This window comes from Mobula hypostoma, chromosome 8, assembly GCF_963921235.1.
Source record: "Mobula hypostoma chromosome 8, sMobHyp1.1, whole genome shotgun sequence".
NCBI lineage: Eukaryota > Metazoa > Chordata > Chondrichthyes > Myliobatiformes > Myliobatidae > Mobula > Mobula hypostoma.
The window spans coordinates 121,731,960-121,804,048 of record NC_086104.1 but is presented as its reverse complement, the minus strand read 5'-3'; the positions used below and the strand labels follow the sequence as shown (position 1 = coordinate 121,804,048).

Genomic DNA, 72,089 nt, shown 5'->3' with positions numbered 1-72,089 from the left:
CTCTCGACTCGGCCCGGGAACAGTAGGCAGCGGTTCTTGATTCCCTCCAGCAGGTTAACTGACGGACCCACCTTGGTGAGGAAACTTTGCAGGCTTGCTTTGGCAAGGTAACTGGACAGGGTTAATCCGGTGAGGAGAGGTGAATTACCAGCACTCGCTTCGGCAGAGACTAGGCTTGCTCCTGCCAGATCACATCGGCATGCCATACCTTCGATGACTTTGCAGACGCTCCCGCGCCGAACGGCTGAAAGCCAGAGACTATGAACTACCGGTTCAGCCGAGTGTTAATTGCCTCTAATCACCAAAGTCGAGGGACACGGGAAAACAAGGAATCAACAGTCCGGATTGTAACATAAACAAGGTAAATTTAAAGGGACCCTGATCCGGACCATGACAGGAATAGCATGGTAGGCATTCTTGATGGTGGTGTAGCAATGGTCCAGTGTGTTGCTTCCTCTGGTATTGCATGTGATCTGTTGGTGGTAGTTCCTTAGTGATTTTTTCAGACTGGCCTTGTTAAAATCTCCCAAAACGATGGTGAAGGCGTTAGGGTGTGCTGTTTCTTGCATGTTGAACCCATTGCTCAGGTCGTCTAAAGCTTGCTTGACATTGGCCTGAGGTGGAATGTAAACTGCTACCAGAATGACCTCAGAGGATTCCCGTGGTAAGTAAAAAGGACGGTATTTACTACTAGATACTCCAGGTCTGGTGAACAGAATTGGAACAGCACTGATATATTCATGCACCAAGAAGAGTTGATCATGAGGCATACTCCTCCACCTCTGCCTTTGACAGAGACTATCGATCTAATCTGAAGGTGTATAGTAAACCCGTCGATCCGAATCGCTGCATTCGGTACAGAAGGGGTTAACCAGGATTCCGTGAAACAAAGGACACACGCAGTCCTAATGTCCCTCTGATACAGCACCCTGGCTCTGAGATTTTGGATTTTGTTCACCAGAGACTGCAAGTTCGCCAGCAAGATCATTGGTATAGGGAGTTTAAAACCCCATTCCCTTAAACGCACTTGTAATCCTGATTTCTGCCCACACTTTCTCCAAGGTTTTCTCCGTGGACCCTTCCGACCACAGACTGTGTTGTTTCTGTCAGAGTTAAGCAGCGACAGTTTGTTTAAAAGCATTAATACATCTTTGTTGACTGTATTGACCTTGGAAGCAGTTGTGCTTTTTAGCTGTAACAGGTTGAAACGGGAATATTTAATTGTTTCCATTGAGAGTACTGCTGCTACTCAAGTCGCGCCTAGGTGCCCCAGAAATGTCAAGAGGTCTAGAATACAAGAGCAGGCTTTACAAGGCACTGGTGAGGCCTCACCATGAGTATTGTGAACAGTTTTGGGCCCCTCATCTTAGAAAAGATGTGCTGGCATTGGAGAGGGTCCAGAGGAGGTTCACAAGGATGATTCCAGGAATGAAAGGGTTATCATACGAGGAATATTTGATGGCTCTGGGTCTGTACTCACTGGAATTCAGAAGGATGAGAGGCAATCTCATTGAAACCTTTCGAATGTTAAAAGGCCTAGACAGAGTAGATGTGGAAAGGATGTTTCTCATGGTGGGTGAGTTTAGGACAAGAGGACACAGCCTCAGGATAGAGGGGCGTCCTTTCAAAACAGAGATGCAGAGGAATTTCTTTAGCCAAAGGGTGGTGAATTTGTGGAATTTGTTGCCACACGAAGCTGTGGGGCCAGGTCGTTGGATGTATTTAAGGCAGAGATTGATAGGTTCTTGGTTGGACATGGCGTCAAAGGTTACAGGGAGGAGGCCGGGATCTGGGGTTGAGGAGGAGATAGAAACTAGGATCAGCCATGATTTTGAATGGCAGAGCAGACTCAGTGGGCCAGATGGCCTAATTCTGCTCCTATGTCTTATGGTCTTAATAAAATGATGGTGAAGCAAAAAGTTTTGTGCCCCTTTCCTGACCTGTGAAGGAACTTTGTATTTAAACATCAGAATCCATCTTTAGACTGTGGGAAGAAACTGGAGCACAGCAGGAAACCCACATGGTTCATGAGAAGAACTCCTCGCAGATTGCGGCAGGATTGAACTCCAAACTCCAGAACTGTAATAGCGTCACGTTAACTGCTATGCTACTGTAGCGCTTGCCAATTTCGGATTGTTTAGGCATGACTGTTTCTTTTCATTATTTGTCTTTAACAGCCAAGTTTGGAAGCAGATATTAGTTAGAACAGTATTGTTAACTTGAACTCTGGTGTTGTGACCACTTTAATGATTTCATTTCCTTTCTCTAAGTGAGAAAAGTAAAATTTTTGAAATTCAAAATTCTCAAAATATTTTTTGAACAATGAATTTGCTTCTGCTTATCTAGATGGGAAATAATGTTGCCATGATGAGGCCTCTTTCAGGATGGAGGGCCTCATATCCTGTCTGGGTAACCTCTGAGCTGATGGCACAAACATGGATTTCTCCTTCTGGTAATTTTTTCCTTCCTTTTCCCTCTGGCCCCTTATCTCCTCTCCTTGCCTGCCTTTCACCTCTCCCTGGTGCCCCTACCTCTTCCCTTTCTCCCATTGTTCCCCCTCCTCTCCTAACAGATTTCTTTTTCTGTAGCCCTTTACCTTTCCCATCCACCTGGCTATACCTGTTACCTTCTAGCTATCCTCCTTCCCCTCACCCCAACATTTCATTCTGGCATCTTCTCCCTTCCTTAGTCCTGAAGAAGGATCTTGGCCTGACTGTTCATTCTTTTCCATAGATGCTGCCAGCCCTGGTGAGTTTCTCCAACACTTTGCTTACGATGTTGCAACATTGCTCTTTCAATCAGTGTATTTTTATATCAAGATGAATAAATATAATTGCGCTTAAATGCCAAGTAGCAACACACGACGACCTTCAACAGCAGATTTAATTTTTCACAGTCAATCGAGCGGTGGTCATAGGTTAGGGTCACATACATCACGGGACAGATCACCATTAATTGGAACTGGCCTCTTTGAGACACCATGCATACTGGGGTGAGTTGATAATTGGTGTTACAAACTTGAGCCAAACACTACACTGTTTCTGATTGTGAAAGTACCCCCATCAATGTCTTCTATAGCCAACGCATTCTGCGTAAACAACAGGAACTCTGCAGATGCTGGAAATTCAAGCAACACACATCAAAGTTGCTGGTGAACACAGCAGGCCAGGCAGCATCTGTAGGAAGAGGTACAGTCGACGTTTCAGGCCGAGACCCTCTCAGGACTAACTGAAGGAAGAGTGAGTAAGAGATTTGAAAGTGGGAGGGGCGTACTTCTTGTGTACCTTGTCTCCTAGCTCATTGATTTCTTCTCTAATAAACATCTAATAAAATGGCTGCAACCACAAGATTTGCACGTTATTCTTGTCCTGAACCTTCAGGACAATATTGCCTCCAGATCCTACAGACCCAAATGGTGAACTGTTCCACTCAGTGAGATCCAGTGAGAGGACCAGGCCATTGTCTAAGATTACACCAGGATTTGGGTCAATTGGGGATCTGAGCCGTGGAGTTTAACACAGATAAGTGTGAGGTGCTGTACTTTGGAAAGTTAAACCAGGGCAAGGCCTGGGTGCGGTTGTTGTAGAACAGTGACACCTAGCGGTAAAAGTATATAATTCTCTGAAAGTGATGACGGAGAGCCCTGCTGGGGTAACATCTTTTTGGGTAAAGTGATGGGGTAACATCTTTTTGAACTTGCTCCTACCTTCCCTATCTTTCTGTTTCCTACCAGTTTTTTGAAACCTTATTATAAATCTTAATATTGCTCTATTATGTCTATGAGAAAGACTAAAGTCTCTGCAAAAGAAAAAGAAGATGATTCTCCAACTACTTTGGAATCAATTGGAGATTTCCTTAAAAAGCAAAGAACAGAACTTTCTGAGGAATTTCAACATCTTAACGTTAAGTTGGACACTATTCAAAAAACGCTAATCGAACATGAAAAGCGAATTAACAGGAATAGAGAAGCTTTGTCGATACTGGAAGCGGACTTGGAAGACATGAGTAAGCTCTGCAAAAAAAATCATTATCTAATGAAAAATTAATGAAAGATTACCAGTCTGGAAAGCAGAAACAGAAGGAACAATCTATGTATTCTGGGTCTTGAAGGATTAATTGCAGGTGCCCACCCTATGGAGTTTTTTGCAAGCTTTCTGAAGCAGCTATTCCCTGATTTATTGCCGTCTGTGCCTAAGTTGGACCGCACCCACCGGTCACTGGCCCCCAAACCAAAGTCCGAGGTCAGTTATTTTATGTTTTCATGAATTTCATACTAAGGAGCTTTTAATCTATCATACCCGTCCAGTGGGAATGATTGATTACAATGGGAAGATGATCAGATTCGTGGAAGATTATACTCCAGAGGTTATGGCTGAACGTGCCAAGTATAAAGAGGTCATGTCGTTGCTCTATAACAAAGGGTATAAGCCCACCCTTTGCTTCTCTGCATGTCTTAGAGTTGCTCAGAAGATTGGTGTGCAGAAATGGCTGGGATCGGTTGAACACACAGAGAAGTTTTTGAAAGTAGAAGATTAATTGTGTTATATATCTTACAAGAGCAATTATCTTTCTAATGTTGGATAGAATAAGGTTTTAATAAACTTACATTTTGACCGTTTATATATTTCGTTTGTTGATATTTTCTTTGATTTTTTATTATTTTATTTTTTCTGAGGTTTTTCTATATTTTTTTTGAAATTGTTTAAATGAATCCTCTTATGTTTTGGATTTCTGATCTAAGTTTTTTTGTCTGTTATGTCTCGGTAGGAACATAATAACCTTGAATGATTGGAGTTTTTCCAGCAGGATTTCTTTGGGAGGGTTGTCTTTAGGGTTTAACATGCTGACTGTTCTTTGGCTGTTTTTTTGGCTTTGGGAGGGGGAGAGGTGGGGTCTCTTTTTTCTTCTTTCTCTGGAAGCTGGGTTGGGCTACCAACCAAGTTTTCTGTTTAAGTACCTTATTTTATGGTTCATTCTCTGGTTCCAATAATTTATGGTCAGATCTTTTAGCTCTTCTGTTAATTAGTATTTAAAACGGATCAAAATATTAATTTACTTAGTTTTAATGTGAAAGGGTTAAATCATCCTGTGAAACGGAATAAGATTTTTGCTTATATTAAAAAGTTAAGGGCTTCCATTATTTTTCTACAAGAAACGTATGTACGTAGTTGTGACAACGCACACCTTTTTAATCGGTGGAGGGGTTTACAATTTCATTCTTCATTTAGAGCAAAATCTTGAGGGGTCTTGATTTTTATAGACAATACAATTTCTTTTGTTCAACATAAAGTTGTCTCTGACCCCAATGGGCGATTTGTCATAGTGTCAGGAAAACTAGTTAATAAATTATTTGCTAATGTGTATGACCCAGGATTTTTTGTGCATTTCCTTTCATTGCTGCCAGATTTGAGTCTTTATTCTTTAGTAATGGGAGGAGATTTTAATTGTTGTTTAGACCCAGTATTAGATTGTTCTTCTCTTAAATCAACCACACCTAATAAATCAACTTTATTTATTCAATCCTTTCTAACGAAATGTGATATTGTTGATGTCTGGCATTTTTTCACCCAGCAGAAAGGGAGTATTCATTCTTCTCTCATGTCCATCATTCCTATACCAGGATTGATTTTTTTTTATTGATAGTCAATTGATTCCATTAGTTCAATCCATTGAATATAAAGAAATAGCTGTATCCGACCACTCCCCTGTATTTCTATCTTTAAATCTTCCTGGTTCTACTCATATGAACAGATCCTGGCGTTTTAATTTAATTTTGCTGTCTGATAAGGATCTTCTAAAATTTCTGGAGAATCAATTTACTCTTTTTTTTAAGAAAATGCATTGGAAGAGACTTCTAGTCTTATCATTTGGGATGCTTTTAAGGCATATATTACAGGACAAATTATCTCCTATACTGCATATATTAAGAAAAAAGCTAACAAAGAGAGAACTGACTTAGTTAATCAATTAAAACAATTAGACCAGAAATATGCTTTGGCACCAGACCCTGAACTATACAAAAGACGTATTGAAATTAAAACTAAATATGATCTTCTTATAATGTATCCAATTGAAAGCCAACTTTTAAAAGATAGAGCCAATTCTATATACATGGAGATAAAAACTGGTAAGCTATCGGCTAATCAATTGAAGACCTTTTTAGCTAAATGGCAAATTAAAGAAATTTGCAAAACCAATGGTGATTTGACAACTGACCATTTCGAAATAAATGACCCTTTCAGAGAATTTTATTCTGAACTGTATAGTTCTGATTTTGTTAAGGATAATACTGCAATGAACAATTTTTTAGACCAATTAAATATTTCTGGACTTTCGGTTGATAATCGGAAGCACTTGGATCAACCTGTTTCTCAGGAGGAAATCACTGAGGCTATACGTTTATTGCATTCTGGGAAATCTCCAGGACCTGACGGATTCTCTGGAGAATTTTATAAGGCTTTTTCTTTATTACTTATACCTTATTTATGTTCTACCCTTACTGATTCCTTTAAGGTGGGTAGGTTGCCACAGTCTTTTTATGAAGCTTCCATTTCACTTATTCTTAAAAAGAAAGAGAATCCCACTAAATGCTCTTCATATAGACCGGTCTCTTTACTCAATGTTGATGCTAAGATCCTATCTAAAGTTTTTGCCCGTAGACTTGAGAATATTATACCTTCTATAATATCTGATGATCAAACAGGATTTATTAAAAATTGATATTCCCATTTTAATATACGGCAACTGTTAAATGATATGCATTCTCCATCCAAGGAAGTATCGGACTGTGTGATTTCTCTGGATGTGGAGAAGGCTTTTGACTGAGTTGAATGGAATTACCTATTTAAAACCTTAGAAAAATTTTTAATTTTGGGCCGAATTTTATTCTTTGGGTTAAGTTACTTTACTTATCTCCCTCTGCTTGGGTCCTTACTAACTTTCAGAATTCTAAACCAATTAAACTTCAATGGGGACCCAGACAAGGATGTCCATTGAGCCCTTTGCTTTTTGATTTGGTATTATTAGCAATTTCTAACCTTAATGAATTATGTGAAATAGACAATTTCTAATTGGTCGCCTCTCTCTTTATCATTGATTGGTCGAATTAATTCTATTAAAATGAATACTTTACCTAAATTTATATACCTTTTTCAAGCCGTACCTGTTTTTATTCCAAGGTCTTTTTTTGATTCTTTAGATTCAATTCTTTCTTCCTATATATGGAAGAACAGAAAACTCCTATTAAATAAAGCCCACCTTCAAAAAAATGGAGGCCTTGCTGTACCCAATTTTAGGTTATATTATTGGGCAATTAACACACAAAATCTTACATTCTGGTTATATTATATTAATCGTGAGGATTGTCCAATATTGGTCTTCTTGGAAGCCAACCCTGTTACAAAATTTTATATTATTTCTCTTCTTGGGTCCTCTCTTCCTTTATCTTTAAATAAATTAACTGATAGTTTGGTGGTTAAACACACTTTGAGGATCTGGCTACCGTTTAGAAAACATTTCGGTTTATTGAGATTTTCCCTTTCTAGTCCTATTTTTTCTAATTTTTTAAAAAACTATTTACGACCAATCTGTTTTTTAGAGAATGGGATAGATTAAATTATTTCAGGATCTGTTTGTTGGAGGGACCTTTCTTCTTTTGAGCAGCTCTCAGTGAAATATAACCTATCAAATACCCACTTTTTTCGATATCTACAGATTAGAGATTTTTAAAGATCTAAACTATATATATTTCCTACCAGCCCAGATAAGAACATAATAGATGTAATTTTCAATTTGAAACCTTTTGATAATGGCTCAATATCTTATATTTATGTTCTGTTGTTGGGACTGAGAATGGCTCCTTTAGATAAAATTTTAAAAGATTGGGAAAAGGATTTACAGACTTCATTATCTGATGAGACTTGGAGGGCTATTTTCAAAATGGTTAATTCTTCATCATTATGTGCTCGTCATTCCCTCCCACAATTTAAAGTGGTACATAGGGCTTATATGTCTAAAGACAAGTTCTCTCGTTTTTGTGCAGAAATATCTCCTTATTGTGACAGATGTAATAATGGAGAGGCTTCATTAATTCATATGTTCTGGTCATGTTCGAGCCTTGAAAAATATTGGAAACATGTATTCCAAACATTTTCTGTACTTTTTAAAGTTAATTTTAAGTCCAATCCTTTGACTGCCTTATTTGGTATTGTTGAGGAAAGAGCTATAATTTTGGAGCCTTCTCATTTGTGGGTGCTGGCTTTTATTTATCTTATGGCTAGGAGGGCGATCTTGCTTAAATGGAAGGAGGTTGCCCCCCCCCCACACATGCTCAATGGTTATGCGATGTTATGTCATGTTTAAATTTAGAGAAGATTCATTGTTCAATTTCTGATTTTAATCATGATTTTCAAACGCTATGGGGACCCTTTCTGAACTATTTTGAAAATCTTTGAATTGTTATTGTTATTATGATAAAGTACTCTTTTTTTCTTTTGTTTTTTTACCAACCAGCTTTGTCTTGGTAGTGGGTGTAGATTTTTTAATAATATAATTAACCATATTATTGTATTTCACAATTCAATTTATTTTATTTGATTGATCATGAATATGGGATACCGTGATTGTATTAGTGCTCTTTTGAGGTCTATCCACAGATTCTCGATGATGCTTACGTCAGGGGACTTGTGAGGGCCATGGCAAAACCTTCAGCTTGTGCCTCTTGAGGTAGTCCATTGTGGATTTTGAGGTGTTTTTAGGGTCATTATCCTGTTGTAGAAGCCATCCTCTTTTCATCTTCGGCCTTTTTACAGGCGGTGTGATGTTTGCTTTCAGAATTTGCTGGTATTTAATTGAATTCATTCTTCCCTCTACCAGTAAATGTTCCCCGTGCCACTGGCTGCAACACGAGCCCAAAGCATGATCGATCCCCCCCCCCCATGCTTAACAGTTGCAGAGGTGCTCTTTTCATGAAATTCTGCACCTTTTTTCTCCAAACATACCTTTGCTCATTGCGGCCAAAAAATTCTATTTTAACGTCATCAGTCCGCAGGACTTGTTTCCAAAATGCATCAGGCTTGTTTAGATGTTCCTTTGAACCTTTTGAATAGAACTTTTTGGCTGCAACAAGGGGACCGTTTTCTGTGGTGGAGTTATCAACCCAGGCGAGGGTTGGACACACTAATAACTTCCCACTGGTCTCACCTTTTCCACACTGCGAGAGCCACTGATCGATTCTCTAAAAACCCACCTTTCTGTGGGCACAACAAAGCTCATTCAGTGTCCAAAATCATGTGTCTGTCTGTCTACCAGCTGACTTTCTATTTATCTCACCATGCTGAACACCAGCCGTCCATCAAGTAGCTCCTCCCTTCTCTCTCTGTAGGAACACAGAAGCCAGCAGTGTCCTTGTAAAAGTGTAAACGCACTGCAGAGAAACCATAACACCATCTTAAAGCAGTCTTCGCCTCTCTCTCTCTTAACAACAAGGTGTTTTGTTGGACAATTCTCTCTCTCTTTTTAAAAGCACAGTTCATAAGGGATAATTCAGCATCCCGTCACACTACAAAAAGCATTTACAAGCTGTGATACTTGCTAAAGGGGGTGTTACTAAGTACTGCCATGCAGGGTGCCCAAACTTTTGCTTCGGGCCCTTTTCCTATTTTGAAACTGTAAAAGCTGGAAATAAAAAAGTTTTCTTGCTCAAAATATTAAAGAAATGTGTCATCTTTAACTTTATGCCTTTTGGAAATCAGTTCATCTTTTACTCGCTTAGCTATTCTCAGTGACAGAAATTCTGACCGGGGTGCCCAAATTCTTGCATGCCACTGTATGAAATTTAAATTTAATAAAAATATTGAAAGAAAAAAAAGTGATGACAAACACATCCAGTGGCCACTTTATTAGGTACATTTTATACCTAGTAAATGTCCACTCAGTGTATGTTTTCTGATCTTCTGCTGCTGTGGCCCATCCACTTCAAGTTTGATATATTGTGCATTCATGGATGTTCTTATGTACTCCACTGTAGTAACGTATGTTTATTTGAGTTACAGTCACCTTTCTGTCAGCTTAAAGCAGTTTGGCCATTCCCCTCTGACATCTCTCATTAACAAGGCGTTTAAACCCACAGAACTCCCGCCCACTGGATGCTTTTGTTTTCTTTTCGCACTAATCTCTGTGAACTCCAGAGACTATTGTACGTGAAAATCCCATGAGATCAGCAGTTTCCGAGATACTCAAACCACCCCATCTGGCACCAACAGTCATTCCACACTCAAAGTCACTTGTAGCACATTTCTTCCCCCATTCTGATGTTTGGTCTGAACAACAACTGGATGTCTTGACCATGCCTGCATGCTTTTATGCATTGAGTGAGATATTTGCATTAATGAGCAGATGTTCAAGTGTATCTAATAAAGCGGCCACTCAGTGCATACAGTGTGATGAAGATGGCGCTTGGCATTCTGGCCTTCATCAGTCAGGGCAATCAGTACAGGAGTTGGGGCGTCATGTTACATCTGTACAAGACATTGGTGAGACCGCAGTTAGAGTACTGCGTGCCATTCTGATCACCCGGCTATAGGAAGGATGTCATTAAGCTGGAGAGGATGCAGGACACATTCGTGAGGATGTTACTGGGTCTGCAGGGCTTGAATTACAAGGAAACACTGGACAGGCTGGGACTGTTTCCCTGGAGTGAAGGAGGCTGAGCAGTGACCTTATAGAGGTCTATAAAACCATGAGGGGCGGTGATAATGTGGATGGTCACAGTCTTGACCCCAAGGCAGCAGACTCCAAAACTAGAGGGCACTGGCTTAAGGGGAGAGGGGAAAGATTTTCTCACTGACTGGTGGGTATTGAGTTATAGGGTTGAGTACAGTTCCAAGGTTAAGGAAACATTTGGGCATACATGGAAATTACAGCCCAGTGAGTCTGACATCAGTAGTGGGAAAGTTATTAGAATGTATTCCAAAGGACCAGATATATGTATTTGGATAGACAGGGACTGATTAGGGATAGTGTGGCATGTCTAACTTAATCTTACAGAGTTTTTTGAGGAAGTTTCCAGGAAAGTTGATGAAGGCAAGGCAGTGGATGTTGTCTACATAGACTTTAGCAAGGTCTTTGACAATGGAAGGTTGGTCAAGAAGGTTCAGTCAACTGGCATTCAGAATGAGGTAATAAATTGCATTCAACATTGGCTTCATGGGAGAAGCCAGAGAGTGGTAGTAGCCTCTCTGACCGGAGGTCTGTGCCGCAGGGATTGGTGCTAGGTCCTCATCAACAATCCGGGTGGTAATGTTGCTAACTGGATCAGCAAATTTGCAAATGGCACCAGGATTGGTACATAGTAGACAGTGAGTAAGGCTAGCAAAGACTGCAGTGGGATGTGGACCAGCTGGGAAAATGGGCTGAAGAATGGTGGATGGAATTTGATGCAGGCAAGTGAAAGATGTTGCACTCTGGGAGGACAAACCAGTGTGGGACCTACGCAGTGAACAAGGAGTACAGGAGAACAGAGGGATCTGGGACTACACGTCCATAGTTCATTGAAAGTACTATCATGAGTAGTACTTTCATAAATTGACCTTCATAAATCAAAGTACTGAGTACAGGACTTGGATGTTATGTTGAAGACATTATAGACATTGGTGATGTTGGAGTATGTGTGCAGTTTTGATCACCTATCAATAAGATTGAAAGAGAGCATAGAGAAATTAGGAGGAGGTATACAAAATTATGATGGGTATAGATAAAGCAAATGTAAGCAGGGCGCAAACACTGCGCAAAGACATTAGTGCCACACCCAAAAAAAAAACATATTGACAGCAGCACAGAAAATCTGCTGGAGGATCCCAGCAGGTCAAGTGGGGGGGAATGAATTGTTGACATTCCCCGTCCATGCTGACTATCCCTAATAATCTGATTAGGGATAGTCAGCGTGGCTTTGTCAAGGGCAGGTCATGCCTTACGAGCCCAACTGAATTCTTTGCGGATGTAAGAAAACACATTGATAAAGGTAGAGCAGAGGATGTAATATATATGAATTTCACTAAGGCATTTGATAAGGTTCCCCATGCAAGGCTCATTCAGAAAGTAAGGAGGCATGGAATCCAAAGAGATCTTGCTTTGGATGCAGAATTGGCTTGCCCACAGAAAGCAAAGGTTGGTTATAGATAGTTTGTACTCTGCATGGGGGACGGTGACTAGTGGTGTTCCACAGGGATCTGTTCTGGGACCCCCCCCCCCCCCCACCTTCATCTTGTGATTTTTATAAATGACCTGGATGTAAAAGTAGAAGGGTGGGTTAGTAAGTTTGCTGATGACAGAAAGGTTGGGGGTGTTGTGGATAGTGTGGAGGGCTGTCAGAGGTTACAGTAGGACATCGATAGGATGCAGAACAGGGCTGAGAAGTGACAGATGGAGTTCAACCCAAAAGTTCAAAGTGGTTCATTTTGGAAGGTCAAATTTGAAGACAGGATAATAATATTAATGATAAGACTCTTGGCAGTGTGAACGATCGGAGAGATCTTGGGCTGTGTCCATAGGACACTCAAAATTGTGCAGGTTAACAGTGTTGTTAAGGCAGCATATGGTGTGGTTGGCCTTCTTCAAATGTGGGATTGAGGTCAAGAGCCATGAGGAAATGTTACAGCTATATAAGACCTTAGTAAGACCCACTTGGAGTACCGTGTTCAGTTCTGGTCTCCTCACTAGAGGAAGGATGTGGATAATATAGAAAGAATGCAGAAGAGATTTTCAGGAATGCTGCCTGGATTGGAGAGCATGCCTTATGAGAATAGGTTTAGTGAACTTGGCCTTTTCTCCATGGAGTGACAAAGGATGAGAGGTGACCTGATAGAGGTGTAGAAGATGATGAGAGGCATTGATTGTGTGGATAGCCAGAGGCTTTTTCCCAGGGTTGAAATGGTTAGTACGAGGGGGCATAAGGTGCTTGGAAGAAGGTATGGGGGGATGTCTTTCTTTCTTTATCAATTTTTAAATTAATTTTTAAAAAGTACATATATACAAACAAGAGGAGAATTATCTCAAATATCTATATCGATAACAATACATATAAAAGGTAAAATAAACATTATCAAGATTGGGGGGATGTCAGAGGTAGATTTTTCACACAGAGAGTGGTGATGTCATAAGGGGGCGTTGGGAGCAGACCCAAATGCAAGACACAGACACTGAAATACTAGGACGAGGACAAGGTTTATCAAGAAAGCAAGGGGATTCAGGAAGAAACGATGCTGGATATGGACACAGGCCCTGGACGAGACAAGGACACCGGGCCTGGGCTAGGACTAAGACTAGGAAAATGGGACCAGGACAAGGAACTTGGAACTAGTAGTCTGGGCTAGGACTCCGAGCTAAAGACTGGACAGGGACCCGGAACCTGGATCTAGGCAAGGACAAGATGTGGCTACAGGAGTGGAAGTGGCTATAGGACTGGATGTGGCCACAGAACTGGACGTGGAACTCCTGCACAGGATGAGGCACATGGACAGGATGAGAATACAAAGCCTTGCCTTGGACAGGACAAGGTTCTTGGACTAGGCTTAGACAAGACGAGGTGTTCGGAGAGGACCCAAGTGCAAGACACAGACAATGAAGTACTAGGAACTGGACTGGACGGGACAGGACACAGACTTGGGCTAGAACTTTGGCTGGGAAAGCGGGACCAGGACAAGGAATTGGGAACTAGGAGCCTGGGATTGGACTCCGAGCCAGACACTGGACAAGGACCCAGAACCTAGGTCTTGACTCGAGTTCGGACCCTGGAACTAGGCATGGACATGATGTGGCTACAGGACTAGACAAGGCTTGGCTATAGGACTAGACAAGGTTTGGGTTCTTCGAGGCTTGGCTGCAGGACTACACAAGGCTTGGGTTCTTTGGGGTTTGGCTACAGGATTAGGTGAGGCTTGGGTTCTTTGGGGTTTGGCTACAGGATTAGGTGAGGCTTGGGTTCTTTGAGGCTTGGCTACAGGACTAGGCGAGGCTTAATTTCTTCGAGGCTTAACTACAGGTCTGGATGTGAGACTCCAGGTCAGGACAAGGGAACTCCAGCACCGGGCTGGGCGAGGCACAAGAACAGGACAAGGCATATGAACAGGACGAGAACACAAAGCCTTGACTCAATCTTGGGACACCTGAACATGGAGCCTTGGCCTAGGGAGACTGGAACACAGAGCCTTGGATGTGGGGGACTGAAACACAGAGCCTTGGTCTTGGGAGAGCCAGGAACACAGGGACATGGAACACAGAGCCGGGACCCCTCCTTGGGAACAGGACTTGGGGCCAAGGCTCTACATAGAGTCAGGACCCCTCCTAGGGAGCAGGACGTAGGGCTGAGACTCATACATGGAACACTGAGAGATAGTTCTCCACTCAAGGTAGCGGCAAACAGCCGGGCCTACCCAACGGAGGCGAGGGCACAAAGAGACAGTTCACAACTCAAGGTAGCGGCAAACGACCGGACCTACCTAGCGAAGGCAAGGACACAAAGAGACTGTTCCAAACAACGATAGACAGTTCCTTATCTAGACACAGCAAGGCTCCAGTCTTGCTCTGGTGGTAGAACTTGACAGCGATACAGTCAAGGTTGCAGGCAAGTCTTCAGGCCAAGGCTTCAGAGGGAAGGGGAAGGGAAGGGAGCAGTCCAACAGCCAGAGGCTGAATCCTGAAGCCATTTATGAAGCCAGCCCAAACAAGAATCAGGTGCCTCGACGTAAACCGGGGAAAAGTGGAAAACCTGGAATAAGGAATGATGGACCGGACCATGAACCGGAATGCGGACTTCACAGACCAGACCATGACAGAGGTACTTGGACGTGGCTTGGACTAGACAAGGTACTTGGACTGGACAAGAGACTCCTGGACAGGACAAGGGAACTCCAGCATAAGACAAGGGAACTCCAGCACTGGACTGGGCAAGGTACTCCTGGGCTGGGCGAGGTACTCCAGCACAGGGTGTGGCTCTTGGACTCGGCTTGATTAGGCTCTTGGGTACGGAACTGGGACCCTCCTTGGAGCGCAGGGCCAGGACCCTTTCTTGGACGCAGGGCCGGATGACTATCGAGGATACTTGCCGAGAAAACCGCCAAGGAAGCTGTCAGGGATTCATATGGGGAAGGGAAGGGAAGGGAACAGTCCAGCAGGGAATCCTTGGTTTGCAGAGTTATTCATGTGCCAGCCCAAAACGAGAATCAGGTGCCTCAGTTAAGGCACCCAATGGAACAAGGGAAAACAGGAAAACCCGGAATAAGGATCGATGAACTGGAATGCGGATTTACGGACCGGAGCGTGACAGGTGTGTGCATGGAATTCACTGCCAGCCACAGTGGTAGAGGTGGATACAATAGGGTCTTTTAAGAGACTCTTACATGGAGCTTAGAAAGATAGAGGGCAATGCAGCAGGAAAATTCTAGGCAGGTTTTAGAGTAGGGTACATGGTCGGCACAATATTGTGGGCTGGAGAGTCTGTAATGTGTTGCAGATTTCTGTTCTATGACCTGCGTCAGGTCTCAAAATGGCCACAATTCCTTTTCTTTCTCACCACCTGATGACCCCCCCCCCACCCCGCGACCGATTGCTGCTGGACCCACTCAGCTCCTCCGGCAGTTTACTGATCGGTGTTTGTGGAATCAAAGGCAAGTCAATGATAGTGCACAGTGGTCACAGTCATCAGTGTGATGGCAGTTTGTTCAATAACCGAATGGTTGAAGGGAAGTCCCTGCTCTTCAACCTGGTGATGTGGGACTTCAGGCACCTCCTGCCCGATGGGAGCTGCCATCTCCTGCCCAGTGGGGATCTTTGATGATGGATGTTGCCTTCTCAAGGCAACACCTCCTGTAGATAGTACCAATGGCGGAACGGGAATGTGTGTGTAAGTGGGAGACAGACAGACATACAGATCCTATGTCCAGGGAGCGAGAGCAAATCTGGTGTCAGATCTGGAAGAGGGGACTAAGTGCAGTGTACCTAAGTTTGCTGATGATGCTCAGTTGAGTGGAAAAGCAAATTGTGCCGAAGATATGGAGAGTCGGCAGTGAGATATAGATAGGTTAAGTGAGTGGGCAAGGGTCTGGCAGATGGAATACAATGTTGGTAAATACAAGGTCATCCACTTTGGAAGGAAAAATGAAAGAGCAGATTATTATTTAAATAGTATAAAATTGCAGCATGCTGCTGTGCAGAGGGCCTGGGGAGTGCGTGTGCATGAATCACAAAAGGTTGGTTTGAAAGTGCAGCAGGCTATCAAGAAGGCAAATGGAATGGTGGCCTTCATTGCTAGAGGGATTGAATTTAAGAGCAGGGAGGTTATGCTGCAACTGTATAGGGCCGCACCTGGAGTACTGTGTGCAGTTCTGGTCTCCTTACTTGAGGAAGGATATACTGGCTTTGGAGGTGGTGCAGAGGAGGTTCACCAGGTTGATTCAGAGATGAGGGGGTTAGACTATGAGAAGAGATTGAGTTGCCTGGGAATGTACTGACTGGAATTCAGAAGAATGAGAGGAGATTTTAAAGAAATATATAAAATTATGCAATGGGTAAATAAGATAGAGGCAGGAAAGTTGTTTCCACTGATAGGTGAGACTAGAACTAGGAGACATAGCCTCAAGATTTGGTGGAGTAGATTTAGGACTGAGATGAGGAGGAACTGCTTTTCCCAGAGAGTGGTGAATCTGTGGAATTCTCTGCCCAATGAAGCAGTGGAAGCCACCTCAGTAAATATATTTAAGACAAGTTTGAATGGATTTTTGCATAGTTGGGGAATTGAGGGTTATGGGGAAAAGGCAGGTAGGTGGAGATCAGCCATGATCTGATTGAATGGTGGAGCAGGCTCGACGGGCCAGATGGCCGACTCCTGCTCCTATTTCTCATGTTCTTATGAAAGAAGACAGCTCCGCTCTCTGTCCCATCAGCAGCCCGGCTGATTTAACCGACTTCCGTCCATAAGCGGGAGTGCGGGAAATATCTCAGGCCAGTCGGATCGGCGGACAGGAGAAATGACAAGCAAGTGTAGTTGAGTTAAACCGCGGAGAGCCTAAACTGAGCAGAGCGGTCCGATCCAATGACGGCACAAACAACAGGAATTCTGCAGATGCTGGAAATTCAAGCAACACACATCAAGGTTACTGGTGAACGCAGCAGGCCAGGCAGCATCTGTAGGAAGAGGTGCAGTCGACGTTTCAGGCCGAGACCCTTCGTCGGACTAACTGAAGGAAGAGTGAGTAAGGGATTTGAAAGTTGGAGGGGGAGGGGTGATCCAAAATGATAGGAGAAGACAGGAGGGGGAGGGATGGAGCCAAGAGCTGGACAGGTGATAGGCAAAAGGGATATGAGAGGATCATGGGACAGGAGGTCCGGGAAGAAAGACGGGGGCGGGGGGGAACCCAGAGGATGGGCAAGAGGTATATTCAGAGGGACAGAGGGAGAAAAGGGAGAGTGAGAGAAAGAATGTGTGCATAAAAATAAGTAACAGATGGGGTACGAGGGGGAGGTGGGGCCTTAGCGGAAGTTAGAGAAGTCGATGTTCATGCCATCAGGTTGGAGGCTACCCAGACGGAATATAAGGTGTTAGAGAAGTCGATGTTCATGCCATCAGGTCCGGTGCTCCCGATGTGGCCTTTTATACATTGGCGAGACCCGACGCAGACTGGGAGATCGTTTTGCTGAACACCTACGCTCTGTCCGCCAGAGAAAGCAGGATCTCCCAGTGGCCACACATTTTAATTCCACATCCCATTCCCATTCCGACATGTCTATCCACGGCCTCCTCTACTGTAAAGATGAAGCCACACTCAGGTTGGAGGAACAACACCTTATATTCTGTCTGGGTAGCCTCCAACCTGATGGCATGAACATCGACTTCTCTAACTTCTGCTAAGGCCCCACCTCCCCCTCGTACCCCATCTGTTACTTATTTTTATGCACACATTCTTTCTCTCACTCTCCTTTTTCTCCCTCTGTCCCTCTGACTATACCCCTTGCCCATCCTCTGGGTTCCCCCCCCCCCACCTTGTCTTTCTTCTTCCCGGACCTCCTGTCCCATGATCCTCTCATATCCCTTTTGCCTATCACCTGTCCAGCTCTTGGCTCCATCCCTCCCCCTCCTGTCTTCTCCTATCATTTTGGATCACCCCTCCCCCTCCAACTTTCAAATCCCTTACTCACTCTTCCTTCAGTTAGTCCTGACGAAGGGTCTCGGCCTGAAACGTCGACTGCACCTCTTCCTAGAGATGCTGCTTGGCCTGCTGCGTTCACCAGCAACTTTGATGTGTGTTGCAATGACGGCACAGTCGTTCCCGTTCCCTGGACTCGGGACACGGTAGCGCTTATCTTACCCGCCCCTCCTCCAGCCACTGACCTATGCGCTCGGATACAGGTCCCTGGTAGCCGAGAAGAGTGGGGGGCTTTCGATTCAAATCCCACCGGTCAGAGGGAAAGGTTCGAGTTAGGAGCGACCTGAAACTAGAGCGCTTCCTCCCGTCAGGAGAAAAACAGTCGCAAGAAGCAGAACCGGTTCTTCCTGCTCCTGCTTCCGAAAGAAACCGAAAGTGAATCGGGTATATATAGGTGCTGAGTCAGAAGGGGGAATGCGAGCAGTAGATGGTGGTACGCAGAGTTGCATGGACGGTGCACACACAACGCTGGAGCAGCTCAAACCGAGCGGGTCTGCAGAGTAATCCTGGTGTCTGTGCAGCGGATCACAGCATCATTCCCTTTGCTGAATGTGCTCACGCAGAGTGAGCAGACCGTGACTACCAAGCGAAGGTGTGTAGGGTCCGGGATGGGGATACCTTGGGTTGGCGATGGAGGAGGTGGCGGAGGGGGATACCAGTGTTGACGCCGCGTCCCGCATAAAGAAACGGGCGAGGGAGCTGAGCCCGGCAGCCCGAGACGTGACTGGCCGTGCCCTCCCGAGTCGAAGTCGGGGTTTCAACCTGAGGCGGGACGGCAACTCGGGAGCCCAGCGAGAGAAATGTGGGAGTTTATTGTCTGTTGCATTGCAAAACTAACTTGTCTCTGCGTGTCTCTGTCATTCTGTCTCTCTGGGTCTCCCTCTTTCTGTCTCTGTCTCTCCGTCTGTCTCCGCTGTCTCTCTTCTCTTCCTCCCCCTCGCTCTCCCTCCCCTCCCCTTCTCCCTCACCCTCTCTCCGCCTCTCTCCCCTTCCCCTCTCTCCCATCACCCTCCCCTCTCCCTCCTCTCACCTCTCTCCCCCTCCCCTCTCGCCCCCAATCTCCCCTCCCCCTCCCCATCTCTCCCTCTCCCCTTCCCATCTCTCCTTCTCCCCTTCCCCTCACCCTTTCTCCCCTTCCCCTCCCACTCTCCCTCCTCCTCCTCCCCACTCTCCCTCCTCCCCACTCTCCCTCCTCCCCTCTCTCCCTCCTCCCCTCTCCCCCTCTCTCCCCTTCTCCCTCTCTCACTGCCCATCACCCCATCTCCCCTTCTCTTCCCCCTCCCCCTCCCCTACTCTCCATCCCTCTCTCCACTCCCCCCCTCTCTCCCCATCCCCATCGCCCCACTCTCCTCCTCTCTCCCCCTCTCTCTCCCCTCCCTCCCCCCTCTCTCCCCTCCCCTCTCTCTCCCCTCCCCCTCTCTCCCCCTCCCCCTCTCTCACTCCCTCCTCTCTCCCTCCCCCCTCTTCCCCTCCCCATCGCCCCACTCTCCCCCTCTCACCCCCCCTCTCTCTCCCCTCCCCCTCTCTCTCCGCCTCCCCCTCTCTCTCCCCCTCCCCCCTCTCTCCCCTTCTCTTCCCCTCCCCATCCCCCCTCTCTCCCCCTCCCCCTCTCTCCCCCTCCCCTTCTCTCTTCCTACCCCCTCCCCTACCTCTTATGCCCTCCCTTTCTCAGTCTCCCCCTCTTCCCCCTCCACCTCCCCTCTCTCCCCTCCCCATCACCCCTCTCTCCCCCCTCTTTCCTTCGCCCCCTCTCCCCCCTCCTCTCTATCCCCTCCCCTTGACCCTCCCCCTCTCTCTGACTCCCCTCCCCCTTTCTTTCCCTCCCTATCCCCCTCTCCCACTCCCTGCCTCTCCCTCTCCCTCCACCTCCCCACTCTCTCCCTCTCCCGTCCCCCCTCTCCCCCACTCCATTGCTCCTCTCTCTCCATCTCTTCCCCTCCACCTCTCTCTCTCTATCTCTTCCCCTCCACCTCTCTCTCTCCCCCTCCCCACTCCCTCTCCCCTAACCCTGTCTCCCCCTTCCCCCCCACCCCTCTTCCCCCTCCACTCCCCTCCCCATCTCCCTATCTCTCCACCCACTCTCACCACTCTTTCCCCCTCTCCCCTCTCCCTCTGTCCCCCTCCCTGTCACCCTCTTCCCCCTTTCTTGCCCTCCCCATCACTCCTCTCTCTCCCCTCTTTCCCCCTCCACCTCTCTGCCCCTCACCCCTCTTTACCCCTCCCCAACTTCCCCTCTTTACCCCTCCCCAACTTCCCCTCTACCCCCCACTTCCCCTCCCCTCCCTCCCTCTCCCTCTCCCCATCTACCCCCACTACCCCTCCTCCCCTCACCTCTCCTCCCCTACCCTCTTTCCCCCTCCCTTCTCTCCCCCTCCCTTCTCTCCCCCCTCTTTCCCCCTCCACCTCTCTGCCCCTCACCCCTCTTTACCGCTACCCAACTTCCCCTCTACCCCCCACCTCCTCTCTCCCCTCTCCCCCTCCCCCTCTACCCCCACTACCCCACCTCCCCTCACCTCTCCCCCTCTCTTCTCTCCCCCCTCTTCTCTCCCCCACCCCTCCTCCCCTCTACCTCCGCTTCCCTCTCTCCCCCTCCCCACCCCCTCTTACCCTCCCCAACCCCTCTCTCCCACCTCACCTCCCCCCTCCCTCTCCCCCCTCTCCATCCCCTCCACCTCCCCACTCCTGCTCCTCTCTTCCCCCTTTCCCCCTCCTCTCTCCCCATCACCCTCTCTCCCCACCCCCTCCCCATCCATCCTCTCTCCCTCCCTCCTCTCTCTCCCCCTACACCCCCTCCCACTCTCTCCCCCTCCCCAACTCCTCTCTCTCCCCCTCTTTCCGCCCACCCCTCGCCCTCCCTTCTCCCCCCCTCCCCCTCCCCTCTCCCCCTACCCCTCTCCCCCCTCTCTCTCCCCCCCTCTCTCTCCCCCCTCTCTCCCCCCTCTCTCTCCGCCCCATCTCTACCCTCCCTCTCTCCTCCCCATCTCCCCCACTCCCCCTCTACCCCCACTCCCCTTCTCACCCCTCCCCCTCTCTCCCTACCCTCTCTCCCGCTCTCCCACCTTTCCTCCCCCTCTCTCACCCCTCCCCCTCCCCCTCTCCCCATCTCTCCCTACCCTCTCCCCGCCTCTCTCTGCTCTCTCTCCCTCTCCCTTCACTACTCCCCCTCTCTCTCCCCCTCTACCCCATCCCCTGTCTCCCCTTTCTGCCTCCCTCTCTCCCCTCCCTCTCCCCATCTCTCCCCTTCTCCCCCTCCCCTTCTCCCCCTCCCCTTCTCCCCTCCCCTTCTCCCCCTCCCCTTCTCCCCCTCCCCTTCTCCCCCTCCCCATCTCCCCCTCCCCATCTCTCCCTACCCTCTCTCCCACTCTCCCTCCTCTCTCCTCCCCGTCTCTCACCCCTCCCCTCCCCCTTTCCCCATCTCTCCCTACCCTCTCCCCCTCTCCCCCCTCTCTCTCCCCTCTCTCTCTCTCTCTCTCTCCTAATTTTAAAAACATCATTAGTGTCTCTCCTCAGCTTGTAGCAACGTCAGTTCTCCCTGTAACTTGTGCTGCCTAACCTCCCACACTATCCACAACAGCCATCCATGTTGTTATCCAGGTCATTCACGGGTCCCAGTAAAAACCCTGCAGAACACCACTAGTCAAAGTCCTCTGGTGACAATGAGTTCCATCAGCACCCCCACCCCCCGCGCTGTCTTCTGTCGGGCAATGCCATTCTGAATCCAAATGGTAAATTCATGCATCTTAATCTTCTGGATGACCCTACCATGAGGGGTATGCCAAACGGCTTACCGAAATCCATGGAGAGAAAACATAAACGGTTCCAACTTTGTCAATGTCATGGTCCAGTCCGGTCCGTGAAGTCCATATTTCCATTCACAGTCTGGTCCATCGATCCTTATTCTGGGTTTTCCTGTTTTCTCCCTTGTTCTGTTGGGTGCCTTAATAGAGGCACCTGATTCTCATTTTGGGCTGGCACATAAATACCTCTGCAAACCAGGGATTGTTGGCTGGATTGCGGATTGGGACTTGTGGGTTGTTGCTGGAAGCTGGCTGTGTTTTGCTTGTGGTTTGGAACCTGTTGAGGGAAAGAGAGTGGGGAAGGAACAGAAATTGCTGGGAGGGGGTCGTGTGGATCCAGTAATGGCGGACAAGATGAGATGGGGGGTTGAGGGAAAGGAAGTGGAGAAGGAGCGGGATAGGGACTTGGGATCAGAGGTAGGCAGCTGGGGAGAGATGGATTATTGTGAAGGGAGAAATAAAGGGAATGAGGAGGTAGTGAGGGGTTGGATGAATGAAAACTAAGACAAAGGAAATAAAAGAATAAGAAATGATAGTGGAGAAAGCTCTGAAAGTGAGGAAGATGAACAAGCTCGGAGAGGAGGTGTTGTCATAATTAGGTTTAATGAGAAGGCTCAGGGACATATGAAGAAAATTAACCCGTTTGTGCTAACAACAACTCTGGCAAATAAGATAGGGGAAATAGTATTTGCAAAAGTCCTTAATGATGGCAACTTAATGGTAAGATGTATGAATGAGGAACAACTTGAGAAAGCACTCAAGCTAAAAGAGATAGGAAAATGCAAGGTGGAATACACTGGGAGGGTGGGAGCACAAAACAGTGGTTGTAAAGGAGTGATCACGGGGGTACCAATGAGTATAAATATGGAGGAGATAAAGAGGAATATCAAAGGAGGGAAAGTAATGAATGTTCAAAGACTGAAAACAACAAAGGAGGGAGTGAAAAAGGAAAGTGAATCAGTATTGATTGAATTTGAAGAAGAAAGAGTGCCAAGGAAGGTGTTCCTGGCTTTCATGAGTTACCCAGTAAGGGTGTATGTGCCAAAGCCACTGAGGTGCTATAATCGTCAAAGGTTTGGACACGTGGCTAAAAACTGTAAAAGGCAGAGGAGATGTGCTAGATGTGGGGGTGATCATGAATATGGAAAGTGCGGAACAGGAGTGCAACCAAAATGCTGCAATTGTGGAGGAGCTCATAATGTGGCATATAGTGGGTGTGAGGTTGTGAGATGGGAGAATAAAATTCAAGAAATAAGAGTGAAAAGAAAGATCACTTATGCAGAAGCTGTAAGAATGTCAAGAGAACAGAATAATGCTCCTAATGAACAGGGAGCAATAGGGATACGAGAGATGCAACAAAGAACAAATGACAGGATCTATGTAGACATAAAGGCTCTAGTAACATTCATTGCAGGAGTGATTAATAGTACGGCTGAGGTAAAGTCAAAAAGTGACAAAATTCAGCTGGTGGTCAAAGCAGCAGTAAACCATTTAGGGTTAGTAGGACTGACATGAGAGGAAGTGAGGGAGAACCTCACTAATCAGTCAAGCCAGGAAGTGTCATGTGTTGGTTAATACTAATTATGGTGATTCTTTCACAATGGAATGCAAGGAGCTTACTGGCCAATAGCCAGGAATTCAAGCACTTTGTTAAAGAAATGGTTGTAAAACCGGATGTAGTGTGTATCCAGGAAACTTGGTTGAAACCAACTTTAGACTTTGTGGTATATGGGTATACAATGATAAGGAAAGATAGAAATCTAGGAGGAGGGGGTTGTGCTATGTTAATCAAGCAAGGTATACCATATAGGGTACTTGAAAAGGAGATGATCAGGAATACATAGTGGTGGGAGAGAGGGGAGGGAGTGGTTATAATTAACTACTATAATCCATGTAAAAGGTTGGATTTGTACAGCCTATTAAAGATACAAGGACAAAACAGACATAAAGTAGTGTGGTGTGCAGATTTCAATGCTCATAGCACAATATGGGGGGATCAGATTACAGATCCAAACGGAAAGATAATTGAAGATTTGATGGAAGAAAGGGATTTGGTGTGTATGAATGATGGTAGCGGCACAAGGATAGACATAACAACAGGAACTGAGTCAGTGTTAGATATTACGTTAGTGTCTAATACCTTGGCTGGCGTTAGTAACTGGGGAGTTTGGACTGCTTCAACAGTAGGCAGTGATCACTACCCAGTTTTGTGTTCAGTGGGTGAAAGAGTTGAAGTAAGACCAGGTGGTGGAACTCCAAAGTGGGTGTTTGGAAAAGCTGATTGGGGTAAGTTCCAGAAGTTGAGTGAAGAAGCATTGACAAAGATTGATATTTCTGGAAATGTAGATGAATTAAACAATCAGGTGACTTCAGCAATTATCATGGCAGCAGAAGGATCTATTTCCAGGAGTAAAAATAGGATGAATAGAAAACTGGTACCATGGTGGACAGAGGAATGTTGTCAGGCTGTAAAAAACAGAAATAGAGCATTCAGGCTAGTTAAAAGAACCCATAATATGCAGCATTTGGTTCAATATAAGAAAGCACAGGCAGTGGTGAGAAGAACTATACGTCAAGCTAAAAGGGCAAGTTGGAGGAGTTTTTGCAACAAAATAGAAAGAACAACACCTGTGGGAGAGATATGGGGAATGATTAAGAGGATGGGAGGAGATGGAAGGGAATGGGAATATCCAGTAATGGTATCTGAGGAGGAAACTGCAGTCTCCAGTAGGGATAAGGCTGAGATCATGGCCAAGTCATTTGTACTGATACACAGTTCAGAAAATTTGTCTGAAGAGGGGAGAAGGAGAAGGGAAAGAATAATGAGCCAACACCCAGGTGTATTAAACAAGAGGGAAGGAACAGATGATATAATTGATGATCCATTTACATTAGCAGAAATGGTGAGAGCAATAAAGAGATCGAGACCAACCTCCCCAGGGAAAGATCTGATATGCTCTGTGATGCTAAAAAATCTAGGAGAAGGAGCACTCTTAAAGTTGCTGCATTTTTATAACAGAGTGTGGGAGGAGGGAAGATTACCAAGTGCATGGAAAGAAGCAATAGTAATTCCAATAAGGAAGCCTGGCAAGGATCTGTCAAAACCCACTAGCTACAGACCAATTGCATTAACATCAAGTATATGTAAGATAATGGAAAGGATGATAACAGAAAGGTTATCGTATGAGCTTGAGAAAAGGGGAATGCTGGCAAGTTATCAGAGTGGTTTTAGAAAGGGAAGGAATTCCATGGACTCAGTGATAATGTTAGAGACTGAAATAAGGAAGGCCCAGGCAAATAGAGAGTAGTGGCAGTGTTCTTTGACATTGAAAAAGCCTATGATATGATGTGGAAGGAAGGATTATTAATTAAACTGCACAAGATGGGGGTTGGTGGGAGAGTTTTTAATTGGATTAAAGGTTTTTTGTCTGGTAGAAAAATTCAAGTTCGGATTGGATCAGAATTATCAAAACAGTACATAGTGGAAAATGGCACACCTCAAGGTAGTGTGTTTAGCCCATTACTTTTCATCATTATGATCAATGATGTCTTCACAAAGGTACCAGTGGATATAGGTGGGTCACTGATTGCGGGTGATGGGGCCTTGTGGAAAAGAGGCAGGAACATGGAGCATATAATCAGGAAACTACAAGAAGCAATTGATGAAGTGGTGGAGTGGGGTTATGATTGGGGATGTAGATTTTCAGTAGATAAAACTCGAACTGTATTTTTTTACCAGGAAAAGAGTTGACGTAGGGAAGAAGTTAAGGATGTATGGGGTTGAATTAGAAAGGGTTGCATCATTTAAATTTCTGGGAGTTATATTTGATTCACGATTAACATGGGCAGACCATATCAGGAAAGTTGAGGAGAAATGTAAAAAAGTAATAAATGTGATGAGATGTTTGACTGGTAGGGAATGGGGAGCAAGTTGTTCAGCGGTGAAGAGAATGTATGTGGCTTTAGTGAGATCTGTGTTGGACGATGGAAATATAGTATATGGATCAGCAGCTAGGTCTCTTATAAGGAAACTGGATGTGATTCAGGCTCAGGCCTTGAGAGTGTGCAGTGGGGCTTTTAAAACATCCCCAGTGTCAGCCCTACAGGTAGAAATGGGAGTAATGCCTTTGGAACTAAGAAGGATGCAACTGATGGCAAATTACTGGGCTAACTTGCAGGGGCACAATGATTCTCACCCTACTAAAGGAGTGTTGCAGGAGTGCTGGGAAAATGGGAGGTTTCAGAGGGATACCTCTAGTCGGGTAGGGAATGATATCGTGAAAGAATGTGGAGTGTTTGATCTAAGGATCTGTCCTTCAGTAGTTTATCCGATTGTAGCTCCATGGAAGCTTGTATGGCCTGACATAGACTGGCATTTGTTAGAGGTAAAAAGGAAAGGGAGATATAAAACAGATTTGGTAAATGCATTTAACTGTCATGTGATGGAAAAGTATAGTGATTATACTCACATTTATACGGATGGTGCGAAGGAACCTGAAACAGGAGTGACAGGGTTTGGGGTGGTTATACCAGCAAAAGAAATTGGAATCAGCAGATGAACATCTAATAAGTTAGGGGTGTTTACAGTGGAGATGCTGGCGGTGTTGGTTGCGTTGCAATGGGTGCAGAAAGCCAGACAAGTCAAAGCATTGATATGTTCAGATTCATCCTCAGTTCTAGCAAGTTTAAGGTCTTTTCACACAAACAGTCGGCAAGATGTACTTTATGAAGTCCTTCAGTTAGTTACAAGAATTGCAAATCAGGGAGGTCAGGTAAAATTTCTATGGGTTCCAGCACATATAGGGGTGAAGGGGAATGAGAGGGTGGATGAGTTGGCAAAGAGGGCGTTAAAGAAAGAAAATGTGGAAATGCACATTAGTATCAGTAAAGCAGAGGTTAAGTGTGTAATCTGGGAAAAAGTCAACCCAATGTGGCAAGAAAGATGGGACAGGGAGGGGAAAGGGAGGCATTTATATCAAATACAAAAGAGTGTTGCAGTTACTAGGGTAGGTAATGGAAACAGAAGAGAGGAAACTGTGTGGACTAGGTTAAGGCTGTGGCACTGTGCATTAAACAAAACATTGAAAATGATAGGGAAACACCAGACAGGATTGTGTGAGGAATGTCAGGAAGAGGAGTCAGTAGAACATGTAGTTTTGTGTTGCAGGAAGTATGGGATACAGAGAGAGATGATGAGAATTAAACTAAGGGAATTGGGGGTGCAGGAATTCACATTAAAAGGGTTGCTGGGCATGGGTGAGAGAGCACAGGTCTGGGTATTTTTAGCGTTCTTAAGGGGTACAGGGGTTTTTTATAGGATATGACGGATAAACAGGAATAGGGTACTAGGATGGGCAAAGATGGGAGGGTAAAGTGTAGGTGTGTGTGTGCACGTGCACGATTGGGTGAAGGGATTTAGAATATATGTCTAGTGCACATTCCGGAGCAGAGGGTGGTGGTAATGCACCATTAAGCAGGATGCCAACCGCCGTAAAACAAGATACAGACAGACAGACAGATTGTTGGCTGGACTGTTCCCTTCTCCTTGCCTGTATCCCTGTCAAGTTGAACCGCTGGAGTGAGACCGGAGCCTTGCCACGCCAAGATAAGGAACTATCATTGAGTTTGGAACTCTGTCTTTGTGTCCCTGTGTTTATTGTCCGTGTCAAAGAAGAGTCCCAGCCCTAGGTCCTGTTCCCAAGGAAGGGTCCTGGCTCTGTGTTCTGTGTTCCTGTGTTCCATGTTCCAGGTGCCGTGTTCCAGTCCTGTCCAAGACAAGGCTTTGTGTTCTCTTCCAGTCCAGGAGTCCCTTGGCAGTTTACCTCGGCAAGTGTCCTCAGCAGTCATCCTGGCCCTGTATCCTAGAAAGGGTCCTGGCCCTGTGCTCCATGGAGGAATCCCAGCTCCGTACCCAAGAGCCTAACCAAACAGAGTCCAAGAACCGAGCCACATCCTGCCCTGGAGTACCTCGGCCAGTCCACGTCCAAGGCTCTGAGCGTCCAGTTCAACTCTGTGTTCCTGTGTTCCAAGACCAAGACCAGGCACCGTGTTCCAGCCCTGTCCAAATCTGAGCTTCGTGGCCTCATCTAGTTCCCATGCCTTGCCCAGCCCAGGAGTTCCTTGCCCAGCCAGGTGCTGGGGTGCCTCGTCCTGTGCTGGGGTGCCTCGTCCTGTGCTGGGGTACCACGTCCTGTCCTGTAGCCACGTCCTGTCCCTGCCAAGATCCTAGTCCTGAGTCCTAGCCTAGACCAGGGTACCGGTTCCAAGTCAAGACCCAGGATCCGAGTCCCAACCGAGACCCAGGTTCCGGGTCCTTGTCCAGGCTCTGGTTTCAGAGTTCTGTGTTCCTAGTCCAGGGTCCTTGTTCCTAGTTCCACGTCTGGGTCCCGTGTTTCTAGTCCAAGTCCTAGCCCAGGCCTTGAATCTAGTCTCGTCCAGGGCCTGTGTCTGTATCCAGCTACGCTTTGTCCTGATTACGCTTTGCTGTCTCCTAGGTTACCCTCTGATCAATTCTTGCTTCCCGACTTCCCTTGCATTCTTGATAATCTCATGGCCCAGTTCCTAGTACTTCAGTGTCTGTGTCTTGCATTTGGGTCCACCATCAACACCCACTTGAAACGGTCAATCATCTTCGTCATCTCCTTCAAAAATGCAGTAACCTCTTTTAGACACAATTTCCCCGACACAGCACCAGGCTGATAGACCCTAATTAGGCTGACAGTCCCTAATTAGGCCATGGTTACATGGAAACATTTAAGATCAGTTGGAGCATTGGGAGGGGATAGAAAACTGGTTAGACTGGTTCCGAACTCAAACTCTGGCCGCTGTTGTCAGTTTCTGTCTGAAGTGGGATCAGATTCTGTAGAGTTCACTCCTCACCTCGACCTATCTTTCTCCTCAAGTCCATCACTGCCTGTATGTGGTTGTTCATGGTCGGAATTGCTGCTGGTAAGTAGGGTAGGTCACATAGGGCAGAGGGAGATTTTCCTTTTGTCCAGGGTGGAGAGAGCTTTATTGTGTGTCCGTTTCCTGGGAGTGTGTGATGGGGCAGTGTGGAGGGAGCTTCACTCGGTGTTTGGCCCCAGGACTGTGTGATGGGATGCTATAGAGGGAGCTTCACTTTATCTCTAACCCTGGGAGTGTGTGATGGGACAGTGTGGGGGGAGTTTCACTCTGTCTGACCCCAGGGGTACGTGATGGGATGCTGTAGAGGGAGCTTCACTCTGTCTAACCCTGGGAGTGTGTGAGATGGGACAATGTAGAGGGAACTTCATTCTATGTCTGACCTTGGGGGTGTGTGATGGGACAGTGTGGAGGGAACTTCATTCTATGTCTGACCCTGGGGGTGTGTGATGGGACAGTGTAGAGAGAACTTCACTCTGTGTCTGACCCCTTTTTAAAAAAAAAAAATTCTTTATTACAAATATCGGAGCTATACAATATATATAAAACAGTGTCTAACACAATTACTTCGCTACAAATAGACAATACACATTAAACCAAAATATTCCCATCTCTATCAATGACGGCAATTACCTCCCGCGGAGCCCAATGTTCCCGGAATGCCTCTATTGTCGCCGTGGACTGTGCGTATTCCTTTTCAATATTCACCTGAGCACGAACATACCCCCTAAACATAGCCAGGCAGTCCGCCCGGGGAGATCCTCCTGCCACCCTTTTCCAGGAGCCACGGGTGGCTATTTTCGCCAGCCCCAGGAGCAAGTTGACAAGGACATCCTCATCCCTCTGTGCCTCTCTGCTTACTGGATGACCGTATATAAACAAGGTGGGGCTAAAACCAGAAGGCGGGAAGCAGCCCATGCAAATACACAAAAAGGGGCTGCAATCTCACACACTCCATGTACATGTGGTACACGGTCTCCTCCAGCCTGCAGAAGTGACATGCGGCTGAGTGATCCGTGTACAAACTAAAGAATTTATTACAGGGCACCACTTTATGCAGCAGCCTCCATCCCAGATCCCCCAGGTGCATGGGAAGAACCCCCTCGTAAAGGGACTTCCACTGGGGACCCCCCTCACCTCCAGGTGGAATGACAGATGGCCATGGCGTGTCGGGACGGTGGACAAGGGCTAGGAAGTGGAGGGTGTGGAGCAGCAGCCCATAGAGGTACCTCCTACTTGCATCCCTTAATGGGATTGTGGGTGTCGATGAGAGACGGCTCAAGTTGTGTGGACTCGGCTCTCGGATAAGATTGTGGGGCCTGGGCCCGACGAGCAGCTCAGCCTGAGTTGGTCCACACACCTGAGCCGCACTGGCATCCATTGAGGCAGGGCAAGGGTCAGCCAAGACTCCACCCTCTGCCAGAGGAGGGAATTCCTGGCCTGAGGCAACCATGTTCCAGACTCTCAGTAGGTCCTAATAGAAGCCGGGCAGCCTCTGCAAAGCAGCACGGCTGACGCCCGCCGGTGGTAGCTGCATATCTTTGTGAAGACAGCAGCCCCTCCGGAGGAAGAAAGCCGCCAACACGTGCTACCTGGGAGGGTGCTCGGCGTACAGGAATCTCTGCAGAGTCCTGAGGCGGAGAGCTGCCAGTCGTGTGCGTACACACACCAGCGACTGTCCGCCCTCTCCCACTGGGAGACTCAAGATCGCTGCAGAGACCCAGTGTTTCTCGTTGACCCAGAAGAAGTCCATTAACTTCCTCTTCATTCTCGCAACAAAAGGAGCAGGAGGGGCCAAGGTGACCATCCGGTACCACAACATGGAGGCCACCAGCTGGTTTATGACCACCACCCTGCCTCGATAGGAAAGCACCCTGAGAAGGCCTGACCAGCACCCCAGCCGGGCCATGACTTTTGTCTCCAGGTCCTGCCAGTTCGCCAGCCAGACCTCCCCAGAAGGACTCAGGTAGACTCCCAGATAGAGAAGACGTCTGGTGCTCTACTCAAAAGCTCTCATCTCCGGCAGCGAGTCCACCTGCCACTGGCCTACTAAGAGTCCGGAACATTTCACCCAGTTGATCCTCGCGGAGGATGCCGCCGAGAAAACTTTTTGGCACTCGTGCATCCTCCGTAGGTCACTGGGATCTGTCAGCATGAGGAGTACGTCATCGGCGTAATGTCCGGTTCGCGCAGAACCAAACCTGTCAGCCTTCGCTGAAGAGAATGGCTCGATACAGCTCGCATACAATTGATCAGACATGGGGCACTCCTGACGTACTCCTCTTCTGAAGGGAATGGGTGCTGTCAGTGATCCGTTAATCTTAACTAGGCACTCTGCGGCAGAGTATAGGAGCCGAACTCAGTCCACAAAGTGTTGTCCAAACCTAAAAGCCTGCAGAGTGCCCAGCAGGAAACTGTGGTCTACCTGGTCAAACGCCTTCTCCTGGTCAAGAGAGAAATGCTGCCGGGGACGCAGTCTCCTGGAGCAGGTGGATCAGGTCTCGTACTAGGTGGACATTGTCCTGGATGGAGCGGCCCAGGACCGTGTAAGATTGGTCAGGATGGATCACCTGTCTCAGTACTGAACCAAGACGGTTGGCCATACCCGGGCGAATATCTTGTAGTCCGCGCACAAGAGGGAGACCGGGCACCAGTTCTTTAGCAGGCGGAGGTCTCCCTTCTTGGGCAGTAGGACCACAACAGCTCTCCGCCATGAGAGGGGCATTTCACCGGTGGCGATGCTCTCCCCTAGGACAAGACTGTAATCATCCCCCAGGACATCCCAAAAAGCCTGATAAAACTCCACACTCAATCCATCTAAGCCAGGGGACCTGCCCCTCCGGAGTTGCCGAAGGGCAGTAGACAGCTCCTCCCGAGTCGCGAGTGTCCAGACGCACTGCGTCCTCTGGGCTGACCTTAGGCAAATCTTTCCAGACCTCATTACACGCCTCTGCATTTGACAGATCTGGTGAGAATAAGGACCGATAGAATGAACGGACTTCTTTGTTAATTCCGTCAGGGTCCGTGATGGAGGAGCCATCAGCAGCCAGCAATTCCACTAGCTGCTTTTGGACTCCCCGCCACCTCTCCAACGAGTAGAAGAAGGGTGAGCCACGGTCCAAATCCTGCAGCATTTGGATCCGTGACCTCACGTACGCACCTCGGGACTGCTGGAGCTGCAGATTCCTTAGTGCGTCCTTCTTCTCCTGGTACTCCTGCCATAGCTGATGGTCTCCAACGGTCGGACCGAGACGGGACTCCAGGTCAAGCAACGCTTTCTCAAGCCGCTCAATCTCAGAGCCTCGCCTCTTTGTCGACCCCCTAGTGTACTCCCGACATAAAAACCAGATGTGGGCTTTGCCCACATCCCACCACAGCCGTAGGGAGTAGAACTCTCTCCGTCTCTCCCTCCAGGTGACCCAGAACGTTCGGAACGAATCCCGGAATAACTGTCCTCCAGCAACCGGTTGTTAAAATGCCAATACCCGTATCCCACCTGAGGGTGTAGTGGAGTAAATTCCATCCACACAAGGTGATGATCCGAGCACGACACTGGCCGCATGGAGGATGCCGACACGTGGGAGACATAAGCTCGAGGGATATACAGACGGTCTATCTGGGAACCTCCCTCTCTGGACCTTCTTGAGAAGGTGCTAGAGTTGGGGTGAAGATTCCACCAGCTGTCCACCAAGTCAAAGGAGCCGACCAGCTCCTTTAACTTTTTTGCCGATGCTGGGTCGCGCTGGAGGCCAGAGCAGTCCTCCGCCTCGAGGGTACAGTTGAAGTCTCCCCCGAGGATGACGCAGTCCCCAGGATCTGCATCACACCGCACCTCGGAGCATACACATTGATAAAATGCACAGGTACACCATCCAGGCGCACAGCCAGGTGGAGCAGACAGCCGAACACAACATCTTGGACTCTTATGATTTCTGGCTGGAAGGTCGGGGCCAACAGGATCGCCATCCCGCTGGAGTTGGAGCTGGGGTGGCTCATGTAGACCCCGCCCTGCCACTCCAGGAGCCAAGCAGACTCGTCCCCAGGGATGGTATGGGTTTCCTGCAGGAAACTCACCACATATCTCCCATCCCGTAGGACTGAGAAATTGTTATATCTGCGGAGAGGGCCCCTGCTTCCGTTTACATTTAGGCTCGCTATGGTAAGTTTCATGTCGGGAGCACACTAGGCCTTGGCACCAGTACCCTTCCCGCTGAGAGGGGTGGCGCCCTCAACCACACTACCACGAAAAAAAGCAAGAGTACTCTTTGCTTTCTGGGCCCAAGTGGTGTCAACACCACCCTGTAACCCACCATCTCCCGAAGGAGCGAGGCTGCTTCTCGCTCTGATGTCCCCCACCAGGTCACCCAGGAAGGATTTCAGCTGTCGCCTGTCATTCCCCGACACAGCATTCCTCTTCTCCTTCCCCTTCCGTCTGAGGATGACTCACAGGGATTCACCAGCCTCGGCATGCTAGACCAGCGAAGTGAGGCTAGTTCAGGCCGATGCTTTGCACCTTCAGAGTTAAGAATGAACTCTCTAATTTCCTCCACCGGTATCAATGGGAATTTCTCAGGAGGGGTGAGGACGTCCAATGTCTCACTATCACAGGAGTCTCCCTCCAACCCCTCACTGCAAATAGATCCCCCATCTTCCTCCTCGTGTATTGTAATAGATGGTTTCACTTGTAACCCACACTGCACAGCGGGTACCTCACTCATACCTGCCTGCTCCACCGTCGCATCAGTCTTATCCACAGTTACGACAATGGAGGGATAATCCCCAGGGACTCCCTGCAGGCCATTAGTTGATGGGGTCGGCATGCAGAGCATATCACCCTCCATATGAGACAGGTATGAAGGGGACCCCAGCATCTCTGGTCCATGGGATTCACCGGCAGCCCGATGCTGAGAGTGAGAGAGCTCGGTCTCCTCCCCTCTCATATTATTCGATACACTTGCCTGCAGGGATGTGCTAACTACTAAGTCCTGGGTGGAGGGCTCCAGGTCTGTCTTAGTTGTGCAAACAGGGCTAGCACTACCTTTCTGCACAACCGCACCACCTACCGCAGGACTGGTAGCTACATCAGGAGATTCAGGGTTAGAACCAACCTCCACCCGGATTCCCACCCCTTCCTGGGACTCCCCCGCACCTACATTCCCTGCCCTCTTGGGGAACGTTCCCTTCTCCTCTTCACGCCGGACGAGCACACAGGTGCAGGATTCACTGAGGGGCGGCACTCTCCACTTCCATCATCCCGTCCACCTGCGCACCTCACCGAGCCTCCCGCTCCACTTCAGGGCAAATGGGCGTGAGCTCTGTGGTCTCGGGGGCCGACTTCTTAGTGTGTTTGGACTTCTTCCCCGCTTTCTCGCTCCGCACAGGTTCCACCCCATCCCCCGCCTGAACCCCCCTGCACTTAGCCTCAAGATTTCCCACCTGAACCACCGGGGCAGGAGCAGGGACTGAAACAGATGCTGGAATAGGGGCAGGGTCAGGGGCAGGCGCAGGAACAGGAATAGGATCAGGGGCAGAGGTAGCTGGGGCACTGGTGCCCGAAGTGGGCTCCCTAGGGTTTTGGGTGGTAGGACAGTCCCTCCGAAAGTGCCCCACCTCCCTGCACACATGGCACCGTGGGCGCTCGGAGCTCCAATACACCTGATAGTCTACCCCCTCATGCCGGACAGTAAACCAGCCCTCAGCATCGTCCTCCCTTTCCAGCTGCATGAGTACCTGACGCCGGAACGAGAGTACGGTACGGAGGGTGCATCTCTTAAATTTGTGACTGATGGCAGTTATCTCCAACTTTGCTTGTCCCAAGTGGGCTAGTGCGGGAAGCAGGTCCTCGTTGAGAATGAAAGGTTTAACTGAGGACGATATGTTGCGTGGGAGCTACCACCAGCTCCATCTGTAAAAAGATGTTTTCCACTTTGATCCCCCTACTGAGAGCCCGATGCATCATTCCTCAGATAAAACTCTGCCTTCCCAAACTCTGTCCCGGTGGCCAAATACCATCCTTCCCCACCAGGTCTTCCATGGCCTCCGCACACTTTTACAGGGTAGTTCCAGGACGCAAAATACATTCCATCCCACGTTTTACATTCACCGACTGAAACAGGGCATTGTCCGGGCTGGAGAGGCAGCCGCCTTTGCATAACTCCCTGAAGGCCTGCGACGCCCGGGAGACCGGTCCGGCACGTTGGCACTATGTCCAAATCAAGAAATACACGGCAGTGCCGGTTAAAAAGTCCTGCAGCGAGTCAAGTAACTGGCCGGAAAAGTTTGTCCTGGACAGTACCTTGCTGGCTCAGCACCGGGAAAGGCTCCGTCGGTCCTGCAGAATTCCCAGGCCGTGAGAGGTCAAGACATCTCCACAGACGCTTCAGCTCCTACACCGAACGAGAATCAGGAAGGTAAAGGAGGAGGGACGTTGTCCCGATGTCAGTGGGGGAACAACGGCGTTTGTCTCCCGTTTTTGGAGTGAACCGGCTTCCTGGCGAGTTGCCAGTGGCCGCAGCTGAGAACTACGCAGTTAGCAGCCGCCAACGAACCAGTCCAAACTGGCAGAAAAACTCCAAATGAAGCTTCCACACTAACCCAGCCACTCACTCAGATGTCCAAGAGACATTTCAAACCACCTCCAATGTATCTCACGACCTTAATACAGCAGTTTTTCCTCGATTTCTCCCAGCTGAATCAGAACAGCTCCTCACTGTGTCTGAATCCGGGAGTGTGTGACGGGATGGTGTAGAGGGAGCTTCACTCTGTGTCTGACCCCGGGAGTGTGTGATGGGATGGCGTAGAGGGAGATTCACTCTGTGTTTGACCCTGGGGGTGTGCGATAGGACAGTGTTGAGGGAGACTGTGTCTGACCCCAGGAGTGCGTGATGGGATGGTGTGGAGGGAGCTTCACTCTGTGTCTGACCCTGGGGGTGTGTGAGGGGATGGTGTGGAGGGAACTTCACTCTACGTCTAACCCTGGGAGTCTGTAATGGGACAGTGTAGAGGGAGATTCACTCTGTGTCTGACCCCAGGGGTGTGTGAGGGGGTGGTACGGAGGTGAAGGTGGGGAAGTGATCTCACCCTCCCCTACCCCAGTGACCAGGGACGCACTTCTCTCGACAGGTCAGCGTGGCACCTGCCATTTCACTCGGGATACCAGCTCTCTCAGCTGCCCCTGCCTCCCGAATGCTGGGCAAAGCCTGCACCTTCGCAGCCTCCGAGAACCTTTCCGGGACACCTGCATCAAGGGTAAAGGAGACAGACTGTGCTGTCGGAACAGCCGCCAGGCCAGGGTAGATGCCGGCCGTGTTAAACTGATCTACAGCTGGATTATCCACCACACTGTCTACTGTGAGATCGGCTTCGGCTTGTCAGGTAAGTGGCAGGGAGAAGTGAGGTGTGTACAGTGAGAACCCAGTACTCTAGGGTCCCACTATTCTCATGATTTTTCATCTGGAAATGTTTCTTTTGCCTCCCACCACATCACGAGAGCCTGCAGTTTCCCATGCTGTCCTCTAACTTAGAACTGTTTGCTTTAGATTAGAATAAAATATACCTTTACAATATTATGGTTAATTTACTATACCTTGTTATGGGGAAATTCAATCTTGTTTCTTGTTGAGGACATGACTTTATTTGTTGGGGTCTTGGTTACACTGGCTGCTGAGGTGTCTAAAATGGCTTCTTTGTATGTTATATAAAATGGCTTTTCTGTAATAATAACTGCAATGTAAGGAGTTCTCTCTCTCCCTACTTGTTTGGGTTATATTATTGATAAGGGAGGGAATGAGTCAATGAGTGTCCATGTTAATCTGATTCCTAAGCTCCGAACCCTGGGCCTTAGCACTCAGATCTGCAGCTGGATCTTCAACTTCCTCCCAGGCAGGACCCAGATTGTAAAAATAGGGGACAAGCTCTCCTCTACAATCACTCTGAGCACCGGTGCCCCACAAGGCTGTGTACTCAGCCCCCTGCTGTACTCACTGTACACCCATGATTGTGTAGCCAAGTTTCCATCAAACTCGATATAAGTTTGCTGATGACACCACAATTGTAGGCCATATCTCGGGTAATGATGAGTTTGTGTTGTTACTTGCTCAAGGAGATCTGTTTTTTTTGTGAGAATGATGTAATGGTCTTTTGGAGGTCACCTGATGTGATTTTCCCGCCGATGTGAGGTCACGTGATGACATGTGCCCGGTGACTATATAAGGGTTGACCCAGGTGACGCAGTTAGTTTTTGAGTTTGTAGATTTCCAGGTAGAACGTGCTGTATCTTCGTTTCTGTTGCGTGTTTGTTTTTGTGACGCAGTTTCATTTTTAAAACGGTTGTACGTTCTGTTGAAAGACTCCATATTACTTGGACTGGGAATTTGTGGCTGGAAGTGCCAATTTACTCAATTCGGACAGTTTTTGAAGGTAGAGTGAAGAATTCATCGAAGTGAAGGATCGAGAGAAGTCAGCATCGTTTGGCAGTTTAATAAAGGATCGACCTTATTGAGGCTTCGTTGGAGAGAACCTGCATCGAGATAACTCTTGCAATAGGGCAATGAGTTCATGCACAAAGGCTGTCTCTCTCTAAAAGTAATTTAAGGTCAGTCGATTTAAACTGTTTATTTTCGGCATCGGAAATCCTGTGGACAGAACTGGCAGTAAAGGTGCATCGGTGAAGAAATCCTTCTCCAGAGAAGTCTCTCCCAATTGAATGTGTAAAACTGTTGGACTTTCGAAGTTACCGCTTTAAGAACTATATCTGACTGTATCGCTTTAAGAACTGTTTTCGCATTTAACGCTTTAAGAACCAGAGCCGAGTGGAGTTGGTGAACGGCTGCGTACCTGTTAACCTCCAGTTAAAGTTTTCCTTTGTTTCTTTTTTCCTTATCGTTTATACGTGTTTAATAAATGTTTGGTTGTTTTTATAAAACCTGTCTCGATTAATATTCATTGTTGCCGGTTACGTAACAGAGTACAGAGAGGAAATTAAGAACCTGGTGGCATGGTGCGAAGACAAGAACCTATCCCTCAACGTCAGCAAGACAAAGGAATTGGTTGTTGACTTCAGAAGGAGTAGCAAACTGTACGACCCCATTTACATCGGTGGTGTGCAAGTTGGACAGATCAAAAGCTTTAAGTTCCTCGGGGTCAAAATCACAAATGACCTGACTTGGTCCAACCAAGCAGAGTTCACTGCCAAGAAGGCCCACCAGCGCCTTTACTTCCTGAGAAAACTAAAGAAATTTGGCCTGTCCCCTAAAACCCTCACTAATTTTTATAGATGCACCATAGAAAGCATTCTTCTAGGGTGCATTTCAACCTGGTATGGAAGTAGTTCTGTCCAAGACCGAAAGAAGCTACAGAAGATCGTGAACACAGCCCAGCACATCACACAAACCGATCTTCCATCCTTGGACTCACTTTATACCGCATGCTGTCGGAGCAGTGCTGCCAGGATAATCAAGGACACGACCCACCCAGCCAACATACTTTTCGTCCCTCTTCCATCCGGGAGAAGGCTCAGGAGCTTGAAGACTCACATGGCCAGATTTGGGAACAGCTTCTTTCCATCTGTGATAAGACTGCTGAACGGATCCTGACCTGGATCTGGGCCGTATCCTCCAAATATCCGGACCTGCCTCTCAGTTTCTTTGCACTAACTTACTTTCCATTTTTCTATTTTCTACTTATGATTTATAATTTAAATTCTTAATATTTACTATCGATTTGTAATCCAGGGAGCAGGAAGCGCAGAATCAAATAACGCTGTGATGATTGTACGTTCTAGTATCAATTGTTTGGCGACAATGAAGTATAAAGTATGTCGGTAGGTGTGGGAACCTGAGTGAGTGTGCGGGTTTTTCGGGAGGAGAACCGAAGAGGAAGGACGTGCTGGACGCGCCCTGGTCGACCACCACGTTTGGTCCCAGGCGGCGGGTGGAGGAGGTCGGAGGAGATCGAATGGTAGAAAGAAGACCCTGTTAATTGAGCTCCAATGGTAGTGCACGAAGTTGTTGAACTCTGATAAGTTTGGCGACTTTTACTTTCCTTTTATATTGTATCTCTATTAATTACATAGTTCCAGTAAGATCTATAAAGTGTAATCTGTAAATCGTACATTGTGTGCTGTCTGATATTTGATGTGTGAGTTTGAACCAGGGTGCATTACACAGCAACTACGCAAACGTGAGACACGGTTTGGCGGGCGGACGGGTTTCCCCTGGATAAACATGAGCCGATAGCCCTGAGCGTTACACTTGTGGGGGCCATCGTCCAGGGTTGGATTCTGTGGAAGCTGTGTAAATTGCAACTTTAAGTTAGTGCAGAGATGGACCTGGATAAGATTGCAAGCTGGTGTGTGTCCGAGGAAGTACCGGTTAATCATGCGTGTGTGTTAAGTGGGGTGGATTTTCGCACTTCGGAAGAAGTGCTAGTGCGAGGGTTGAGTCTGATTAAAGCTATCGGTAAGGTAGAACTCGTAGCTAGAAGGTGCGGTAAAGTAGTGGAATCCAGCTGGGTGTTGGTTCGTACGAGTGCTGATGTCATGACGTTGGAACTGCCAGCGACGGTCAGCGTCCTGGTGGAGGTGGTGCTGTGGGGCCTCCACACCCTCCCGGAGGACGAATGTGAGGGGACACTGGAGGAAGAGTTTGATGAGGCACCAGGGGAGGTGCCAGTAGCCAGTGGTGGAGGGTTGAAGGAATTTGCGAGGGAACAAGTTCTCAGGGTAATGAGGGAAGAGGGACAAAAGGGGTCAGAGTAGGAAGGATTGGTCAGGCCCCGTTCCCCAGCTAGAGGTGAGACCTCCGAGTTGGCAGCCGCCATTACCTCCCTGGTGAGAAGGGCCGAGGGGCCCCGCCCAAAGCTGAGAATTTTCCCAGGAGCCATGCCCACCCCGGAAGGGGAGGATGATTATGAGACATGAATCGAAAACACGTCCCAGTTGTTAGGGGAGTGGCCAGGCTCGGATGAGGAAAAGAGACTGTGATTGGTGGAAAGTTTGCAGGCAGTGGCGGCTGGTGTCGTCTGGAGACTGAAAGCTGAACAGCTCTTGACTTCCCTCGCGGAGTATCTGGAAGCTTTGGAGGGTGCGTTTCGATTGACGGGAGGTTCCTGGGAGCTCTTAGTGGAGTCTCAAAACATGCGGCAGGGAAGAGGGGACAAGCTCTCAAAATACATGTTTCAGCTGGAGATAATGCTTAATGGGTTGCTGTGCCGAGGGGTAGTGAAGGCAGACGAGGTGGCGAAGTTGAGGATGAATCAGATATCTAGGGGTTCCCTGGGGGAGGGCAAGCTGGCTTGGAGTTTCCGGCAGTCCTATAAAAGGAAACCCCCCTCCATCATTCGGTCAGCTGATTAGAGAGGTGCGGGAGGATGAGAGCGTGTTGGGCCGGAAAGAGGACTCTGGCCACCGGGGTCGATCCTCAGCAGTACGGAAGGTGGTGGCCGGGTTGAGAACCGAGCAACCCAAAGGGGTCCCAGGTGGGTAGGGACCCCTCGCATGAGTGGATTGACAGGGAGAGCACCCACTTCAGGGGGCAGGCCACGCAGAGAGCTGGGAGTGGTGGGTGTCCCGGGAGGAGAGGGGCGGTGGGTAGCGGGTGCTATAACTGTGTGAAAGAGGGGCATTTCCAGTGGGAATGTGAGTGGCAGGAGGTGTGCTACAGCTGTGGGGAAGAGGGACACTTCCGGAGGGATTGTGAGAGACAAGACGCCCCATGGAGTGCAAATCCCCGGACAACTAAGAAGGGAGAGGTGTCAGGAAACTTAGGAGAGATCAGTGAGGGAACGGACTGGAGTCTCTGGAGGAACACGTTCCCTGAAATCTACCGTGGCACCCCCGCAAGCCCAAGCCCTTATTCCGGAAGGATTAGTGGGAACCCGCTCCAGCGTGTCCCTCCAGATAGAGGGAATCTTTGCAAGGGCCATCCTTGACACCGGGTCACAGGTCACCTTATTGTACCGGTCGTTCTACAACAAATATCTAAAGCATTTGTCCGTAACCCCGTTTAATGCCCTAGAGATTTGAGATATAAGTGACGGTGATTACCCGTACGATGGGTACCTGCCAGTGAGATTGGAATTCTCGGAGGGCGATGTGGGAGTATCGGAAGCCTTTGAGACGCTGGTGTTGGTTTGTCCGGACCCGGTGGAAACATGTGGCACTGCCCTTTTGGTGGGGACTAACTCCCCTCTGGTGCGACGGCTCCTGGGAGCCTGTAAGACGAAGGTGGGGGAGAACTTTCTGGAGACCCTCTCGGTACACCCAGTGTTTCGAGTGACGATTGAAGGAGTGGGTGACCACAGGGGGCTGGATCCTGAGTTCAAACGAGGAACGGTGTGGTGCACTCAGGCGAGGCCTAAGGTGATACGACCAGGGGAGGTGGCACTAGTGTTGGGGACCCACAGATTCCCCGGAGTACCGGCAGGCGAGGCCCTGCTAGTAGACGCCCCAGACGACCTGGAAGGGGAGTCCCAGTTCCCGGCTGGGGCGCTGGTGAGACCTGAATTTCAGAGGCTCTCGGTTGTACAGGCACGGCGGATGGGGGTGATGGTAAGGAACACAATGGAGAGGGAGATCACCTTTAAGCGGGGGATGCCCCTCTCGCACTTGTTCCTGGTTACGGTGATGTCTAGCGCCCCCGTGAGACCCACTGGAGGAAAACTATTGGAGAACGGGGGGCTGACCGAGGAGGCCTTTAATTTTAAAGACTCCCCTGTACCGCTGGAGTATAAGAGCAGGCTGGTGGAGAAGATGCTGAAGCTAGGGGATGTCTTTTCTCAGGGCGAGTTTGATGTGGGCCATTCCAAGAGCACTTGTCACACTATCCGGGTGACAAATGACACCCCGTTTAGAGAAAGGTCGCGGCGGTTGGCTCCAGCTGACGTGGAAGATGCGCGGCAGGACTTGCGCCAGTTGAAGGACGTGGGGATTATTGCGGAGTCCCAGAGCCCCTATGCGTCTCCCCATGGCAGTGGCTAGGAAGAAAAATAGGAAAGTATGCATGTACGTGGACTATAGGACCCTGAACCGGCGCACAGTTCCCGACCAGTATACGGTCCTGAGGGTTGAAAACGCATTGGCCTGATTGAGTGGGACGCAGTGGTTTAGTGTATAGGATTTGCGGAGTGGGTATTACCAGATTCCAATGAGTGGGGCTGATAAAGAGAAGATGGCCTTCATCTGTCCCCTGGGATTCTTTCAGTTCAAACGAATGCCCCAAGGCTTATCGGGGGCCCCAGCCACCTTCCAGCAGCTCATGGAGAGGACAGTGGGGGATATGAACTTGCTTGAGTTGTTGGTGTATCTGGATGAGTTGATAGTGTTTGGATCTACGTTGGAGGAACATGAGGAGCAGCTGCTGAAGATGCTGAGTCGGCTGAAGGAGGAAGGGTTAAAACTTTCCCTGGATAAATGTCAGTTCTGCAAGACGTCTGTCAGTTATGTCGGACACATAATCTCGCGAGATGGAGTGGCTACTGACCCGGCTAAGATAGATGCAGTGACCACATGGCCGAGACCCCAGACTGTGAGTGCCTTGTGCTCGTTTTTGGGGTTCTGTGGGTACTATCGGCGAATCGTGAAAGGAAATAAGTCACACATTGAACCAGCTTTTGTGTGGCTATCTCCCCATGGGGAAGAAAAGGAAGGGAGACCGAGGGCAGGAGGGTATCTGAACCCACTGGAGCCCTTTGGATCGAGGTGGGATTCCCAATGCGAGGAGGCATTCCAATCGCTGAAAAGGGCGCTAACACAGGCCCCGGTGTTGGCTTTTGCCGACCCCCCGGAAGCCATACACACTGATGCCAGCCGAGAGGGGCTGGGGACTGTCCCGAACCAGGAGCAGGGCAACGGATTGAGGCCAGTGGCGTTTGTCATTGGAAGTTTGTCGCCTTCTGAGAGAAACTATCCCACTCACAACCTGGAGTTTCTGGTGCTGAAATGGGCGGCGGTGGACAAGTTGAGTGACTATCTATACGGGGCCAAATTTGCGATAAGGACAGACAACAATCCTCTCTATTCTGACCTTGGCAAAACTGGACGCTACTGGGCATCGGTGGTTGGCGGCCTTGCCTGCATATGAGTTCAATCTGAAGTACCGGCCAGGGAGACAGAATGTCGATGCAGATACTTTATCTCGTCGGGCGCATGAGGGATCGGGCACGGACGAGCAGGAGAGTGTCCCTGCCCTGGAAGTGAAAGCCATGTGTCAATTTGTGAGCGACACTGACGCAGGAGACCTGATGGGGCCGGATCGGGCAGTGGATCAATTGGGGGCTGATGATGACGCGCTACCCACTGTGTACTGTAATTTGACTGCTCTGAAGAACAGGCAGTTGCTGGAGTTGAGCCCCAAGGAAGTGGGGGCAGCCGAGCGAGATGACCCGGGCGTTGGCACTATCTGGTACGCAGTTAAAAAGGAGGTCACGGCTCAGGCGGAGAAGACGAAACATGCCTGAGTGCCCTGACTACTGAAGGAGTGGCCTCAGTTGAAGCTGAAGAACCAAATCTTATACCGGGTCATGTCACTCCCAGACCGCCCCCGGCGTTGCCAACTGGTCCTGCCTGAGAAGTATCGGAAGACTGTGCTCAAGTCACTACATGATGATTCCGGGCATTTGGGGGTGGAAAAGACCTATGGATTAGTCAAGGACCGGTTTTACTGGCCCCGGATGAGGGGGGAGGTGGAGGAATACTGTAAGACCTGTAGCCGTTGCGTCAGGAGGAAGACCTTGCCCCATTATCCCACTTGCAGAGTGCGGGACCCATGGACCTGGTGTGTATGGATTTCCTGTCTATTGAGCCAGACACCAGCAACACCGCTAATGTCTTGATCCTCACGGATCACTACACTAGATATGCGCAGGCTTTTCCGACTAAGGACCAGAAAGCAACTACAGTGGCGAAGGTGTTATGGGAGAAGTACTTTGTTCATTATGGCCTTCCTCGGCGGATCCACAGTGATCAGGGACGGGACTTCGAGAGCAGGCTTATCCATGAATTGCTGGATATGCCTGGGATTGAAAAGTCCAGAACCACCCCCTATCACCCGCAGGGTGATCCTCAGCCCGAGAGGTTTAACCGGACCCTGCTGGACATGCTCGGCACTTTGGAGATCGGACAGAAGAGTAAGTGGAGTCGGCACATCGCCCATTTGGTTCACTGTTACAATTGTACTCGCAATGACGCTACTGGGTACTCGCCTTATTATCTGATGTTCGGGCAGGAAGCGAGGTTGCCCATTGATCTGTGTTTTGGGACTGAAGCAGGTGAATTACCTTCGAAGCCACATCTGAAGTACGTGTCCGATATGAGGAGAGATTTGAAAAGGGCGTACGAGTTGGCTGAGGCGGTGGCCACCAAGCAGAATCAAGGGAACAAGAGGAGGTATGATCAGAAAGTGAAGTTCGCCCAACTTATGCCGGGAAACCGGGTCCTTATCCGGAATTTTGGACCACCAGGTAAGCACAAGTTGGCGGATCACTGGGCGGCCTCTCTATGTGGTAGAGAGCCAGATGCCGAAGCTATCTGCTTACCGGGTGAGACCAGAGGATGGGAAGGGGCCTGTTAAGGTGCTCCATCGGAACCACCTACTGCCCCTGGGTCAAGAGGTGCAGGTAGACCAGGAGGCCAAATTGGAGTTTACACCTAGTACGAGTCTCTGTGGAGGCACGGGGCGAGGGAAGAGCCCGCTGTGAAAGAGACGGGGCGGGGCCCCACCCCGGAAAGAGATACTGCTTCGGAAGACGATGATTCGGATGTGTGGCACCTACTTCCGTTCGTTAATTCCCTGGTACCAGAAGGAGAGGCTCCTGACCCTTCCCCCACTGAGTTAGGTGGGAGGAGGGAGGGTTTTGGGGGGGCAGCCTGGGATACAGCCGGCCTTGGTGGGAGAGAGGGTGGAACCAGAACCCGAGACAGTGGGCTCCAAGTTGCCGAGGGGTCCCAGTGAGGGAGCGGGTGAGGGTTCGACGGGTAGACCTGGGGTGTCTCCAGTGGTGTCTGAGCCGGAAGGGTTGCCAGAGGAAGCATGGAGGTCTCAGAGAAGTAGGAACCGCCCCCAGAGAGGTTGACCTGTGTAGCGCCTGGGAGAACAGAGTGTGATCTCTACCGCCCTGGGAAGTTATGTCACTGTTTTATGCACCTGGGTTGGGTTTTGTGTTTTGCAAGGTGGATTGGTGAACTCCTTTAATGTCATGAGGACATGACCTTATTTGGTGGGGGGAGAGTGTAAGGGGTTTCTTCTTTTATGTTACTGCAAAGGCTAATAAAATGGCCCCTTTGTTATGTTATAATAAAAATTGTTTTTCTGTAATAGTAACTGCGATGTAAGGAGTTCTCTCTCTCCCTACTTGTTTGGGTTATATTATTGATAAGAGAGAGAACGAACCAATGAGTGTCCATGTTATTCTTTTTGTGGGTGATATTCTGTCTCATATAGCTGGTAATCTGTAAATCGTATATTGTGTGGTGTCTGATATTTGATGTGCGAGTTTGTACCAGGTGGCATTACATAGCAACGACACAACCATGAGACACGGTTTGGTGGGCGGACGGGGATTCCCCCAGATAAACACGAGCCGATAGCCCTGAGCGTTACACAACCAATATACAAAAGAAAAACTGCAAGTACGAAAGAAATGCAATGAGTAAATAATACTGAGCAACTCGTACAAAATGCCAAAGCAACTCAGCTGGCCAGGCAGTGTCTATGGATACGAAGGAACAGTGGACGTTTTGGCCAAGACCCTTCGTCAGGATTGGAAAGGAAGAGGAGAAGTCAGAGTAAGTTGGGAGGGGGAGGAAGAAGTACAAGGTGACAGGTGATAGGTGAAGCCGGGGCGGGGGGTGTGAAGTAAAGAACTGGGAAGTTGATGGGTGAAAGAGATAAAGGGCTGGAGAAGGAGGAATCTGATAGGAGAGGATAAAAGACCGTGGAAGAAAGGGAAGGGGAGAAGCACCAGAGGGAGGTGATGGGCAGGTAAGTTGAGAGAGGGGAATGGGAATGGTGAAGGGAGGAGGGGGGTGCTGGAAGGCAATTGCCAGAAGTTCAAGAAATCGCTGTTCATGTTGGAGGCTACCCAGATGGAATATAAGGTGTTGCTCCTCCAACCTGAGTGTGGCCTGATTGTGACAATGGAGGAGGCCAGGGACTGAATGGGAAGTAGAATTGAAATGGATGGCCACCGGGAAATCCTGTTTTTAATGGCGGTCACAGCAAAGGTGCTCAGTGAAGCAGACTCCCAACCTACGTCGGGTCTCACCAATTTACAGAAGGCCACACGGGGACCACTGGATACAGTGGATGACCCTGAGAGACCCGCAGGGAAGGTTGCCTCCAAGGTTTACGCATGTGTGGGTGCACACATTTATGCCACCAGCGCACAAAGGAATCTAAACTGCACACAAGAGATTGTCACCCTCAACCTCGTTGGCAAGTTAAGTATGTTTCACGGACCTACACAATTACGTTTCCCTTTCCGGTTTCTGATGCGGGCGGTGTTGATGACGTGGAGTTTTACGATGATTTTTCTGCAGATTTTTAGAACTGGCTTATTTATACTGTTTTTATTGAAGAAATTATTCAGAAGACAAGTGGACAAGGGAGTCACATTTCACTGGAGGGAAATGTGCTTGGTGGTGCTATCCTGTTGGAGATGTCGGAAATTGGAGTATTATGTGCTGGATACAGACCCTTGTGGGGTGGTTGGTGGGAACGAGAAGCCCTAACCCTAGTGCGGTGACGGGAGGGCAGTTGTGTGCAATATAGAAGAAATTTTGGGGAGGGCAGTGTTGATGTCATGAATCGAAGACCCTTTCTTTTAAGGAGGAGGACATCTCACTTTTTTGGAATGAAAAGGCCTCATCCTGAGCGCAGATGTGGTGCAGTCAGAGGAACTGGGACAAGTGGACAGCATTTTTTTCAAGTGACAGGTTGGGAAGAAGTATAGTTCTGATAGCTGTGAGAGTCAGTGGGTTTATAAAGATAGCAGTTAGATACACTGTCTCCAGAGATCGGGAACAGGGAGGGAGGTGTCAGAAATGAACCAAGTAAAATTATGATTATGAGGACATTCAGTCCCCTTTTATTGTCATTTAGTCCATAAGTTGTGGAATCAGTTCAGCATAGAGGTGGGTGGAGTTATCCACGTTGGTTCAGGAGGCTGATGGTTGAAAAGTAATAACGGTTCCTGAACCTGATGGTGTGGGGCCTAAGGCTCCTGTACCTCCTTCCCGATGGCAGCAGTGAGAAGAGAGCATGGCCAGGATAGTGGGGTCCTTGATGATGGATACTGTTTTCTTTTGACATTCCTCCTTGTCATGTATTCAATGGTGGGGAGGGCTTTTCCTGTGATGGACTGGACTACGCCTACCACTTTTTTTTTCAGGCTTTTCTGTTCTTGGGTATTGGTGTTTCCATACCAAGCTGTCATGCAACCAGTCAGAATACTCTCCACTGCATCTACAGAAGTTTGTCCAAGATTTACATGACATGCCGCATCTTTGAGAACTTCTAATAAAGTAGAGGTGCTGTTGTTCCTTTTATGAAACGGCACATGTGTGCTGATCCCAGGACAAATACTCTGACAGGTTATTGCCAAGGAATTTAAAGTTACTAACCTTCTCCACCACTGATCACCGATGAGTACTGGTTCATGAATACCTGGTTTCTTCCACCTATAGCCAATAATCAGTTCTTCAGTTTTGGTGACATTGAGTCAGTGACAACTGTGGCATATTCATTAAGATCCAAATATTGTCCAGTCCACCAATTCAAAATATTCCTGTAGGTGCTCCTTCGCTTCACTTGACCTTTGTGGTACTTACAACTGGGTCTGTGATCCTCAGTCTCTACCTGGAATAGAAATACAGCCAGGTGACGGATTTGCTGAAGTGTGGGCTGGGACAGTAAGCATTCTTGTTGGTGGTGTAACAGTGGACAAGTGTGTTGGTGCCTCTGGTTCCACAGGTGATATCTTTGTGGTATCTGGTCCGACACTTCAAGTAGACCTGATTAAACTCCCCGGCACTGATCGAAGTTGACTCCGACTCTTCGTAACCTCATAGTCCCCTGCACACCAAGTCTTCTTGTTGGAAGCTGCCTTTCTAACATCCCCCAAGGATACACGCATTGTCTGAGTAATATTTTCTATCCATCGTAGCCTCTGTTGCCCCCTCCTTCTTTTACCTTCTGTTTTACCTAACATGAGAATCTTCTCCAAGAAATACTGCTGTCTCATGATGCGGCCAAACTATTTGAGCTTTTGTCTCATAATGAAGCCTCCTAGTGAGCAGTCCGGCTGTATTTCTTCAAGTATCGACTTGTTCGATCTTGCTGTCCAACGACCTCTGAACACTTTCCTCCAACATCCAAGTTCAAAGGTGTCGATTCTTTTGTATTCAGCCTTACTGATACTCCAGCTCTCACAGCCGTACATCTCAACTGGAAATGCCATAAACTTGACTATACAGATCTTCATAGACAATGTTATGTCCCTCCTCTTCAGTATCTTATCTAAATTTCCCATTGCTCTTCTCCCCAGAAGCAAGGGCTGTTTAATTTCATGTCTGCGGTTACAATCTATAGAAATCTTCAAACCGAGGAAGACAAAATCCATCACTGCTTCCACTTCCTTTCCATTTATTAGCATGGAGTTAATGAGGCTGGCTGACATGATCTTGGCTTTTTAAATATTGAGCAACAAGCCAGCTTTTGCACTTCCTTCTTTTGCTTTGATGAGAAGCTTTCTCAGATCCTCCTCACTTTCCGCCATTACAGTAGTATCATCTGCATATCTGAGGTGGTTAATGTTTCGTCCGGCAATTTTGATTCCAACATTTGAGTTCTCTGGACCAGCATTCCTCGTGATGTGTTCAGCATATGGATTAAATAAGTAGGGTGACAGTATGCAGCCTTGACGTATTCCTTTCCCTATCTTCAAGCAGCCTGTTGTTCCGCGTTCAGTTCTAACTGTTGTGACCTTCGTACAAGTTTCTCATAAGGCAGATCAAGTAGATAACAAACTATGGCAAGAAGGCATTAGGGTCACTCTTTTGTGACTGCTGATCACAGTGCACGGTTTTTCCAATGCCTATCTGACAATGGCCAGCGGTGAAATGTTTGCCACCAGGATGATTGTGGAAAACCCCCTCGGCAGATGAAGTGGATGTCGCTTGACTGTTTGATGTTCCAGGTTGGGTGAGCAGGACTGAGACAGAATTGCCATGTCTGTGCAGCACAATGAGTTAATCCTGAAATAACACAATCTGACTCCTCTTCCTTTCAGAGACTACATTGTCCTGTCCTTGCAGTGGATGGTGAAATCCTCAGGAGTCGGCCTCGACTGAAATCACAGGGTCGTCGGTGTTTTGGGAGTATGTGAAAGTGCCTCCGATGTTCCCTCTAAGGTGTGCACGTGCACACACATCTTTTGCTACTAGCGTGCTCAGGAATTTAAACTGCGCCCTCTACCACATTAGCGTGTTAAGTATGTTTCATCATCGTACACAATCTTATTTCCTTTTCTGGTTTCTGAAGCGGACAGTGTTGACAACGTGGAGTTTGAGATGACTGATCTGCAGATTTTAAGACTGGTTTATTTTTTCTGCTTTTATTGAAGAAATTATTCAGTACACACAAATTGTTGTCACTGGGCAAAAAAAATTGCACAGCATAAGATATTTGTGCACACTGGTCTTTAGAACTTAATGAGGACATTGGGAGCCTCCATGTTTTTTTCAGTCAAAGTGACCATAAGAGCCATTGATCTCATCTGTGAGTGAAACCATGTCACACATGTTGTTTGGTTTTACTTTCTAAGTGTTTCAGATCATGAGGGGCATAGGTAGACTAAATGTCCTCAGTCATCCTCCCAGCATTAAGGAATAAACAGCTGGACAGCACAGGTTTAATGAGAGTGGAAAGATTTAATAGGAACCAAAAGGCCAACTTTTTCACCCAGAGTGTGTATATTTAGGGCGAGCTGCAAGAGGAAGTGGTTGAGGCATGTACTTATAACAGATATTTGGACGGATACATGGATAGGAAAGGTTTACAGGGATATGGGAGAAATGTAGACAATGGGAGCTTGGGCAGCAGAGACCAGTTGGGCCAAAGGACTGAGTGGTGTGAGGGTCCTGGAGCTGACCGGCCGTGTGGGGTGGGCTCACCTGCTCCCATTGGCCCAACCTCAGGAGAGCACAGAACTACAGAGAGCAGCTCAGCACTGGGACAGAAATCCGGAACCTGCTGAGAGCCAGGTCAGCTGTATTCATGTCTGGAGATCAAGAATGCTACGAGAAGTGCAGGTATCATCTCCGGAAAGCCATCTCTTGGGTGAAATGGAGATTCCAGAGTAGACTGGAATCAACGAGTGATGCTTATCAGCTGTGGCAGGATTTGAACACTGTACCCTCCTGCAAAGTTAAATCTTGCAACATAGGGGGCAGCAGAGCTTTGCTTCCAGATGAGCTCGATGCCTTCAATGCTGGCTTTCTCCACTATAGCAAGGAGGAACCATTGTGTTCCACCATTTCTCCCGATGATCCTTTGGTCTCAGTATCTGAAGACGACGTGGGGGCTACCTTCAAGAGAGTGAATCCAAGAAAAGCATCCGATCGGGACTGAGTACAGAATATTTATGCTGACCAGCTGTATTCTGGTGTATTCATGGATATCTTCAACCTCTTGCTCTGATAGTGTGTGGTACCCACCTGCTTCGAGCAGACTTCAGTCATACCAAGAAGTGCACGGTAACCTGTCTAAATGGCTATCGCCCAATGGCACTTGCATCCACAGTCATGAAATGCTTTGAGAGGCTGGTGTCTTGTCTGAATGAAGTCCTGGATCCGCTCCAATTCACCTACCTAAGCAAAAGGTCTACAGCAGGTGCTGGCTGGTGTCTTGTCTGAATGAAGTCCTGGATCCACTCCAATTCACCTACCTAAGCAACAGGTCTACAGCAGGTGCTATCTCCTTGGCTCTTCACACAACCCTGGAACATCTGGACAGCAAAGGTGCATATATCAGGATGCCTGTTATCAATTACAGCTTGACATTTAACACCATCATCTCCTCAGAACTAATCAGTGAACTTCAAGACCTGGGCCTCAATACCCACTTGCGCAATTGGATCCTGGGTTTTCTCACTTGTAGACTCCAGTCAGACCAGGTTGGCAAAAACGTTTTCTCCATCAGCACAGGAGCATGGCAGGGATGTGTACGAAGGTCCCTGCTGTATTGGCTTTACTCCAATGACTGTGTGGCTAAATACAGATCCAACGCCATATACAAGTTTGCTGATGACACCACTGTTGTGGGCTGTATCAAAGGGGGAGAAGAATCAATATACAGGAGGGAGACTGAAAACTTCGCTGAGTGGTGTAATAATAACAACCTCTCACTCAATGTCAATTGTATAAACCAGAGGTCTATGAGCCAGTAATCATCGGAGGATCAGAGGTGGAGAGGGTCAGTAACTTTCAATTCCTGGGTGTTGCAAATTCAAGAGGATCTATCCTGGACCCATCATATAAATATTTATTGCAAAGAAATCACAACAGCACCTGTACGTCCTCGGATCTGCAGAAGTTTGGCATGTCATCGAAAACCTTGGCAAACTTCTATAGATGTGTGGTGGAAAGTGTGCTGACTGGCTGCATTATGGCCTGGAATGGGAACACCAATGTCGTTGGGTGGAAAATCCAATAAAAGCTGGTGGATTTAGCCCAGTACATCACAGGGAAAACCCTCCCAGCCACTGAGCACATCTACATGAGAAGTTACCATAGAAAAGCAGCATCCATCATCAAAGATCCTCACCATCCAGGCCGTGCTCTTTGCTCATTGCTGCCATCAGGTAGAGGATACAGGACCCCCAGGACTTGCACCATCAGGTTCAGGAACAGTTACTACCCCCAACCATCAGGCTGTTGAACAAAAGAGGATAGTTACACTCATTTAAGGACTCTGTTTTATTGTAATTTCTGCTTATTATTTATTGCTATTTATCTATATATGCATTTCCACAGTTTGTTTACAGCTGACAGTTGCTGATGTTTACAGTTACTGTTCTACAGGTATGCTAAGTATGCCCGCTGAAAATGAATCTCAGGGGTGCAGGTGTAACGCCCTGGGAAAGGGTTCACTGCTAGTGTAATGGTTTCTCTGTAGCAGCAGTGCTTGGGTTATGACTAGAGATAATGGGGGCTTTGGAACGTGCGACGTCCAATGAGAGGAGTCTTTTTCCTTCTTGTGTGCCTGAGAGCTAGGTATTTGCGGGCTTTTGTTCGGCAGAAGATGGAGAGAGAAGATGCCAGAATGGAGAGGTCATAGACTGCAGGGCAGAGTGGACTTGGAATGGGGTTCGGAACCGATGACATCTGGGGGAAATTGATGGAGAGAGAACAGATGGGAAAATCACGAGCTCCACCATGGACTGTTTCATTAAAATGGGCCTTTTTCCTTTTTGTTTCCTTTACAAAACCCTATAGTCAAATTAAGAATTCTAAAGCTCAGTCGTTTCGTTGCATATCGTGTACTGTTTGTTATTTCATGGTACTGATTTGTAACAGGGGAAGACATCACGCAGCATTCACACAAACCAGATTTCACTAGCTTGGCGGGGCCAGAGACTGTCTTCCCCTAGACTAATGCCAGCAGCTGAACCTGATGGTTACAATTGTGGGGGCTTGTCCGGGATTGATTTCGCTGGATGCTGTATGATTGCCCTGAGCATTGAACCAGTGGGTTGTGTGTTTAAGTCTGTGCTGGGGTGGAGCAGTAACTAATACATGCGTGTTGAGTGGGGTAGATATTCGTACTCTGGATGAATTGCTAATTCTCCTGTTAAGTACCGTTAAAAATGCCCAGGTCCAAAGTCCCAGCCCATTTTCTGGAATAATGCCCATCCCCCAAGGGGGAAGAGGAGTATGAGACCTGGGCAGAGCAGCCCTCTCAGTTGTCAGATGAGTGACAGTGCTCTGATGACATAAAGAGACAGAGATTGAGAGTTTGAGTGGGCGCGAGGTGAGGTTGCTCATTGACCTTTGTTTTCGGACTGACAAGGACGATCTACCAATGAAGACTTGTCTGAAGTATGTGTCTGACATGAGAAGGGAGCTGATGTCGCGGCTGCCAAGCAGAATCAAAAAAATAAGAGGAGGTATGATCAAAAGGTGAGGTTCTCCCAACTCATGCCAGGAGACCGAGTCCTTATAAAGAATTTGGAGCTACCTGGGAACCATAAGTTGGCCAACTGCTGGGTGGCTACGCCCTATGTGGTGGAGAGTCAGATGCCAAACATACCAGTTTTCTGGGTGAAACCAGAGGATGGGAATGGGTTTATCAAGATTCTTGATCGGAACCGGCTTCTGCCTCTAGGTTGACTCAGAGCCCGACCTGGAGCCTACACCTGGTAAGAGGACTCTGAGACAATGCGGAACCACTACAGGACCAGCAGTAGGAGAGATTAGTCCAGCCCCCTCTCCTGAGTGGGATACTCATTCAGAGGATGAGGATATGGGGGTGTGGTATATGCTGCCTTTTGCTAATTCCCCACTGATTGAGGAAGAGACTCCCAACTTTTCTCATGCTAAGCCAGGTGGAATCGGGGGTCTATCTGTAGACAGCCTGGGTTGCAGCGGGACACTGCAAGGGATGAAGTGGCTCAGCCAAGGGACAGAGGGATCTGAGTTGCAGTTGGGCACCAGTGATAGACTGGGGAAAGCCTTGCCAGGTGGACAAGAAGTATCCCCAGTAGTGTCAGAACATGAAATCATAGATGAGGGGAACTGAGTTCTCCGAATTAGGAGACCGCCAGATAAGGTGGCCTATGTACCACCGGGGGAACAGAGTGTGGCCTCTGCTGCTGTGGGGAGCTATGTCACTGCCTTTTACACCTGGGTTGAACTTTGTGCTTTGCAGGAAGGGTTGGCAAATTATCTCAAAGTCACGAGGACGTGACTAAATTTAGTGGGGGGGGGGCGTGTCTAACACCCTAGGAAAAGTTTCACTGCTAGTGCAGTGGTTTCTCTGTAGCAGTAATGTTTGGGTTCTGACTAGAGATAACGGAGGCTTTGGAATGTGCAGTGTCCAATGAGGGGAGTGTTTTTCTTTCTTGTCCACCCAAGAGCGACGTATTCACAGACTTTTGTTCGGCAGAAGATGGAAAGAGAAGATGCCAGAATGGAGAGGTCATAGACTGCAGGACTGAGTGGATGTGGAATGGGGTCGGAAGTAGACGATTCCGGGGGAAATCGATCGAGAATGGATTGGAAAACCATGAGCTCCAACGTGCACATTAGACTGTTTCATTAAAATGGGCCCTTTTACTTTTTGTTGTCTTTACTAACTCTAAAGTCAAATTCAGAATTATAAAGCTCTAATTGCATATGGTGGTACTACTTGTTATTTCGTGGTCCTGATTTGTAACAGGGGAAAGCATCATGCAGCATCCTCACAAATGAGATTTCAGAAGTTTGGCGGGCCGGAAAGTGTGTTCCCCTGGACTAACGCCGCCTGCCGAACCTGAGGGTTACACTTGTATGTTCTCTGATAATAAATTTACTTTGAACTTTGTTTTACAGATGTGGAGTGTCCTGAACAGGGGACCATGGTAGACCAGGTGTCTAACTTGCCACTGATGAATTCTTGGAAGCCAATATCCACCAGGATGGAGGGATGGGGTGGAAGAAAGATGCTGAACTCCACGAGTGTGGCTGGACAGACAGTAACTCAAGGTGAGGCTTCACTTTCTGTGCATGGGGACTGAAGTTGAGTTGCTGGAGTCCGTTTCAGAGTTGGAGGGGGAGGGGTTAAATGGCCCTCAGCAGTCTCCCAACCTCCTTCCCTGGATCCCAGCCCTTCTCCCGCTCCATTCTCCTACAGCTGTGCTGTAGGGGTCAGTTTTAGACCAGAAGGTGTTGCAGCACAAAGAGGCCATTTAGCCCATCAGATCTGCTGTTCTATTCGGCAATGGCTGCTTTTTTCTCAACCCCATTCTCCTGCCTTCCTCCGGTAATCCTGAACATCCTCACAAACCCCTATCCGTCTCTGCTTTAAACATTTAAATGTCTTGGCCTCCTCAGCCAATAAATTCTGCCTCGCCACACCCTGGCTGAAGAAGTTCCTACTTGTCTCAGTTCCAAAGTGACTTCCCTTTTCCCTGAGGGTGTGCTGTCAGCTCCTGGACTCCTGCAGGAGAGGATGGAAAATCCTCTCCATTTCCACTCTACCCAGGCACTATCCAGGAGGTTTCAAAGAGATCCAACCGCTTTCCACCATTCTCCTGAGCTCCATCCTCCCTAATGGTACTCTTCCTTACGAAGGAACTAGAAACACACTTACCAGAACTCTCACAATATTGCAAGCACACGCAGAATACTGGAGCAACTTGGCAAGTCAAGCACTGCTGAGGCTGCATTTGGAGTATGGCAATACCTTTTTACAAAAACAGTGCAACGGCCCAGTTTCTGAACTCAGTGACCCAGTCGATAAAGGCCAGGGCCAACCACCTTCACCATCCTGTCCACCTGTGGATGCTGGGTCAGGCAGCAGGGGAAGGGATGATTGACACACTGTTCTACAGTCTATATTGTACTGAATATTTCTAATTATAACATTTCCATTTTCCAGTGACAGTGGGAGTTGGTGTGCCTATCGTTCTGGTTCTTGTTCTGTGGTAAGTGACCTCGTCCCTTCCTGGGGATGCCCAGCGTCTGCTCTCCCAACATCTCAACAGTGGCTTCCCCACACCCCTCCCCATCTTCGTGACATTCTCCATTTCTGTAAACTTGTATGGCCTCTGCACCACTTCCCATTTATGTGACCCTATACGTCTTCCCCCTCTCCGTGACCCCTTCCAGCCCATACACCCCTCCCTGTCTCCCCACAGTGATCAGACTGTGAGTAACCTTCCCTTCCATTCTTCCCCAGGTGCTTGTGGGATGGATGTTAGAAAACACAAATATTAGCCTGGATGGAGATGCACAGTCCGATCCCACTATCAGCCATGTTACTGCCTATTCTGGCTGCACCCCCAAGACTCTAGAGGAATCCACCCCAGTCTCTCTCCGGAACTAAAACCCCATCCTGACAACGTTCTGGTGAATCTCCCCTTCATACGGGGCTTCCCTGCCTTGTGTCCACGGACCCTTTGGTGAACGGTATTGGTCCATGGCATAAAATAAAGTTGAGAACCCCTGCCTTAAGACAAGTTGGAAAACACCTACTTGGGTTAGTCACAATCATTCCTCCCACATTCATATTACACCCCACATCAGTTGGTCAAACATGACACATGTGAGGTTCAGCACAAGTCACACACTTCAATCAGAAAAGCATCCTCCCAGCACAACCCTCTTTGTCTGCAATCATCAGCCAATTAGATCCAATTATCCAATTCAACTTGGACACCGAGTGCCTTCTGGACCTGCTCTTCACACCCCGCCCCCCCCCACCGCAACCCAATCAAAGACCTTAGCAAAGTGTATCTGAATAAATTCTGCCTCATTGTCCTGGTCAATTTATCTTAGTTACCACTTCATTAAAAACTCAGGCAAATTAGGGGAGGGGGTGATAAGAAATGCTCTGTTACCAGCTCTATTACAAGAATTAACCCTCAGTAATAATAATAATGACTAGTTAGGTACAGAGAACCACATATTTCTTCACAATTAACTTTATTGTCTCGACTAACAAGCACATGGGTTGCTAGCCCCATATCCAACCCTCCTCCTTCCGTCGCTGGGTTAGGGATCGTCCATAGTGGAGTTAGATTCATCTGTTCTATATTTCTATTCCTGGCCTAGCGTGCAGTAATCCAGAGATGAACACCTTCAAGGTCCTGGTTTTCAGCCTCTTTCCAAACTCCCTAAGCTCACCGTGCACAGCCCCTTTCCCTCTTTCTGCCGAGGTCACTGTGCAGTTCCCCCTGCTCCTTGAGAATATTCTGCAGCTGCTCTGGGACGTCCTCAACCCTGGCACCTGGGCGGCAACACCATCCCATTGTCCCTTTCTCAGCCTCAGAATCTCCTGTCCATCCCCATTAACTATTGGGTCTCCCATCTCTGTCTGACTTTGCCCTTCAGATTAACATAAAGGTTAAAGATAACTTTATTTCTCATTGGTACATCGGAACACCAAACCTGCAGTGAAATGCTTTGTTTGCATAAAACGACCAAGGATGTGCTGAGGACAGCCCACAAGTGTCGCCACGCTTCTGCACCAACACAGCCTGCCGACTCCTCACTGACACTCGCTCATTGGGCTCTAGAACGTGGGAGGAAACTGGTCCCTTGTCCCGACCCATCAGGAGCTGCACCTGGCCCTGAGGTTCCCTGACCTTCCACATCTCGCAGCAGGGTCTGCATTATAGTTGGATCTAGTGATATTGTGCCCCAGAGGTTCTTCAAAAGTCAATAATGAGGCCATAAGGCCAGTGTAGGTTAGAGCAGAATTGGACCACACAGCCCATCCAGTCTCCTCTACCGTTCCATCATGGCTGATTTATTATCCCTCTCAACTCCGCTTTCCTGCCTTATCCCTGTAACATTGACTAATCAAAATCCTATCAACCTCTGCTTTTAAACATAACTAGTTACTGTCCCACTACTGGAAACATCCTGTCCACATCCACTCTATGCAGGCCTTTCAGTATTCAATAGTTTTCAATAAGATTCCCCCTTCATTTTAGACTCCAGTGAGTCCAGATCCAGAGCCATCAAATGCACCTCATGCATTAACTTTTATTCCCAGGGTCATTTTCGTGAACCTCTGGACCTTCTCGGGACTATAGCAGTTGATTAGATGTCCATAACAAACATTCTAGCTAAGTGTACAAACAGCTGTACTACAGTTGCTGAAAATTCATTGAACAGTTAATCAGACAGGTAATTATATACCGCAAATGTTATAAGCAAGTGCAGGAAAGTCAAACTACAGGAAAAAGAACAATGTTTCACTCCAACCTGGCTGTACCATGTGCCTGTACTGAAACATCGTGTAAGGCTCATCAATGAAATAAAACATTATGAAACTGTTCTTACCTGCACCTTCTCACTGCTCTCACTCCCCACAGCTGGGCCACTTACTCAGCTTCTTCACGCCAAAGCCCCCAGACCCGAAACTTCAGCTCCCCACTCCTACAATGGCCACTTCAGAACAGCCGGTCTGCTCGACCCCAACTTTTTCTATTAGCTGCTGTTTCATTACCTTATAACCCAATCACTATTAACTACCAGTTTGCAAATGTGTCTCCTTTAGGGTCACCTGAGGTAAAACCCACCAGCAAGTGCTCTTGCTCATCGCACCCTCTTCTCATTCCTGCCATCAGGGAAGAGGTACAGGAGTCTGAGGATGCACATTCAACATTGTCGGATTGGCTGCTTCCATTCCACCATCAGATTTCTCAATTGTCCAAATCTGATATATTTTGCTCAATATATTTATTTTTATATATTTCTTATTGTAATGTTTTTATTCCATTCAAAATGACGATTTTCATTATATATATATTATCATTGATAATAAACCGTTTTGGCACGTGTCCAAGTGGCTAAAGCATCGGTCTAGTGATGTGAAGGTCGCTAGTTCGAGCCTTCGCTGAGGCAGCGTGTTGTGTGTTCTGTCCTTGATCAAGGCACTTAATCACACATTACTCTGCGATGACATCGGTGCCAAGCTGTATCGGCCTAGGCCCTTCCCTTGGACAACATCGGTGGCATGGAGAGGGGAGACTTGCAGCATTAGCAACTGCTGGTCTTCCATACAACCTTGCCCAGGCCTCAGTCAACACCGAAATCAATGGACAGCTGAAGAAGAAGAACATAATAAACCTCATCTGATTCTGAACTTGCAAAAATGTCATGATACAACACACATAAAAGTTGCTGGTGAACGCAGCAGGCCAGGCAGCATCTCTAGGAAGAGGTACAGTCGACGTTTCGGGCCGAGACCCTTCGTCAGGACTAACTGAAGGAAGAACTAGTGAGAGATTTGAAACGGGGAGGGGGAGGGGGAGGGGGAGATCAAAAATGATAGGAGAAGACAGGAGGGGGAGGGATGGAGCCAAGAGCTGGACAGGTGACAGGCAAAAGGGATACGAGAGGATCATGGGACAGGAGGTACGGGAAGAAATATGGGGAGGGGGGAACCCAGAGGATGGGCAAGAGGTATATTCAGAGGGACACAGAGAGAAAAAGGAGAGAGAGAGAAAGAATATGTGTATAAAAATAAGTAACAGATGGGGTACGAGGGGGAGGTGGGGCATTAGCGGAAGTTAGAGAAGTCGATGTTCATGCCATCAGGTTGGAGGCTACCCAGACGGAATATAAGGTGTTGTTCCTCCAACCTGAGTGTGGCTTCATCTTTACGGTGGAGGAGGCCGTGGATAGACATGTTAGAATGGGAATAGGATGTGGAATTAAAATGTGTGGCCACTGGGAGATCCTGCTTTCTCTGGTGGACAGAGCGTAGGTGTTCAGCAAAGCGGTCTCCCAGTCTGCATCGGGTCTCGCCAATATATAAAAGGGCCCATCGGGAGCACCGGACGCAGTATATCACCCCAGCCGACTCACAGGGGAAGTGTTGCCTCACCTGGAAGGACTGTTTCCCTGAATGGTGGTAAGGGAGGAAGTGTAAGGGCATGTGTAGCACTTGTTCCGCTTACACGGATAAGTGCCAGGAGGGAGATAAGTGGGGAGGGATGGGGGGGACGAATGGACAAGGGAGTCGCGTAGGGAGCGATCCCTGCGGAATGCGGGGGGGGGGAGGGAAAGATGTGCTTAGTGGTGGGATCCCGTTGGAGGTGGCGGAAGTTACAGAGAATAATATGTTGGACCCGGAGGCTGGTGGGGTGGTAGGTGAGGACCAGGGGAACCGTATTCATAGAAACATAGAAAATAGGTGCAGGAGTAGGCCATTCGGCCCTTCGAGCCTGCACCGCCATTTATTATGATCATGGCTGATCATCCAACTCAGAACCCCGCCCCAGCCTTCCCTCCATACCCCCTGACCCCTGTAGCCACAAGGGCCATATCTAACTCCCTCTTAAACATAGCCAATGAACTGGCCTCAACAGTTTGCTGTGGCAGAGAATTCCACAGATTCACCACTCTCTGTGTGAAGAAGTTTTTCCTAATCTCGGTCCTAAAAGGCTTCCCCTCTATCCTCAAACTGTGACCCCTCGTTCTGGACCTCCCCAACATCGGGAACAATCTTCCCGCATCTAGCCTGTCCAATCCCTTTAGGATCTTATACGTTTCAATCAGATCCTAGTGGGGTGGCGGGAAGATGGAGTGAGAGCAGATGTGCGTGAAATGGGGGAGATGCGTTTGAGAGCAGAGTTGATAGTGGAGGAAGGGAAGCCCCTTTCTTTAAAAAAGGAAGACATCTCCCTCGTCCTAGAATGAAAAGCCTCATCCTGAGAGCAGATGCGGCGGAGACGGAGGAATTGCGAGAAGGGGATGGCGTTTTTGCAAGAGACAGGGTGAGAAGAGGAATAGTCCAGATAGCTGTGAGAGTCAGTAGGCTTATAGTAAACATCAGTGGATAAGCTGTCTCCGGAGACAGAGACAGAAAGATCTAGAAAGGGGGGGGGGGGGGGAGGTGTCGGAAATGGACTAGGTAAACTTGAGGTCAGGGTGAAAGTTGGAGGCAAAGTTAATAAAGTCAACGAGCTCTGCATGCGTGCAGGAAGCAGCGCCAATGCAGTCGGCGATGTAGCGAAGGGAAAGTGGGGGACAGATACCAGAATAGGCACGGAACATAGATTGTTCCACAAAGCCAACAAAAAGGCAGGCATAGCTAGGACCCATACGGGTGCCCATAGCTACACCTTTAGTTTGGAGGAAGTGGGAGGAGCCAAAGGAGAAATTATTAAGAGTAAGGACTAATTCCGCTAGACGGAGCAGAGTGGTGGTAGAGGGGAACTGATTAAGTCTGGAATCCAAAAAGAAGCGTAGAGCTTTGAGACCTTCCTGATGGGAGATGGAAGTATATAGGGACTGGACATCCATGGTGAAAATAAAGCGGTGGGGGCCAGGGAACTTAAAATCATCGAAAAGTTTAAGAGCGTGAGAAGTGTCACGAACATAGGTAGGAAGGGATTGAACAAGTGGGGATAAAACCGTGGCGAGGTATGCAGAAACGAGTTCGTTGGGTAGGAGCAAGCTGAGACAATAGGTCGGCCAGGACAGGCAGGTTTGTGGATCTTGGGTAGGAGGTAGAAACAGGAAGTGCGAGGTATGGGAACTATAAGGTTGGTAGCAGTGGATGGGAGATCCCCTGAGCGGATAAAGTTGGTGATGGTGTGGGAGACTGTGGCCTGGTGCTCCTTAGTGGGGTCACGATCGAGGGGTAAATAAGAGGAGGTATCCGCGAGTTGTCGCTGTGCCCCGGCAAGGTAGAGGTCAGTACACCAGACTACAACAGCACCCCCCTTATCGGCGGGTTTAATAATAAGGTTAGGATTAGTGCGGAGGGAGTGGAGAGCAGAGCGTTCCGAAGGCGTGAGGTTGGAATGGGGACAAGGTGCGGTGAAGTCGAGACGGTAGATGTCCCGTCGGCAGTTAGCAATAAAGAGATCCAGAGCGGGGTGTCCATGAAGAAGAGGAGGGTTGAAGATGGGAGAAGGGGTCATCAGTGGGGGTGGAAGAGTCCTTGCCGAAGAAGTAGGCTCGGAGACGGAGACGGCGGAAGAAAAGTTCCGCATCATGGCGAACACGGAACTCGCTGAGGTGTGGGCGAAGGGGGACAAACGTGTGGCCCTTACTGAGGACAGAGCGTTCTGCCTCCGACAGTTGAAGGCCGGAGGGGATGGTAAAGACCCGGCACGGATGAGAGCTGGGATCAGAGGGGGGAGGGGGGAGGCTGGGGGTGTCAGTGGAGACGGGAGGGTTGGGGTGAGAGGAAGATGGAGCCTCTGAGGGCCCAGGAGCTGACGGTGGGATCTGAGGGAGACGGGGCTGCGGAGTGGTGGTGGGGGAAGGGGAGACAGGAGTCACAATAGCAGCACATAAAGACCCGGCCTGGAGTTCAAGGCTGGAGTCGCAGTTGGTGGTTGGGCAATCATTTCGAATGTGTCCATGGTCGTTGCTGGAGTCCGGGTTTTGAATATGCCCTGAGGTGTTGGAGTCGGCGAGATCCATGGCAGGGGCAATCTGAAGTTCATGCCTGCTAGTTTTATGGCCAGCAGGCTCTGGAGTCCGTAGGTGTAGGATCTTGCGATCTTTGCCTAACATGACAAAGTCAAAAAAACGGCGATTGCAGGCATGGATCCGACGGAGGATGCAATAATGGGTAGGACCATTACAGACGGCGAAGAAAGTGTCCCGAAGGTGTGGAAGGGTCTGGGATAGGGACACCAAATACCTCCTCATGGCGGAGAGAGTCGCCTTCAGAGCTTGACGGGAGAAGCGGCGAGAGGCAGAGTCAATAAAATGTGAGTACCTGGAATCCTCAGAACGTCCAAATTGAGAGGTTTGGAAACGAATCCTAAAGCCAACTGGAGTAAGTTGGCGACGGAGGCACGTTCCAATAAAGGATATATGGCTGTGATAGCGAGTCTGAGTCAAAGTGTGGTCGAAAAGTTGAAGAGTCGAAGAAATTACAGATGGGGAGCAGTGAGAGATGGTTTCACTAAACTCCCGTCGAAGAGAGGATCTAAACTTCTTCGGTGTAGGCATCTCGGAAGAGGCTTCGCAGTAGTGAATTTAAAAACGCAAACAACAGGAATTCTGAAGATACTGGAAATTCAAGTAACACACATAAAAGTTGCTGGTGAACGCAGCAGGCCAGGCATCATCTCTAGGAAGAGGTGCAGTGGACATTTCAGGCCGAGACCCTTCGTCAGGACTAACTGAAGGAAGAGCTAGTAAGGGATTTGAAAGTTGGAGGGGGAGGGGGAGATCCAAAATGATAGGAGAAGACAGGAGGGGGAGGGATGGAGCCGAGAGCTGGACAGGTGATTGGCAAAAGGGATACAAGAGGATCATGGGACAGGAGGCCCAGGGAGAAGACAAGGGGGGGGCCCAGAGGATGGGCAAGGAGTATATTCAGAGGGACAGAGGGAGAAAAAGGAGAGTGAGAGAAAGAATATGTGCATAAAAATAAGTTAAAGATGGGGTACGAGGGGGAGGTGGGGCATTAGCGGAAGTTAGAGAAGTCGATGTTCATGCCATCAGGTTGGAGGCTACCCAGACAGAATATAAGGTGTTGTTCCTCCAAACTGAGAGTGGCTTCATCTTTACAGTAGAGGAGGCCATGGATAGACATGTCAGAATGGGAATAGGATGTGGAATTAAAATGTGTGGCCACTGGGAGATCTTGCTTTCTCTGGCGGACAGAGCGTAGATGTTCAGCAAAGCGGTCTCCCAGTCTGCGTCGGGTCTCGCCAATATATAAAAGGCCACATCGGGAGCACCGGACGCAGTATATCACCCCAGCCAACTCACAGGTGAAGTGTTGCCTCACCTGGAAGGACTGTTTGGGGCCCTGAATGCTGGTAAGAGAGGAAGTGTAAGGGCATGTGTAGCACTTGTTCTGCTTACACAGATAAGTGCCAGGAGGGAGATCAGTGGGGAGGGATGGGGGGGATGAATGGACAAGGGAGTTGCGTAGGGAGCGATCCCTGTGGAATGCAGAGAGAGAAAAATGTCAGTAGATCTGGAACTCATCATAACCTGAGATAACTCTCATCACTGTCCACTACACCAACTTTGATGACAGCTGTAAATTTACTTGCTATCCATGGCACCGACAGGGCATTCCCATCCAACCAGCAATCATTGATAAAGGTGACAAGCAACAGCTGACCCCCACACCAATCCCTGCAGTACACCACTGGTCACAGGCCTCTCTTCTGTAATAGTAGCCTGGATAGTAAATGTTTTGGGTCAAGACCCTTCATCCAGCCTGAAAGATTTGATTTGACACAAAACCATGTGTTTCACTGCATGTTTTCATGACAAATGAAGCTAACCATCAATCGTTAGATAAAGGGGAGAAGCAGAGTAAAGGGTGATGGGAAGGGGGGGGGTGAGGCAAGCAACAGGTGGACCCAGGTGATGAGAGGGTGTGATAGACAGATGAAGGAAGGGATAATGGAAACAGTGAAAGAAGGGTATGATGGGATCGTGTGAAGGGAGCTTCAACTGGTGTCTCATCCCAGAAACGTGTGATGGGGTAGTATGCAGGGAACTTCATGCTGTGTCTGACCCTGGGAGTGTTGATGGGACAGTGTAGAGGGGAGATTCACTTTGTGTCTGACCCTGGGAGTGTGAGATATTTCAATGCCTTTCCAATTGTGTCTGATTGTTTAAAAGTAAGCCTTAGCCCCTCAGAACCTCTTTAAAACTTATTCTCACTTTGAACCTCTGCTTGAACTTTCTTACCTCCACCTAATGTCATATCCTATCTGGTCATAACATAAATGTTATAGAGATAAATAGCAAATTAAAACGGTCGATGTGGATTTCCTGCATCTGATCTTTGCAGCAGTGAGCTAAGTCGGCTGGGTGACTGGGCAGCAGGAGCAGGAAACAGCTCATGGACGTCAGGAAGGAGAAGTCGGGAGAGCACATTCCCTGAAGGGTCAGTGGGGAACATGTGGGCAGTTCCTGGGTGTCAACATCTTCAGAGGATCTGCCCTGGGCCCAGCACATATATACAACCGTGAAGAAGACACACTGAGATCTCTATTTTCTTGTAAGTTTACAGATATTTGCCTGCCATTTGAAGACTCTGAAAACTTCCAAAAGATGTGTTGTGGAAAGCATTCTGACTGGTTGCATCACAGCCAGGTATGGGAGCTCCAGTGCAGAGCGACACAAAAAACTACAGAGTGGTGGGATGAGCCAGTCTATCGTGGGTACAACTGTTCCTGCCATTGAGAACATCTAAATGAGGCAATGTCTGCAGAAGGCAATATCCATCATCAGGGACCCCCACCATCAGCACAATACCCTCTTCTCAATGCCACTGTTGCACAGGAGGTAGAGGAGTGCCCCAGACAGATGACAGTGGTAGACCAGGTAGACAGGAGGAAGGGGAAGGAGAGGGTGAACAACAGCTGCTTCCCAACTGTCACTGGGCACTTAACCCCCCCCCCAAAACTCTGACACAAGATATTCTGCAGATGATGGAAATCCAGAGCAATGCACATAGTAACAGTCCTGATGAAAGGTCTTGGCCTGAAATGGAAACTGTTTGATCATGCCCATAGATGCAGACTGATCTGCAGAGTTCCTCCAGCATTTTGTGCAGAAAAACCCTGGCACAACTTCCAGATCACTTCCCCAACACAGACCTCTGGATCCTCTCCCGACATGACCTCCAGATCATCTCTCTGACTTGACCTCCAGTTCACCTCCCCAACACAACCTCTGGATTATATCCCCAACATGACCTGCAGATCATCTCTCTGACTTGACCTCCAGATATCCCCAACACGACCTCTGGATCATCTCGCCGAGATGGACCTCCAAGTCATCTCCCTTGTAATAACTGTAGGTTCTCCGAGTCTTCCAGCATCGGAGCCAGGAAGGACAGAGCTGTGTGCAGTCTGGATGTCATCTGCACTGGAACCTCGTCAAGCGAACACAGTGTGAGGGATGGGAGTTCATAAGAGTGTCTGTGCACAGGGAGAGCAGTGATCTGGTAAAGCAATCAGCACTGCAGTGTATGTACACCCGCTGGGGACCATGGTGCCACAGTAGACACCCCCGGACATCCCACCAATTCACTCAATCTATCACCGCTGCACCCAAAACTGGAGCTTGTTCAACACCCAGCCACCATGGTCCATCCACTCACCCTCTTCCCTCACCATCTCACTCACTGTGTTGCTCTCCCTCCCATGTCTCTCTCTCTTTCTCTAACCATCTGTCTTTCTCTCTCCTATTCCCCTTCCATCCCTCTCATTCACCCTTCCTGGTTATTCCTCACTCTCGACAATAAAAAGTGACTTGACTTGACTTGAAAACTTCTACAGATGTACTCTGGAGAGCATTCTGACAGGTTGTATCACTCTTCAGTATGGGGAGAGGGGTCTGCTGCACAGGACCGACAGAAGCTGCAATTAAATTAGTCAGCTCCACTTCGGGAACTAGCCTCCGTAGCATCCAAGACATCTACAAGGAGCGGTGCCTCAGAAAGGTGGCGTCTATCTTAATGACCCCACCACCCAGGACATGCCCTGTTCCTGTTGTTACCATCAGGAAGGAGGTACAGAAGCCTGAAGGCACACACTCAGAGATTCAGGAACAGCTTCCCCCATCTGCTATACAATTCATAAATGGACATTTAACCGAGAAACACTACCTCAGTTTTTAAATAGAGATGATTTTTGCACAATCTTTAATCTATTCAATATACATACATATATACTTACTGTCATTGATTTACTTTTTTAAAAAAATTCTATATTATCATTTATTGCTGCTGCTAGGTTAACAAATTTCACGACACACGTCGGCGATGATAAACCTGATTCTGATTTTGATTCCGACCTGGAGAGCCTCCTTCGCCGCGAACTCGTCCTGTCATCTGCGCTCCCGCTGCGCCCAGGGCACCTGATTGACATCTGCTCGCTGACGTGTTTGCTGTTTACTTGTTACTCCAGTCTGTGGGGAACTTTGCAGATTCTCGAGAGTTAATCTCAAGAAATAAGTTCATTTAATTTCCTTGTGTTTCTACGTCTCCATTTACTGGTACACAAACCGTGGATAGGACACCGTTCGCAGTGAGATTGTCAGCTGTTAGTTTGTAAGGTATTTAATTTCGAAAGTAATGAACATGAACTCTGTGTTTACCACCGCATTCCACGCCACATCGGAACTGCTTTCCTCGGCGTCTCCAGGGAAAACAGGTAAGTAATACATTTGATGTTTGATTGTGTTGTTCGGGCAAGCCTTTGCCCATAATTGCTTCACCTTCCACGATGCCCTCGCCTTTCAGGTCTCCTTCAGTCCACCCTGCGGCCCCCGCGACGGAGGAGGTCCGAGACACCTCCTCAAGTACTCTTTATCCAGAGGTGTTGCCTGGTCTGCTGAGTTCCTCCAGCATTGTGTGTGTGTTACTTCCTCAAGCGACCCTCCTCTCTCCGCGAGGGGCGGTTCCCGAGCGACCCCGCTGCCCTGCAGTTGTAGCGACCGTCCCTGCAGGTTCCCCACCGGGACCTCACAGAGATACTGGAATGCAGGACAGGAGGCAAAGATCTGGCAGAATCTGTGGAGGGAAATGGACAGTCGGCGTATTGGACCAACACCCTGTATTAAGACTCGAAATGAAGGGGAAGAGCGCAGAATAAGACAGTGAAGGGAGGGGGAGGAGAACCGCTCGCAGGCGACAGGTGCTCGACCCGGTGAAGGAGGGGAACATAGGTAGCAGGTGGAGTGGTGGGAATAATGAGAGAAATCTGTAACAGGCAAAAGCTGGAGAATAAAGAATACCGGAGGGGACGGTAGTGGGCCATGCAAGAAAAGGAAGGAGGAAGGGAGCAAGATGGAGGGGGTGGGAACAGGAAACCAAAGGTGAGAGGGTGAATAGAATGAGGGGAAGGCCAAACGTGGGAGAGGGAACTAAGGGGATTTACTACCAGAAGTTAGATCAATCAATGTTAATGTCATCAGACTGGACAGAATTGGAGGCATTGGAGGAAACCGTAGACAGAAAATTCAGCGTGAGAATAGGAAGAGCAATTGGTATGGGTGGCCAGTGGGAAATACTGACTGTTGCGGCCGACAGAGCGAAGATGCTCCTTCCTGTGTAAGTAACACGAAATGCTGGAGGAACTCAGTATCTATGGTAGATAGTGTAGTCGACGTTTCGGGCCGAGACCCTTCATCAGATTCTGCCTGGCCTGCTGAGTTCCTCCGGCATTTTATGTTTGTGTGTAACTTGTATTTCCAGCATCTGCAGATTTTGTCTTGTTCCTTCCTGTCTAAGCCATGTTGCATACAGATTTACATATGTAGCATACAGGGCACCCGGTCCAGCGGTTAGTTTCTGCAGTACCCGCGTTTTATCTAAACGTAAGCAAAATAAATTCTTTTGTGGCATGATGTCCATTTTGTTCTGTGCCGCGCCTGGATTGCTTTCCTCCGCTTCCCAGTGAAGACAGGAAAATAACAATTGTTTGCTCAGGGAGTACTGCTGCTAAAACTGACACATTACACATACTGTAACGTGTTTTGCTCTTTACTCGGCACACGAGTCCGTGGGGATCATTGAAGAGTCTCGCGAGGTTCCCCCAGTTTGTAGGATTCATTGAAGAGTCTCGAGAAATGCCCCCTCCCCTCATCTTCTCTTCTGCACTCAAGCCTCTAACCTCTTCCCACCTGCCTATCACCTCCCGTTGTATTCCTCCTCTTTCTGCAATGGTCCACCCTCCACTCCGATCAGATTCCTTCATCTCCAGCCCTTTACATTTCCCACCCAGCTGGGTTCACCTAACCTCTTCCAGCTATCTCCCCTCCCCTGCCCCAACTTTTTATTCTGGCGTCTCCCTCCTTCTTTTGCAATCGTGTAAAAGGTCTTGGCCCAAAACGTCGACTGTTTATTCATCTCCATGGATGCTGCCTGACCTGCTGAGTTAGAGTCATAAAATCAGATAAAAATACAGTGCAGAAACAAACCCTTCGGCTATCCAGTCCATGCCAAACTGCTTAAACTGCCAACTCTGATCAACCATTGCTCTCCATGCCCCTCCATAATCCTATCCAAACTTCTTTGAACATGAAAACCAAAATCACTTGCACCACTTGTGCTGGCAGCTCCTACACACTCACCACCCTCCAGGTGAAGGAGTTTCTCCTCATGATCCCCTTAAATATTTCACCTTTCATCCTTAACCCATTACCTCTGGTTGCCGTCCCATATAACCTCAGTGAAAAATGCCTGCTTGCATTTATCCTGTCTATAGCCCTCATAATTTAAATTCTTGAAAATCTCCCCTCAATCTTCTATGTTCCAGGGAATGAAGTTCAAACCTATTCAATCTTTCCTTATAACTGAGGTAGTCCAGTCTCAGCAAAATCCTTGTAAATTTTCTCTGTACTATTTCAATCATATTTACATCTTTACTGTAGCTGGGTGACCAAATGTGCACACAATACTCCAAATCAACCCTTGCACAACTTTAACATAACATCCCAACTCCAGTACTCAGTACTTTGATCTTTGAAGGCCAATGTGCAAAAAGTTTTCTTAATGACACTACCTACTTGTGCCACCACTTTCAATAAATTATGGACCTGTATTCCAGAATCCCTTTGTTCTACTTTGACCCCTCAGTGCCCTACTGCTCACTGGTTGGTCCTCCCAAAGTGTAACACCTCACACTTTTCTGCATTAAATTCCATCTGCCATCTTTCCAGTTGATCCAGACCCCAATTCAAGCTTTGATAGTCATCCTCACTGTCCAGTACACCCCCAATCTTGGTTTCATCTACAAATTTGCTGAACTGGTTCACCACATTATCATCCAGATCATTGATATTGATGAAAAACAACAGTGGACCCAGCACTGACACTGGCGGGACTCCACGAGTCACAGGCCTCCAGTCAGAGAGGCAATCAACCGCTACAATCCTTTGGCTTCTCCCACAAAGTCAGTTCCTAATATAACTGATGACCTCATCTTGAATACCAAGCAACTGAACCTACTTGACCAATCTTCCATGTGGAACCTTGTCAAATGCTTTGTCCATCTGGACAACAGCCACTGCCTTGCTGTCATCAACTTTCATGGTAACTTCCTGAAAACACTCTGTAACCTGCTGTGCACAAAGTTATGCTGACTACTCCTAATCAATCCAAATACACATTTATCCAGTCTCTCAGAATACTTTCCAATAACTTTCCCATTCCTAGTCTATTCTTACAGCTTTTCTAAAACAGCAGAACAACATTAGCTATCCTCCAGGTATCTCACCTGTCTGCTAAGGACCCTACTATTTCTTTCTTTCTTTCTTTCTTTATTGGGAATAGGCCCTTTGGCCCTTCATATCACTCTGAACGGGAATCCCCAATTTAATCCTAGCCTAATCACAGGAAAACTTACAGCGACCATTAAGCTACTAACTGATAAATCTTCGAACTGTGGGAGAAAATCTGAGCGCCTGGACGAAACGCACGTGGCCCGGGGGAAAAAGTACAAATTTCTTACAGACAGCAGTGGAAATTGAACCTGGATCACTGGTACTGTGAAGCATTGTGCCAACCACTGCGCCACTGTCCTTTCCGCAGGGTCTGTGAGAACACTTTGTCAGGCCCTGGGGATTTGTCCCAAAACTGCAAACACCTCCTCTGTCATCTGTATAGTGACCGCACTGCCACTTTGCCTCATTTCTGTATTGACATTGTGTCCATCTCCTGAGTAAATACAGATGTAAAAAATATCCATTTAGGATCTCCTCCAACACTTAATTCCATGCAGAGGATTACCAATTTGACCTTCCAGAGGACCAATTTTGTCCCTGGCAATCCTCTTGTTCTTAATGTATCTGTTGAAGCTCTGAGGGTTCTCCTTCACCTTGTCTGCTAGAGAAGCCTCATGCTTCCTTTTGCCCTCCTGATTACTAAGTGTTCTCTTGAATTTCATATACTCCTCAAGTACCTCATTTGTTCCCACCTGCCTGTACCTGCTGGGCTCCTCTTTTTTCTTAACTATCACTCTCTCTTGAAAAACAGGGTTTCCTAAATCTATGATCTTTGCCTTTTATTCTGACAGGCACATCAAGCTTTGAACTTTCAAATAGCACACACAAAACGCTGGAGGAACTTAGCAGGCCAGGCAGCATCTATGGAAAAAGGAACAATCAACATTTCAGGCCAAGATCCTTCAGCAGGATGAGAAAAAGAACCGAGGAGTAGATTTGAAAGGTGGGCGGAGGGGAGTGAGAAACAGAAGGTGAAAGGTGAAATCTAAAGGGGGAGGGATGAAGTTAAGAGCTGGTAAACATAGAAAATAGGTGCAGGAGTAGGCCATTCGGCCCTTCGAGCCTGCACCGCCATTCAGCATGATCATGGCTGATCATCCAACTCAGAACCCTGTACCAGCCTTCCCTCCATACCCCCTGATCCCTTTAGCCACAAGGGCCATATCTAACTCCCTCTTAAATATAGCCAATGAACTGGCCTCAACTGTTTCCTGTGGCAGAGAATTCCACAGATTCACCACTCTCTGTGTGAAGAAGTTTTTCCTAATCTCGGTCCTAAAAGGCTTCCCCTCTATCCTCAAACTGTGGCCCCTCGTTCTGGACTTCCCCAACATCGGGAACAATCTTCCTGTATCTAGCCTGTCCAATCCCTTTAGGATTTTATACATTTCAATCAGTTCCCCCCTCAATCTTCTAAATTCCAACGAGTACAAGCCCAGTTCATCCAGTCTTTCTTCATATGAAAGTCCTGCCATCCCAGGAATCAATCTGGTGAACCTTCTTTGTACTCCCTCTATGGCAAGGATGTCTTTCCTCAGATTAGGGGACCAAAACTGCACACAATACTCCAGGTGTGGTCTCACCAAGGCCTTGTACAACTGCAGTAGTACCTCCCTGCTCCTGTACTTGAATCGTCTTGCTATGAAAGCCAGCATACCATTTGCCTTTTTCACCGCCTGCTGTACCTGCATGCCCACTTTCAATGACTGGTGTATAATGATACCCAGGTCTCGTTGCACCTCCCCTTTTCCTAATCGACCACCATTCAGATAATAATCTGTTCTCCTGTTTTTGCCACCAAAGTGGATAACTTCACATTTATCCACATTAAATTGCATTTGCCATGAATTTGCCCACTCCCCCAACCTATCCAAGTCACCCTGCATCCTCTTAGCATCCTCCTCACAGCTAACACTGCCGTCCAGCTTCGTGTCATCTGCAAACTTGGAGATGCTGCATTTAATTCCCTCATCCAAGTCATTAATATATATTTTAAACAACTGGGGCCCCAACACTGAGCCTTGCGGTACCCCACTAGTCACTGCCTGCCATTCTGAAAAGGTCCCGTTTATTCCCACTCTTTGCTTTCTGTCTGCCAACCAATTCTTCATCCACATCAATACCTTACCCCCAAAACCGTGTGCTTTAAGTTTGCACACTAATCTCCTGTGTGGGACCTTGCCAAAAGTCTTTTGAAAATCCAAATATACCACATCCACTGGTTCTCCCCTATCCACTCTACTAGTTACATCCTCAAAA

At 48.1% G+C, this 72,089-nt stretch overlaps 1 long non-coding RNA gene across 1 annotated transcript; it reads left to right on the top strand.

Annotated features, from left to right (window-relative positions):
• The first annotated feature begins 18,290 nt into the window (after positions 1 to 18,290).
• Positions 18,291 to 58,383, top strand: LOC134350237 (uncharacterized). Its single transcript, XR_010018854.1, has 5 exons — positions 18,291 to 18,789; positions 36,020 to 36,271; positions 54,480 to 54,632; positions 55,528 to 55,573; positions 58,156 to 58,383. It is a non-coding gene; the product is annotated as an uncharacterized LOC134350237 (long non-coding RNA).
• Positions 58,384 to 72,089: the final 13,706 nt, after the last annotated feature.